This window comes from Schistocerca gregaria, chromosome 10 (genome assembly GCF_023897955.1).
Source record: "Schistocerca gregaria isolate iqSchGreg1 chromosome 10, iqSchGreg1.2, whole genome shotgun sequence".
NCBI classification, from domain to species: Eukaryota; Metazoa; Arthropoda; class Insecta; order Orthoptera; family Acrididae; genus Schistocerca; species Schistocerca gregaria.
Window position 1 is genome coordinate 8,116,145 of NC_064929.1, and position 72,089 is coordinate 8,188,233.

The window sequence follows — 72,089 nt, forward strand, 5'->3', positions numbered from 1 at the left end:
TAGTTTCCGATACACATCTGGGGGCATTCTGTAATGTGTGGACTATCAGAGTGTTGATGAAACACAGAAATTGCATCAGGATTGAATACAACAGTCACCATGCGCACTTTCATCCATGGGAGTAATGTCTCAAACAGTTTACTCTTTGATCGTTCCCTGGAAGACCAGTAGTAGTTTCCGATGCACATCTGTGGGCATTCTGTAATGTGTGGACTATCAGAGTGTTGATGAAACACAGAAATTGCATCGGGATTGAATACAACAGTCACCATGTGCACTTTCCACCATGGGAGTAATGTCTCAAACAGTCTAGGCTTTGATCGTTTCCTGCCAGACCAGTAGAAGTTTCCGATGCACATCTGGAATCATTCTGTAATCTGTGGACCTTCAAAGTGTTGGCGAAACACAGAAATTTCTGCAGGATTGAATACAACAGTCACCATGCACACTATCCTCCATGGGAGTAATGTCTCAAACAGTTTACGCTTTGATCGTTCCCTGGAAGACCAGTAGTAGTTACCGATGCACATCTGGGGGCATTCTGTAATGTTTGGACTATCAGAGTGTTGAAGAAACACAGAAATTGCATCCGGATTGAATACAACAGTCACCATGCGCACTTTCGTCCATATGAGTAATGTCTCAAACAGTCTACGCTTTGATCGTTCCCTGCAAGGCCAGTAGTAGTTTCCCATGCACATCTGGAGGCATTCTGTAATCTGTGGACCTTCAAAGTGTTGATGAAACAAAGAAATTGCATCGGGAGTGAATACAACAGTAACCATGCGCACGTTCCTCCATGGGAGTAAAGTCTCAAACAGTCTACACTTGGATCGTTCTCTAGAAGACCAGTAGTAGTTTCCGATGCACATCTGGAGGCATTCTGTAATCTGTGGACCTTCAGAGTGTTGATGAAACACAGAAATTGCTTCGGGATTGAATACAACAGTCAACATGCGCACTTTCCTCCATGGGAGTAATGTCTCAAACAGTTTACGGTTTGATCGTTCCCTGGAAGACCGGTAGTTCTATCCGATGAACATCTGGGTTCATTCTGTAATGTGTGGACTATCAGAGTGTTGATGAAACACAGAAATTGCATCAGGATTGAATACAACAGTCACCATGCGCACATTCCTCCATGGGAGTAATGTCTCAAACAGTTTACGCTTTGATCGTTCCCTGGAAGACCAGTAGTAGTTTCCGATGCACATCTGTGGGCATTCTGTAATGTGTGGACTATCAGAGTGTTGATGACACACAGATATTGCATCGGTATTGAGTACAACAGTCACCATGCGCACTTTCATCCATGCGCGTAATTTCTCAAACAGTTTACGCTTTTAATGTTCCCTGCAAGAACAGTGTAGTTTCCGATGCACATCTGAATGCATTCTGTAATCTGTGGACTATCAGAGTGTTGATGAAACACAGAAATTGCATCGGGATTGAATACAACAGTTACCATGTGCTCTTTCCTCCATGGGAGTAATGTCTCAAACAGTTTACGCTTTGATCGTTCCCTGGAAGACCAGTAGTAGTTTCGATAAACATATGGAGGCATTCTGTAATCTGTGGACATTCAAAGTGTTGATGAAACACAGAAATTGCATCGGGATTGAATACAACAGTCACCATGCTCACTATCCTCCATGGGAGTAACGTCTCAGACAGTTTACGCCTTTATCGCTCCCTGGAAGATCAGTAGTAGTTTCCGATACACATCTGGGGGCATTCTGTAATGTGTGGACTATCAGAGTGTTGATGAAACACAGAAATTGCATCGGGATTGAATACAACAGTCACCATGCGCACTTTCCACCATGGGAGTAATGTCTCAAACAGTCTAGGCTCTGATCGTTTCCTGCCAGACCAGTAGTAGTTTCCGATGCACATCTGGAATCATTCTGTAATTTGTGGACCTTCAAAGTGTTGACGAAACAAAGAAATTTCTGCAGGATTGAATACAACAGTCACCATGCGCACTTTCCTCCATGGGAGTAATGTCTCAAACAGTTTACGCTTTGATCGTTCCCTGGAAGACCAGAAGTAGTTACCGATGCACATCTGGGGGCATTCTGTAATGTTTGGACTATCAGACTGTTGATGAAACACAGAAATTGCATCCGGATTGAATACAACAGTCACCATGCGCACTTTCCTCCATGGGAGTAGTGTCTGAAACAGTCTAAGCTTTGATCGTTTCCTGGAAGACCAGTAGTAATTTCCGATGCACATTTGGAGGCATTCTGTAATCTGTGGACCTTCAAAGTGTTGATGAAACACAGAAATTGCATCGGGAGTGAATACAACAGTAACCATGCGCACGTTCCTCCATGGGAGTAAAGTCTCAAACAGTCTACACTTGGATCATTCTCTAGAAGACCAGTAGTAGTTTCCGATGCACATCTGGAGGCATTCTGTAATCTGTGGACCTTCAGAGTGTTGATGAAACACAGAAATTGCTTCGGGATTGAATACAACAGTCAACATGCGCACTTTCCTCCATGGGAGTAATGTCTCAAACAGTTTACGCTTTGATCGTTCCCTGGAAGACAGGTAGTTCTATCCGATGAACATCTGGGTTCATTCTGTAATGTGTGGACTATCAGAGTGTTGATGAAACACAGAAATTGCATCAGGATTGAATACAACAGTCACCATGCGCACATTCCTCCATGGGAGTAATGTCTTAAACAGTTTACGCTTTGATCGTTCCCTGGAAGACCAGTAGTAGTTTCCGATGCACATCTGTGGGCATTCTGTAATGTGTGGACTATCAGAGTGTTGATGACACACAGATATTGCATCGGGATTGAATACAACAGTCACCATGCGCACATTCCTCCATGGGAGTAATGTCTCAAACAGTCTACGCTTTGATCGTTCCCTGGAAGACCAGTAGTAGTTTCCGATGCACATTTGGAGGCATTCTGTAATCTGTGGAGTGTCAGAGTGTTGATGAAACACAGAAGTTGCATCGGTATTGAATACAACAGTCACCATGCGCACTTTCCTCCATGGGAGTAATGTCTCAAACAGTTTATGCTTTGATCGTTCCCTGGAAGACCAGTAGCAGTTTCCGATGCACATCTGGAGGCATTCTGTAATCTGTGGACCTTCAAAGTGTTGATGAAACACAGAAATTGCATCGGGATTCAATACAACAGTCACCATGCGCACTTTCATCCATGCGCGTAATGTCTCAAACAGTTTACGCTTTTAATGTTCCCTGCAAGATCAGTGTAGTTTCCGATGCACATCTGAATGCATTCTGTAATCTGTGGACTATCAGAGTGTTGATGAAACACAGAAATTGCATCGGGATTGAATACAACAGTCACCATGTGCTCTTTCCTCCATGGGAGTAATGTCTCAAACAGTTTACGCTTTGATCGTTCCCTGGAAGTCCAGTAGTAGTTTCGATAAACATATGGAGGCATTTTGTAATCTGTGGACATTCAAAGTGTTGATGAAACACAGAAATTGCTTCGGGATTGAATACAACAGTCACCATGCTCACTTTCCTCCATGGGAGTAACGTCTCAGACAGTTTACGCTTTGATCGCTCCCTGGAAGATCAGTAGTAGTTTCCGATACACATCTGGGGGCATTCTGTAATGTGTGGACTATCAGAGTGTTGATGAAACACAGAAATTGCATCAGGATTGAATACAACAGTCACCATGCGCACATTCCTCCATGGGAGTAATGTCTTAAACAGTTTACGCTTTGATCGTTCCCTGGAAGACCAGTAGTAGTTTCCGATGCACATCTGTGGGCATTCTGTAATGTGTGGACTATCAGAGTGTTGATGACACACAGATATTGCATCGGGATTGAATAAAACAGTCACCATGCGCACATTCCTCCATGGGAGTAATGTCTCAAACAGTCTACGCTTTGATCGTTCCCTGGAAGACCAGTAATAGTTTCCGATGCACATCTGGAGGCATTCTGTAATCTGTGGACCTTCAAAGTGTTGATGAAACACAGAACTTGCCGCGGGATTGAATACAACAGTCACCATGCGCACTTTCCTCCGTGGGAGTAATGTCCTAAACAGTCTATGCTTTGATCGTTTCCTGGAGAACCAGTAGTAGTTTCCGATGCACATCTGGAGGCATTCTGTAATCTGTGGACCTTCAAAGTGTTGATGAAACACAGAAATTGCATCGGGATTCAATACAACAGTCACCATGCGCACTTTCATCCATGCGCGTAATGTCTCAAACAGTTTACGCTTTTAATGTTCCCTGCAAGATCAGTGTAGTTTCCGATGCACATCTGAATGCATTCTGTAATCTGTGGACTATCAGAGTGTTGATGAAACACAGAAATTGCATCGGGATTGAATACAACAGTCACCATGTGCTCTTTCCTCCATGGGTGTAATGTCTCAAACAGTTTACGCTTTGATCGTTCCCTGGAAGTCCAGTAGTAGTTTCGATAAACATATGGAGGCATTTTGTAATTTGTGGACATTCAAAGTGTTGATGAAACACAGAAATTGCTTCGGGATTGAATACAACAGTCACCATGCTCACTTTCCCCCATGGGAGTAACGTCTCAGACAGTTTACGCTTTGATCGCTCCCTGGAAGATCAGTAGTAGTTTCCGATACACATCTGGGGGCATTCTGTAATGTGTGGACTATCAGAGTGCTGATGAAACACAGAAATTGCATCGGGATTGAATACAACAGTCACCATGCGCACTTTCCACCATGGGAGTAATGTCTCAAACAGTCTAGGCTCTGATCGTTTCCTGCCAGACCAGTAGTAGTTTCCGATGCACATCTGGAATCAATCTGTAATTTGTGGACCTTCAAAGTGTTGACGAAACAAAGAAATTTCTGCAGGATTGAATACAACAGTCACCATGCGCACTTTCCTCCATGGGAGTAATGTCTCAAACAGTTTACGCTTTGATCGTTCCCTGGAAGACCAGTAGTAGTTACCGATGCACATCTGGGGGCATTCTGTAATGTTTGGACTATCAGACTGTTGATGAAACACAGAAATTGCATCCGGATTGAATACAACAGTCACCATGCGCACTTTCCTCCATATGAGTAATGTCTCAACCTGTCTACGCTTTGATCGTTCCCTGCTAGGCCAGTAGTAGTTTCCCATGCACATCTGGAGGCATTCTGTAATTTGTGGACCTTTAATGTGTTGATGAAACACAGCTATTGCATCGCGATTGAATACAACAGTCACCATGCGCACTTTCCTCCATGGAAGTAGTGTCTCAAACAGTGTAGGCTTTGATCGTTTCCTGGAAGACCAGTAGTAGTTTCCGATGCACATCTAGAGGCATTCTGTAATCTGTGGACCTTCAAAGTGTTGATGAAACACAGATATTACATCGGGAGTGAATACAACAGTAACCATGCGCACGTTCCTCCATGGGAGTAAAGTCTCAAACATTCTACAATTGGATCGTTCTCTAGAAGACCAGTAGTAGTTTCCGATGCACATCTGGAGGCATTCTGTAATCTGTGGACTATCAGAGTGTTGATGAAACACAGAAATTGCTTCGGGATTGAATACAACAGACAACATGCGCACTTTCCTCCATGGGAGTAAGGTCTCAAACAGTTTACGCTTTGATCGTTCCCTGGAAGACCGGTAGTTCTTTCGGATGAACATCTGGGTTCATTCTGTAACGTGTGGACTATCAGAGTGTTGATGAAACACAGAAATTGCATCAGGATTGAATACAACAGTCACCATGCGCCCATTCCTCCATGGGAGTAATGTCTCAAACAGTTTACGCTTTGATCGTTCCCTGGAAGACCAGTAGTAGTTTCCGATGCACATCTGTGGGCATTCTGTAATGTGTGGACTATCCGAGTGTTGATGACACACAGAAATTGCATCGGGAATGAATAAAACAGTCACCAAGCGCACTTTCCTCCATGGGAGTAATGTCTCAAACAGTCTACGCTTTGATCGTTCCCTGGAAGACCAGTAGTAGTTTCCGATGCACATATGGAGGCATTCTGTAATCTGTGGAGTGTCAGGGTGTTGATGAAACACAGAAGTTGCATCGGTATTGAATACAACAGCACCATGCGCACTTTCCTCCATGGGAGTAATGTCTCAAACAGTTTACGCTTTGATCGTTCCCTGGAAGACCAGTAGTAGTTTCCGATGCACATCTGGGGGCATTCTGTAATGTGTGGACTATCAGAGTGTTGATGAAACACAAAAATTGCATCCGGATTGAATACAACAGTCACCATGCGCACTTCCCTCCATGGGAGTAATGTCTCAAACGGTCTACGCTTTGATCGTTCCCTGCAAGGCCAGTAGTAGTTTCCCATGCACATCTGGAGGCTTTCTGTAATCTGTGGACCTTTAAAGTGTTGATGAAACACAGAAATTGCTTCGGGATTGAATACAACAGTCACCATGCGCACTTTCCTCCATGGGAGTAATGTCTCAAACAGTTTACGCTTTGATCGTTCCCTGGAAGACCAGTAGTAGTTTCCGATGCACATCTGTGGGCATTCTGTAATGTGTGGACAATCAGAGTGTTGATGAAACACAGAAATTGCATCGGGATTGAATACAACAGTTACCATGCACACTTTCCACCATGGGAGTAATGTCTCAAACAGTCTAGGCTTTGATCGTTTCCTGCCAGACCAGTAGAAGTTTCCGATGCACATCTGGAATCATTCTGTAATCTGTGGACCTTCAAAGTGTTGACGAAACACAGAAATTTCTGCAGGATAGAATACAACAGTCACCATGCGCACTTTCCTCCATGGGAGTAATGTCTCAAACAGTTTACGCTTTGATCGTTCCCTGGAAGACCAGTAGTAGTTACCGATGCACATCTGGGGGCATTCTGTAATGTTTGGACTATCAGAGTGTTGATGAAACACAGAAATTGCATCCGGATTAAATACAACAGTCACCATGCGCACTTTCCTCCATATGAGTAATGTCTCAAACAGTCTACGCTTTGATCGTTCCCTGCAAGGCCAGTAGTAGTTTCCCATGCACATCTGGAGGCATTCTGTAATCTGTGGACCTTTAAAGTGTTGATGAAACACAGATATTGCATCGCGATTGAATACAACAGTCACCATGCGCACTTTCCTCCATGGGAGTAGTGTCTGAAACAGTCTACACTTTGATCGTTAGCTGGAAGACCAGTAGTAGTTTCCGATGCACATCTGGAGGCACTCTGTAATCTGTGGACCATTAAGTGTTGATGACACACAGAAATTGCATCGGGAGTGAATACAACAGTCACCATGCGCACTTCCCTCCATGAGAGTAATGTCTCAATCAGTCTACGCTTTAATCGTTTCCTGGAAGACCAGTAGTAGTTTCCGATGCACATCTGGAGGAATTCGGTAATCTGTGGACCTTCAAAGTGTTAATGAAACACAGAAATTACATCGGGAGTGAATACAACAGTAACCATGGTCACTTTCCTCCATGGGAGTAATGTCTCAAACAGTTTACGCTTTGATCGTTCCCTGGAAGACCAGTAGTAGTTTCGATAAACATATGGAGGCATTCTGTAATCTGTGGACATTCAAAGTGTTGATGAAACACAGAAATTGCATCGGGATTGAATACAACAGTCACCATGCTCACTTTCCTCCATGGGAGTAACGTCTCAGACAGTTTACGCTTTTATCGCTCCCTGGAAGATCAGTAGTAGTTTCCGATACACATCTGGGGGCATTCTGTAATGTGTGGACTATCAGAGTGTTGATGAAACACAGAAATTGCATCGGGATTGAATACAACAGTCACCATGCGCACTTTCCACCATGGGAGTAGTGTCTCAAACAGTCTAGGCTCTGATCGTTTCCTGCCAGACCAGTAGTAGTTTCCGATGCACATCTGGAATCATTCTGTAATCTGTGGAGTGTCAGGGTGTTGATGAAACACAGAAGTTGCATCGGTATTGAATACAACAGCACCATGCGCACTTTCCTCCATGGGAGTAATGTCTCAAACAGTTTACGCTTTGATCGTTCCCTGGAAGACCAGTAGTAGTTTCCGATGCACATCTGGGGGCATTCTGTAATGTGTGGACTATCAGAGTGTTGATGAAACACAAAAATTGCATCCGGATTGAATACAACAGTCACCATGCGCACTTCCCTCCATGGGAGTAATGTCTCAAACGGTCTACGCTTTGATCGTTCCCTGCAAGGCCAGTAGTAGTTTCCCATGCACATCTGGAGGCTTTCTGTAATCTGTGGACCTTTAAAGTGTTGATGAAACACAGAAATTGCTTCGGGATTGAATACAACAGTCACCATGCGCACTTTCCTCCATGGGAGTAATGTCTCAAACAGTTTACGCTTTGATCGTTCCCTGGAAGACCAGTAGTAGTTTCCGATGCACATCTGTGGGCATTCTGTAATGTGTGGACAATCAGAGTGTTGATGAAACACAGAAATTGCATCGGGATTGAATACAACAGTTACCATGCACACTTTCCACCATGGGAGTAATGTCTCAAACAGTCTAGGCTTTGATCGTTTCCTGCCAGACCAGTAGAAGTTTCCGATGCACATCTGGAATCATTCTGTAATCTGTGGACCTTCAAAGTGTTGACGAAACACAGAAATTTCTGCAGGATAGAATACAACAGTCACCATTCGCACTTTCCTCCATGGGAGTAGTGTCTGAAACAGTCTACACTTTGATCGTTAGCTGGAAGACCAGTAGTAGTTTCCGATGCACATCTGGAGGCACTCTGTAATCTGTGGACCATTAAGTGTTGATGACACACAGAAATTGCATCGGGAGTGAATACAACAGTCACCATGCGCACTTTCCTCCATGGGAGTAGTGTCTCAATCAGTCTACGCTTTAATCGTTTCCTGGAAGACCAGTAGTAGTTTCCGATGCACATCTGGAATCATTCTGTAATTTGTGGACCTTCAAAGTGTTGACGAAACAAAGAAATTTCTGCAGGATTGAATACAACAGTCACCATGCGCACTTTCCTCCATGGGAGTAATGTCTCAAACAGTTTACGTTTTGATCGTTCCCTGGAAGACCAGTAGTAGTTACCGATGCACATCTGGGGGCATTCTGTAATGTTTGGACTATCAGAGTGTTGATGAAACACAGAAATTGCATCCGGATTGAATACAACAGTCACCATGCGCACTTTCCTCCATGGGAGTAGTGTCTGAAACAGTCTACGCTTTGATCGTTTCCTGGAAGACCAGTAGTAATTTCCGATGCACATTTGGAGGCATTCTGTAATCTGTGGACCTTCAAAGTGTTGATGAAACACAGAAATTGCTTCGGGATTGAATACAACAGTCAACATGCGCACTTTCCTCCATGGGAGTAATGTCTCAAACAGTTTACGCTTTGATCGTTCCCTGGAAGACAGGTAGTTCTATCCGATGAACATCTGGGTTCATTCTGTAATGTGTGGACTATCAGAGTGTTGATGAAACACAGAAATTGCATCAGGATTGAATACAACAGTCACCATGCGCACATTCCTCCATGGGAGTAATGTCTTAAACAGTTTACGCTTTGATCGTTCCCTGGAAGACCAGTAGTAGTTTCCGATGCACATCTGTGGGCATTCTGTAATGTGTGGACTATCAGAGTGTTGATGACACACAGATATTGCATCGGGATTGAATAAAACAGTCACCATGCGCACATTCCTCCATGGGAGTAATGTCTCAAACAGTCTACGCTTTGATCGTTCCCTGGAAGACCAGTAGTAGTTTCCGATGCACATTTGGAGGCATTCTGTAATCTGTGGAGTGTCAGAGTGTTGATGAAACACAGAAGTGGCATCGGTATTGAATACAACAGTCACCATGCGCACTTTCCTCCATGGGAGTAATGTCTCAAACAGTTTATGCTTTGATCGTTCCCTGGAAGACCAGTAGTAGTTTCCGATGCACATCTGGGGGCATTCTGTAATGTGTGGACTATCAGAGTGTTGATGAAACATAGAAATTGCATCGGGATTGAATACAACAATCACCATGCTCACTTTCCTCCATGGAAGTAATGTCTCAAACAGTCTACGCTTTAAACGTTCCCTGCAAGGCCAGTAGTAGTTTCCGATGCACATCTGGAGGCATTCTGTAATCTGTGGACCTTCAAAGTGTTGATGAAACACAGAACTTGCCGCGGGATTGAATACAACAGTCACCATGCGCACTTTCCTCCGTGGGAGTAATGTCCTAAAAAGTCTATGCTTTGATCGTTTCCTGGAGAACCAGTAGTAGTTTCCGATGCACTTCTGGAGGCATTCTGTAATCTGTGGACCTTCAAAGTGTTGTTGAAACACTAAAACTTCATCGGGATTGAATACAACACTCACCATGCGCACTTTCCTCCATGGGAGTAATGTCTCAAACAGTCTACGGTTTGATCGTTTCCTGGAAGACCAGTAGTAGTTTCCGATTCACATCTGGAAGCACCCTGTGATCTTTGGACCTTCAAAGTGTTCATGAAACACAGAAATTGCATCGGGATTCAATACAACAGTAACCATGCGCACTTTCCTCCATATGAGTAATGCCTCTAAGAGTCTACGATTTGATCGTTCCCTGCAAGACCAGTAGCAGTTTCCGATGCACATCTGGAGGCATTCTGTAATCTGTGGACCTTCAAAGTGTTGATGAAACACAGAAATTGCATCGGGATTCAATACAACAGTCACCATGCGCACTTTCATCCATGCGCGTAATGTCTCAAACAGTTTACGCTTTGATCGTTCCCTGCAAGATCAGTGTAGTTTCCGATGCACATCTGAATGCATTCTGTAATCTGTGGACTATCAGAGTGTTGATGAAACACAGAAATTGCATCGGGATTGAATACAACAGTCACCATGTGCTCTTTCCTCCATGGGTGTAATGTCTCAAACAGTTTACGCTTTGATCGTTCCCTGGAAGTCCAGTAGTAGTTTCGATAAACATATGGAGGCATTTTGTAATTTGTGGACATTCAAAGTGTTGATGAAACACAGAAATTGCTTCGGGATTGAATACAACAGTCACCATGCTCACTTTCCTCAATGGGAGTAACGTCTCAGACAGTTTACGCTTTGATCGCTCCCTGGAAGATCAGTAGTAGTTTCCGATACACATCTGGGGGCATTCTGTAATGTGTGGACTATCAGAGTGTTGATGAAACACAGAAATTGCATCGGGATTGAATACAACAGTCACCATGCGCACTTTCCACCATGGGAGTAATGTCTCAAACAGTCTAGACTCTGATCGTTTCCTGCCAGACCAGTAGTAGTGTCCGATGCACATCTGGAATCAATCTGTAATTTGTGGACCTTCAAAGTGTTGACGAAACAAAGAAATTTCAGCAGGATTGAATACAACAGTCACCATGCGCACTTTCCTCCATGGGAGTAATGTCTCAAACAGTTTACGCTTTGATCGTTCCCTGGAAGACCAGTAGTAGTTACCGATGCACATCTGGGGGCATTCTGTAATGTTTGGACTATCAGACTGTTGATGAAACACAGAAATTGCATCGGGAATGAATAAAACAGTCACCAAGCGCACTTTCCTCCATGGGAGTAATGTCTCAAACAGTTTACGCTTTGATCGTTCCCTGGAAGACCAGTAGTAGTTTCCGATGCACATCTGTGGGCATTCTGTAATGTGTGGACTATCCGAGTGTTGATGACACACAGAAATTGCATCGGGAATGAATAAAACAGTCACCAAGCGCACTTTCCTCCATGGGAGTAATGTCTCAAACAGTCTACGCTTTGATCGTTCCCTGGAAGACCAGTAGTAGTTTCCGATGCACATATGGAGGCATTCTGTAATCTGTGGAGTGTCAGGGTGTTGATGAAACACAGAAGTTGCATCGGTATTGAATACAACAGTCACCATGCGCACTTTCCTCCATGGGAGTAATGTCTCAAACAGTTTATGCTTTGATCGTTCCCTGGAAGACCAGTAGTAGTTTCCGATGCACATCTGGAGGCATTCTGTAATCTGTGGTCCATCAGAGTGTTGATGAAACATGGAAATTGCATCGGGATTGAATAAAACAGTCACCATGCGCACTTTCCTCCATGGGAGTAATGTCTCAAACAGTTTACGCTTTGTTGGTTCCCTGGAAGACAAGTAGTAGTTTCCGATGCCCATCTGGTGCCATTCTGTAATCTGTGGACTATCAGAGTGTTGATGAAACACAGAAATTGCATCGGGATTCAATACAACAGTCACCATGCGCACATCCCTCCATGGGAGTAATGTCTCAAACAGTCTACAATTTGATCGTTCCCTGCAAGGCCGGTAGTAGTTTCCCATGCACATCTGGAGGCATTCTGTAATCTGTGGACCTTCGATGTTTTGATGAAACACAGAAATTGCCTCGGGATTGAATACAACAGTCATCATGCGAATTTTCCTCCATGGGAGTAATGTCTCAAACAGTCTACGCTTTGATCGTTTCCTGGAAGACCAGTAGTAGTTTCCGATGCACATCTGGAGGCACTCTGTAATCTGTGGACCTTTAAAGTGTTGATGACACACAGAAATTGCATCGGGATTGAATACAACAGTAACCATGGTCACTTTCCTCCATGGGAGTAATGTCTCATACAGTCTACGCTTTGCTCGTTCCCTAGAAGACCAGTAGTAGTTTCCGATGCACATCTGGGGGCATTCTGTAATGTGTGGACTATCAGAGTGTTGATGAAACACAGAAATTGCATCGGGATTGAATACAACAATCACCATACGCACTTCCCTCCATGGAAGTAATGTCTCAAACAGTCTACGCTTTGAACGTTCCCTGAAAGACCAGTAGTAGTTTCCGATGCACATCTGGAGGCATTCTGTAATCTGTGGACGTTCAAAGTGTTGATGAAACACTGAAACTTCATGGGGATTGAATACAACAGTCACCATTCGCACTTTCCTCCATGGGAGTAATGTCTCAAACAGTCTATGGTTTGATCGTTTCCTGGAAGGCCAGTAGTAGTTTCCGATTCACATCTGGAGGCACCCTGTAATCTTTGGACCTTCAAAGTGTTCATGAAACACAGAAATTGCATCGGGAGTCAATACAACAGTCACCATGCGCACTTTCCTCCATGGGAGTAATGTCTCTAAGAGTCTACGCTTTGATCGTTCCCTGCAAGACCAATAGCAGTCTCCGATGCACATCTGGAGGCATTCTGTAATCTGTGGACCTTCAAAATGTTGATGAAACACAGGAATTGCCGCGGGATTGAACACAAGAGTCACCATGCGCACTTTCCACCATTGGAGTAATGTCTCAAAGAGTCTAGGTTTTGATCGTTCCCTGCAAGACCAGTAGTAGTTTCCGATGCACATCTGGAATCATTCTGTAATCTGTGGACGTTCAAAGTGTTGACGAAACACAGAAATTGCTGCAGGATTGAATACAACAGTGACCATGCGCTCTTTCCTCCATGGGAGTAATGTCTCAAACAGTTTACACTTTGATCGTGTCCTGGAAGACCAGTAGTAGTTTCCGATGCACATATGGGGGCATTCTGTAATGTGTGGACTATCAGAGTGTTGATGAAACACAAAAATTGCATCCGGATTGAATACAACAGTCACCATGCGCACTTCCCTCCATGGGAGTAATGTCTCAAACGGTCTACGCTTTGATCGTTCCCTGCAAGGCCAGTAGTAGTTTCCCATGCACATCTGGAGGCTTTCTGTAATCTGTGGACCTTTAAAGTGTTGATGAAACACAGAAATTGCTTCGGGATTGAATACAACAGTCACCATGCGCACTTTCCTCCATGGGAGTAATGTCTCAAACAGTTTACGCTTTGATCGTTCCCTGGAAGACCAGTAGTAGTTTCCGATGCACATCTGTGGGCATTCTGTAATGTGTGGACAATCAGAGTGTTGATGAAACACAGAAATTGCATCGGGATTGAATACAACAGTTACCATGCACACTTTCCACCATGGGAGTAATGTCTCAAACAGTCTAGGCTTTGATCGTTTCCTGCCAGACCAGTAGAAGTTTCCGATGCACATCTGGAATCATTCTGTAATCTGTGGACCTTCAAAGTGTTGACGAAACACAGAAATTTCTGCAGGATAGAATACAACAGTCACCATGCGCACTTTCCTCCATGGGAGTAATGTCTCAAACAGTTTACGCTTTGATCGTTCCCTGGAAGACCAGTAGTAGTTACCGATGCACATCTGGGGGCATTCTGTAATGTTTGGACTATCAGAGTGTTGATGAAACACAGAAATTGCATCCGGATTGAATACAACAGTCACCATGCGCACTTTCCTCCATATGAGTAATGTCTCAAACAGTCTACGCTTTGATCGTTCCCTGCAAGGCCAGTAGTAGTTTCCCATGCACATCTGGAGGCATTCTGTAATCTGTGGACCTTTAAAGTGTTGATGAAACACAGATATTGCATCGCGATTGAATACAACAGTCACCATGCGCACTTTCCTCCATGGGAGTAGTGTCTGAAACAGTCTACACTTTGATCGTTAGCTGGAAGACCAGTAGTAGTTTCCGATGCACATCTGGAGGCACTCTGTAATCTGTGGACCTTTAAAGTGTTGATGACACACAGAAATTGCATCGGGAGTGAATACAACAGTCACCATGCGCACTTTCCTCCATGGGAGTAGTGTCTCAATCAGTCTACGCTTTAATCGTTTCCTGGAAGACCAGTAGTAGTTTCCGATGCACATCTGGAGGAATTCGGTAATCTGTGGACCTTCAAAGTGTTAATGAAACACAGAAATTACATCGGGAGTGAATACAACAGTAACCATGGTCACTTTCCTCCATGGGAGTAATGTCTCATACAGTCTACGCTTTGATCGTTCCCTAGAAGTCCAGTAGTAGTTTCCGATGCACATCTGGGGGCATTCTGTAATGTGTGGACTATCAGGGTGTTGATGAAACACAGAAATTGCATCGGGATTGAATATAACAATCACCATGCGCACTTCCCTCCATGGAAGTAATGTCTCAAACAGTCTACGCTTTGAACGTTCCCTGCAAGACCAGTAGTAGTTTCCGATGCACATCTGGAGGCATTCTGTAATCTGTGGACCTTCAAAGAGTTGATGAAACACAGAAATTGCCGCGGGATTGAATACAACAGTCACCATGCGCACTTTCCTCCATGGGAGTAATGTCCTAAACAGTCTATGCTTTGATCGTTTCTTGGAGAACCAGTAGTAGTTTCCGATGCACATCTGGAGGCATTCTGTAATCTGTGGACCTTCAAAATGTTGATGAAACACAGGAATTGCCGCGGGATTGAATACAAGAGTCACCATGCGCACTTTCCACCATGGGAGTAATGTCTCAAACAGTCTAGGTTTTGATCGTTCCCTGCAAGACCAGTAGTAGTTTCCGATGCACATCTGGAATCATTCTGTAATCTGTGGACCTTCAAAGTGTTGACGAAACACAGAAATTGCTGCAGGATTGAATACAACAGTCACCATGCGCACTTTCCTACCATGGGAGTAATGTCTCAAACAGTTTACGCTTTGATCGTGTCCTGGAAGACCAGTAGTAGTTTCCAATGCACATCTGGGGGCATTCTGTAATGTGTGGACTATCAGAGTGTTGATGAAACACAAAAATTGCATCCGGATTGAATACAACAGTCACCATGCGCACTTTCCTCCATGGGAGTAATGTCTCAAACGGTCTACGCTTTGATCGTTCCCTGAAAGGCCAGTAGTAGTTTCCCATGCACATCTGGAGGCTTCCTGTAATCTGTGGACTTTTAAAGTGTTGATGAAACACAGAAATTGCTTCGGGATTGAATACAACAGTCACCATGCGCACTTTCCTCCATGGGTGTAATGTCTCAAACAGTTTACGCTTTGATCGTTCCCTGGAAGACCAGTAGTAGTTTCCGATGCACATCTGTGGGCATTCTGTAATGTGTGGACTATCCGAGTGTTGATGACACACAGAAATTGCATCAGGAATGAATAAAACAGTCACCAAGCGCACTTTCCTCCATGGGAGTAATGTCTCAAACAGTCTACGCTTTGATCGTTCCCTGGAAGACCAGTAGTAGTTTCCGATGCACATTTGGAGGCATTCTGTAATCTGTGGAGTGTCAGGGTGTTGATGAAACACAGATGTTGCATCGGTATTGAATACAACAGTCACCATGCGCACTTTCCTCCATGGGAGTAATGTCTCAAACAGTTTATGCTTTAATCGTTCCCTGAAAGACAAGTAGTAGTTTCCGATGCCCATCTGGTGCCATTCTGTAATCTGTGGACTATCAGAGTGATGATGAAACACAGAAATTGCATCGGGATTCAATACAACAGTCACCATGCGCACATCCCTCCATGGGAGTAATGTCTCAAACAGTCTACAATTTGAACGTTCCCTGCAAGGCCGGTAGTATTTTCCCATGCACATCTGCAGGCATTCTGTAATCTGTGGACCTTCGATGTTTTAATGAAACACAGAAATTGCCTCGGGATTGAATACAACAGTCATCATGCGAATTTTCCTCCATGGGAGTAATGTCTCAAACAGTCTACGCTTTGATCGTTCCCTGGAAGACCAGTAGTAGTTTCCGATGCACATCTGGAGGCACTCTGTATTCTGTGGACCTTTAAAGTGTTGATGACACACAGAAATTGCATCGGGATTGAATACAACAGTCACCATGCGCACTTTCCTCCATGGGAGTAGTGTCTCAATCAGTCTACGCTTTAATCGTTTCCTGGAAGACCAGTAGTAGTTTCCGATGCACATCTGGGGGCATTCTGTAGTGTGTGGACTATCAGAGTGTTGATGAAACACAGAAATTGCATCGGGATTGAATACAACAATCACCATGCGCACTTCCCTCCATGGAAGTAATGTCTCAAACAGTCTACGCTTTGAATGTTCCCTGCAAGACCAGTAGTAGTTTCCGATGCACATCTGGAGGCATTCTGTAATCTTTGGACCTTAAAAGTGTTCTTGAAACACAGAAATTGCATCAGGATTCAATACAACAGTCACCATGCGCACTTTCCTCCATGGGAGTAATGTCTCTAAGAGTCTACGCTTTGATCGTTCCCTGCAAGACCAGTAGCAGTCTCCGATGCACATCTGGAGGCATTCTGTAATCTGTGGACCTTCAAAATGTTGATGAAACACAGGAATTGCCGCGGGATTGAATACAAGAGTCACCATGCGCACATTCCAACATGGGAGTAATGTCTCAAACAGTCTAGGCTTTGATCGTTCCCTGCAAGACCAGTAGTAGTTTCCGATGCACATCTGGAATCATTCTGTAATCCGTGGACCTTCAAAGTGTTGACGAAACACAGAAATTGCTGCAGGATTGAATACAACAGTTACCATGCGCACTTTCCTCCATGGGAGTAATGTCTCAAACAGTCTACGCTTTGATCGCGTCCTGGAAGACCAGTAGTAGTTTCCGATGCACATCTGGGGGCATTCTGTAATGTGTGGACTATCAGAGTGTTGATGAAACACAAAAATTGCATCCGGATTGAATACAACAGTCACCATGCGCACTTTCCTCCATGAGAGTAATGTCTCAAACGGACTACGCTTTGATCGTTCCCTGCAAGGCCAGTAGTAGTTTCCCATGCACATCTGGAGGCTTTCTGTAATCTGTGGACCTTTAAAGTGTTGATGAAACACAGAAATTGCTTCGGGATTGAATACAACAATCACCATGCGCACTTTCCTCCATGGGAGTAATGTCTCAAACAGTTTACGCTTTGATCGTTCCCTGGAAGACCAGTAGTAGTTTCCGATGCACATCTGGAGGCATTCTGTAATCTGTGGACCTCAAAGTGTTGATGAAACACAGAAATTGCCGCGGGTTTGAATACAACAGTCACCATGCGCACTTTCCTCCATGGGAGTAATGTCCTAAACAGTCTATGCTTTGATCGTTTCCTGGAGAACCAGTAGTAGTTTCCGATGCACATCTGGAGGCATTCTGTAATCTGTGGACCTTCAAAGTGTTGTTGAAACACTAAAACTTCATCGGGATTGAATACAACAGTCACCATGCGCATTTTCCTCCATGGGAGTAATGTCTCAAACAGTCTACGGTTTGATCGTTTCCTGGAAGACCAGTAGTAGTTTCCGATTCACATCTGGAAGCACCGTGTAATCTTTGGACCTTCAAAGTGTTCATGAAACACAGAAATTGCATCGGGATTCAATACAACAGTCACCATGCGCAATTTCCTCCATATGAGTAATGCCTCTAAGAGTCTACGTTTTGATCGTTCCCTGCAAGACCAGTAGCAGTTTCCGATGCACATCTGGAGGTATTCTGTAATCTGTGGACCTTCAAAGTGTTGATGAAACACAGAAATTGCATCGGGATTCAATACAACAGTCACCATGCGCACTTTCATCCATGCGCGTAATGTCTCAAACAGTTTACGCTTTTAATGTTCCCTGCAAGAACAGTGTAGTTTCCGATGCACATCTGAATGCATTCTGTAATCTGTGGACTATCAGAGTGTTGATGAAACACAGAAATTGCATCGGGATTGAATACAACAGTCACCATGTGCTCTTTCCTCCATGGGAGTAATGTGTCAAACAGTTTACGCTTTGATCGTTCCCTGGAAGACCAGTAGTAGTTTCCGATGCACATTTGGAGGCATTCTGTAATCTGTGGAGTGTCAGGGTGTTGATGAAACACAGAAGTTGCATCGGTATTGAATACAACAGTCACCATGCGCACTTTCCTCCATGGGAGTAATGTCTCAAACAGTTTATGCTTTGATCGGTCCCTGGAAGACCAGTAGTAGTTTCCGATGCACATCTGGAGGCATTCTGTAATCTGTGGTCTATCAGAGTGTTGATGAAACATGGAAATTGCATCGGGATTGAATAAAACAGTCACCATGCGCACTTTCCTCCATGGGAGTAATGTCTCAAACATTTTTACGCTTTTGTTGGTTCCCTGGAAGACAAGTAGTAGTTTCCGATGCCCATCTGGTGCCATTCTGTAATCTGTTGACTATCAGATTGTTGATGAAACACAGAAATTGCATCGGGATTCAATACAATAGTCACCATGCGCATATCCCTCCATGGGAGTAATGTCTCAAACAGTCAACGCTTTGATCGTTCCCTGCAAGGCCAGTAGTAGTTTCCCATGCACAACTGGATGCATTCTGTAATCTGTGGACCTTCAAAATGTTGATGAAACACAGGAATTGCCGCGGGATTGAATACAAGAGTCACCATGCGCACTTTCCACCATGGGAGTAATGTCTCAAACAGTCTAGGCTCTGATCGTTTCCTGCCAGACCAGTAGTAGTTTCCGATGCACATCTGGAATCATTCTGTAATTTGTGGACCTTCAAAGTGTTGACGAAACACAGAAATTTCTGCAGGGTTGAATACCACAGTCCCATGTGCACTTTCCTCCATGGGAGTAATGTCCCAAACAGTTTACGCTTTGATCGTTCCCTGGAAGACCAGTAGTAGTTTCCGATGCACATTTGGAGGCATTCTGTAATCTGTGTAGTGTCAGGGTGTTGATGAAACACAGAAGTTGCATCGGTATTGAATACAACAGTCACCATGCGCACTTTCCTCCATGGGAGTAATGTCTCAAACTGTTTATGCTTTGATCGTTCCCTGGAAGACCAGTAGTAGTTTCCGATGCACATCTGGAGGCATTCTGTAATCTGTGGTCTATCAGAGTGTTGATGAAACATGGAAATTGCATCGGGATTGAATAAAACAGTCACCATGCGCACTTTCCTCCATGGGAGTAATGTCTCAAACAGTTTACGCTTTGTTGGTTCATTGGAAGATAAGTAGTAGTTTCCGATGCCCATCTGGTGCCATTCTGTAATCTGTTGACTATCAGAGTGTTGATGAAACACAGAAATTGCAACGGGATTCAATACAACAGTCACCATGCGCACATCCCTCCATGGGAGTAATGTCTCAAACAGTCAACGCTTTGATCGTTCCCTGCAAGGCCAGTAGTAGTTTCCCATGCACAACTGGAGGCATTCTGTAATCTGTGGACCTTCATAGTTTTGATGAAACACAGAAATTGCATCGGGATTGAATAAAACAGTCACCATGCGCACTTTCCTCCATGGGAGTAGTGTCTCAATCAGTCTACGCTTTAATCGTTTCCTGGAAGACCAGTAGTAGTTTCCGATGCACATCTGGAGGAATTCGGTAATCTGTTGACCTTCAAAGTGTTGATGAAACACAGAAATTACATCGGGAGTGAATACAACATTAACCATGGTCACTTTCCTCCATGGGAGTAATGTCTCATACAGTCTACGCTTTGATCGTTCCCTAGAAGACCAGTAGTAGTTTCCGATGCACATCTGGGGACATTCTGTAATGTGTGGACTATCAGAGTGTTCATGAAACACAGAAATTGCATCGGGATTGAATACAACAATCACCATGCGCACATCCCTCCATGGAAGTAATGTCTCAAACAGTCTACGCTTTGAACGTTCCCTGCAAGACCAGTAGTAGTTTCCGATGCACATCTGGAGGCATTCTGTAATCTGTGGACCTTCAAAGTGTTGATGAAACACAGAAATTGCCGCGGGATTGAATACAACAGTCACCATGCGCACTTTCCTCCATGGGAGTAATGTCTCAAACAGTCTACGGTTTGATCGTTTCCTGGAAGACCAGTAGTAGTTTCCGATTAACATCTGGAGGCACCCTGTAATCTTTGGACCATCAAAGTGTTCATGAAACACAGAAATTGCATCGGGATTCAATACAACAGTCACCATGCGCACTTTCCTCCATGGGAGTAATGTCTCTAAGAGTCTACGCTTTGATCGTTCCCTGCAAGACCAGTAGCAGTCTCCGATGCACATCTGGAGGCATTCTGTAATCTGTGGACCTTCAAAATGTTGATGAAACACAGGAATTGCCGCGGGATTGAATACAAGAGTCACCATGCGCACTTTCCACCATGGGAGTAATGTCTCAAACAGTCTAGGCTTTGATCGTTCCCTGCAAGACCAGTAGTAGTTTCCGATGCACATCTGGAATCATTCTGTAATCTGTGGACCTTCAAAGTGTTGACGAAACACAAAAATTGCTGCAGGATTGAATAAAACAGTCACCATGCGCACTTTCCTCCATGGGAGTAATGTCTCAAACAGTTTACGCTTTGATCGTGTCCTGGAAGACCAGTAGTAGTTTACGATGCACATCTGGGGGCATTCTGTAATGTGTGGACTATCAGAGTGTTGATGAAACACAAAAATTGCATCCGGATTGAATACAACAGTCACCATGCGCACTTTCCTGCATGGGAGTAATGTCTCAAACAGCCTACGCTTTGATCGTTCCCTGCAAGGTCAGTAGTAGTTTCCCATGCACATCTGGAGGCTTTCTGTAATCTTTGGACCTTATAAGTGTTGATGAAACACAGAAATTGCTTAGGGATTGAATACAACAGTCACCATGCGCACTTTCCTCCATGGGAGTAGTGTCTGAAACAGTTTACGCTTTGATCGTTTCCTGGACGACCAATAGTAGTTTCCGATGCACATCTGGAGGCATTCGGTATCTGTGGACCTTCAAAGTGTTGATGAAACACAGAAATTGCATCGGGAGTGAATACAACAGTAACCATGCGCACTTTCCTCCATGGGAGTAATGTCACAAACAGTCTACACTTGGATCGTTCTCTAGAAGACCAGTAGTAGTTTCCGATGCACATCTGGAGGCATTCTGTAATCTGTGGACTATCAGAGTGTTGATGAAACACAGAAATTGCTTCAGGATTGAATACAACAGTCACCATGCGCACTTTTCTCCATGGGAGTAATGTCTCAGACAGTTTACGCTTTGATCGTTCCCTGGAAGACCAGTAGTAGTTTCCGAGGCCCATCTGGTGTCATTCTGTAATCTGTGGACTATCAGAGTGTTGATGAAACACAGATATTGCATCGGGATTCAATACAACAGTCACCATGTGCACTTCCCTCCATGGGAGTAATGTCTCAAACAGTCTACGCTTTGATCGTTCCCTGGAAGACCAGTAGTAGTTTCCGATGCTCATCTGGAGGCACTCTGTAATCTGTGGACCTTTAAAGTGTTGATGACACACAGAAATTGCATCGGGCTTGAATACAACAGTCACCATGCGCACTTTCCTCCATGGGAGTAGTGTCTCAATCAGTCTACGATTTGATCGTTTCCTGGAAGACCAGTAGTAGTTTCCGATGCACATCTGGAGGAATTCTGTAATCTGTGTACTTTCAAAGTGTTGATGAAACACAGAAATTACATCGGGAGTGAATACAACAGTAACCATGTTCACTTTCCTCCATAGGAGTAATGTCTCATACAGTCTACGCTTTGAACGTTCCCTGCAAGACCAGTAGTAGTTTCCGATGCACATCTGGAGGCATTCTGTAATCTGTGGACCTTCAAAGTGTTTATGAAACACAGATATAGCCGCGGGATTGAATACAACAGTCACCATGCGCACTTTCCTCCATGGGAGTAATGTCCTAAACAGTCTATGTTTGATCGTTTCCTGGAGAACCAGTAGTAGTTTTCGATGCACATCTGGAGGCATTCAGTAATCTGTGAACCTTCAAAGTGTTGACGAAACACTGAAACTTCATGGGGATTGAATACAACAGTCACCATGCGCACTTTCCTCCATGGGAGTAATGTCTCAAACAGTCTACGGTTTGATCGTTTCCTGGAAGACCAGTAGTAGATTCCGATTCACATCTGGAGGCATCATGTAATCTTTGGACCTTCAAAGTGTTCATGAAACACAGAAATTGCATCGGGATTCAATACAACAGTCACCATGCGCATTTTCCTCCATGGGAGTAATGTCTCTAAGAGTCTACGCTTTGATCGTTCCCTGCAAGACCAGTAGCAGTTTCCGATGCACATCTGGAGGCATTCTGTAATCTGTGGACCTTCAAAATGTTGATGAAACACAGGAATTGCCGCGGGATGGAATACAAGAGTCACCATGCGCACTTTCCTCCATGGGAGTAATGTCACAAACAGTCTACGCTTTGATCGTTCCCTGGAAGTCAAGTAGTAGTTTCCGATGCACATCTGGTGTCATTCTGTAATCTGTGCACTATCAGAGTGTTGATGAAACACAGAAATTACATGGGAGTGAATTCAACAGTCCCATGCGCACTTTCCTCCATTTGAGTAATGTCTCAAGCAGTTTACGTTTTGATCGTTCCCTGGAAGACCAGTAGTAGTTTCCGATGCACATCTGGAGGCATTCTGTAATCTGTGGACTATCAGAGTGTTGATGAAACTCAGAAATTGCATCAGGATTGAATACAACAGTCACCATGTGCACTTTCCTCCATGGGAGTAATGTCTCAAACTGTCTACGTTTTGACCGATCCCTGCAAGACCAGTAGTAGTTTCCGATGCACATCTGGAGGCATTCTGTAATCTGTGGACCTTCAAAGTGTTGATGAAACAGAGAAATTGCCGCGGGATTGAATACAACAGTCACCATGCGCACTTTCCTCCATGGGAGTAATGTCTCAAACAGTTTACGCTTTGTTCGTTCCCTGGAAGACAAGTAGTAGTTTCCGATGCCCATCTGGTGCCGTTCTGTAATCTGTGGACTATCAGAGTGTTGACGAAACACAGAAATTGCATCGGGATTCAATACAACAGTCACCATGCGCACTTCCCTCCATGGGAGTAATGTCTCAAACAGTCTACGATTTGATCGTTCCCTGCAAGGCCGGTAGTAGTTTCCCATGCACATCTGGAGCCATTCTGTAATCTGTGGACCTTCGATGATTTGATGAAACACAGAAATAGCCTCGGGATTGAATACAACAATCATCATGCGCATTTTCCTCCATGGGAGTAATGTCTCAAACAGTCTACGCTTTGATCGTTCCCTGGAAGACCAGTAGTAGCTTCCGATGCACATCTGGAGGCACTCTGTAATCTGTGGACCTTAACAGTGTTGATGACACACAGAAATTGCATCGGGATTGAATACAACAGTCACCATGCGCACTTTCCTCCATGGGAGTAGTGTCTCAATCAGTCTACGCTTTGATCGTTTCCTGGAAGACCAGTAGTAGTTTCCGATGCACATCTGGAGGAATTCGGTAATCTGTGGACCTTCAAAGTATTGATGAAACACAGAAATTACATCGGGAGTGAATACAACAGTAACCATGGTCACTTTCCTCCATGGGAGTAATGTCTCATACAGTCTACGCTTTGATCGTTCCCTAGAAGACCAGTAGTAGTTTCCGATGCACATCTGGGGGCATTCTGTAATGTGTGGACTATCAGAGTGTTGATGAAACACAGAAATTGCATCCGGATTGAATACAACAGTCACCATGCACCCTTTCCTCCATGGGAGTAATGTCTCAAACAGTCTACGCTTTGATCGTTCCCTGCAAGGCAAGTAGTAGTTTCCCATGCACATCTGGAGGCTTTCTGTAATCTGTGGACCTTTAAAGTGTTGATGAAACACAGAAATTGCTTCGGGATTGAATACAACAGTCACCATGCGCACTTTCCTCCATGGGAGTAGTGTCTGAAACAGTCTACGCTTTGATCGTTTCCTGGACGACCAATAGTAGTTTCCGATGCACATCTGGAGGCATTCGGTATCTGTGGACCTTCAAAGTGTTGATGAAACACAGAAATTGCATCGGGAGTGAATACTGCAGTAACCATGCGCACTTTCCTCCATGGGAGCAATGTCTCAAACAGTCTACACTTGGACCGTTCTCTAGAAGACCAGTAGTAGTTTCCGATGCACATCTGGAGGCATTCTGTAATCTGTGGACTATGAGAGTGTTGATGAAACACAGAAATTGCTTCGGGATTGAATACAACAGTCACCATGCGCACTTTCCTCAATGGGAGTAATGTCTCAAACAGTCTACGCTTTGATCGTTCCCTGGAAGACCAGTAGTACTTTCCGATGCACATTTGGAGGCATTCTGTAATCTGTGGACTATCAGAGTGTTGATGAAAGACAGAAGTTGCATCGGTATTGAATACAACAGTCACCATGCGCACTTTCCTCCATGGGAGTAATGTCTCAAACAGTTTATGCTTTGATCGTTCCCGAAAAGACCAGTAGTAGTTTCCGATGCACATCTGGAGGCATTCTGTAATCTGTGGTCTATCAGAGTGTTGATGAAACATAGAAATTGCATCGGGATTGAATAAAACAGTCACCATGCGCACTTTCCTCCATGGGAGTAATGTCTCAAACAGTTTACGCTTTGTTCGTTCCCTGGAAGACAAGTAGTAGTTTCCGATGCCCATCTGGTGTCATTCTGTAATCTGTGGACTATCAGAGTGTTGATGAAACACAGAAATTGCATCGGGATTCAATACAACAGTCACCATGTGCACTTCCCTCCATGAAAGTAATGTCTCAAACAGTCTACGATTTGATCGTTCCCTGCAAGGCCGGTAGTAGTTTCCCATGCACATCTGGAGGCATTCTGTAATCTGTGGACCTTCAATGTTTTGATGAAAAACAGAAATTGCCTCGGGATTGAATACAACAGTCATCATGCGCATTTTCCTCCATGGGAGTAATGTCTCAAAGAGTCTACGCTTTGATCGTTCCCTGGAAGACCAGTAGTAGTTTCCGATGCACATCTGGAGGCATTCTGTAATCTGTGGTCTATCAGAGTGTTGATGAAACATAGAAATTGCATCGGGATTGAATAAAACAGTCACCATGCGCACTTTCCTCCATGGGAGTAATGTCTCAAACAGTTTACGCTTTGTTCGTTCCCTGGAAGACAAGTAGTAGTTTCCGATGCCCATCTGGTGTCATTCTGTAATCTGTGGACCATCAAAGTGTTGATGAAACACAGAAATTGCATCGGGATTCAACACAACTGTCACCATGTGCACTTCCCTCCATGAAAGTAATGTCTCAAACAGTCTACGATTTGATCGTTCCCTGCAAGGCCGGTAGTAGTTTCCCATGCACATCTGGAGGCATTCTGTAATCTGTGGACCTTCAATGTTTTGATGAAACACAGAAATTGCCTCGGGATTGAATACAACAGTCACCATGCGCACTTTCCTCCATGGGAGTAGTGTCTCAATCAGTCTACGCTTTGATCGTTTCCTGGAAGACCAGTAGTAGTTTCCGATGCACATCTGGAGGAATTCTGTAATCTGTGTACCTTCAAAGTGTTGATGAAACACAGAAATTGCATCGGGAGTGAATACAACAGTAACCATGGTCACTTTCCTCCATAGGAGTAATGTCTCATACAGTCTACGCTTTGATCGTTCCCTAGAAGACCAGTAGTAGTTTCCGATGCATATCTGGGGGCATTCTGTAATGTGTGGACTATCAGAGTGTTGATGAAACACAGAAATTGCATCGGGATTGAATACAACGATCACCATGCGCACTTTCCTCCATGGAAGTAATGTCTCAAACAGTCTACGCTTTAAACGTTCCCTGCAAGACCAGCAGTAGTTTCCGATGCACATCTGGAGGCATTCTGTAATCTGTGGACCTTCACAGTGTTGATGAAACACAGAAATTGCCGCGGGATTGAATACAACAGTCACCATGCGCACTTTCCTCCATGGGAGTAATGTCCTAAGCAGTCTATGTTTGATCGTTTCCTGGAGAACCAGTAGTGGTTTCCGATGCACATCTGGAGGCATTCAGTAATCTGTGGACCTTCAAAGTGTTGATGAAACACTGAAACTTCATGGTGATTGAATACAACAGCCACCATGCGCACTTTCCTGCAGTGGGAGTAATGTTTCAAACAGTCTACGGTTTGATCGTTTCCTGGAAGACAACTAGTAGTTTCCGATGCACGTCTGGAGGCATACTGTAATCTGTGGACCTTCAAAGTGTTGATGAAACACAGAAATTGCATCAGTATTGAATACAACAGTCACCATGCGCACTTTCCTCCATGGGAGTAATGTCACAAACAGTCTACGCTTTGATCGTTCCCTGGAAGACCAGTAGTAGTTTCCGATGCCCATCTGGAGGCATTCTGTAATCTGTGGAGTATCAGAGTGTTGATGAAACACAGAAATTGCATAGGGATTGAATACAACAGTCACCATGCGCACTTTCCTCCATGGGAGTAATGTCTCAAACAGTCTACGCTTTGATCGTTCCCTGGAAGACCAGTAGTAGTTTCCGATGCACATTTGGAGGCATTCTGTAATCTGTGGACTATCAGAGTGTTGATGAAACACAGAAATTGCATCGGGATCCAATACTACAGTCACCATGTGCACTTCCCTCCATGGGAGTAATGTCTCAAACAGTCTACGATTTGATCGTTCCCTGCAAGGCCGGTAGTAGTTTCCCATGCACATCTGGAGGCATTCTGTAATCTGTGGACCTTCAATGTTTTGATGAAACAAAGAAATTGCATCGGGATTGAATACAACAGTCATCATGCGCATTTTCCTCCATGGGAGTAATGTCTCAAACAGTCTACGCTTTGATCGTTCCCTGGAAGACCAGTAGTAGTTTCCGATGCACATCTATAGGCACTCTGTAATCTGTGGACCTTTCAAGTGTTGATGACACACAGAAATTGCATCGGGATTGAATACAACAGTCACCATGCGCACTTTCCTCCATGGCAGTAGTGTCTCAATCAGTCTACGCTTTGATCGTTTCCTGGAAGACCAGTAGTAGTTTCCGATGCACATCTGGACGAATTCTGTAATCTGTGTACCTTCAAAGTGTTGATGAAACACAGAAATTACATCGGGAGTGAATACAACAGTAACCATGGTCACTTTCCTCCATGGGAGTAATGTCTCATACAGTCTACGCTTTGATCGCTCCCTAGAAGACCAGTAGTAGTTTCCGATGCACATCTGGGGGCATTCTGTAATGTGTAGACTATCAGAGTGTTGATGAAACACAGAAATTGCATCGGGATTGAATACAATAATCACCATGCGCACTTTCCTCCATGGAAGTAATGTCTCAAATAGTCCTCGCTTTGAACGTTCCCTGCAAGACCAGTAGTAGTTTCCGATGCACATCTGGAGGCATTCTGTAATCTGTGGACCTTCAAAATGTTGATGAAACACAGGAATTGCCGCGGGATTGAATACAAGAGTCACCATGCGCACTTTCCTCCATGAGAGTAATGTCACAAACAGTCTACGCTTTGATCGTTCCCTGGAAGTCAAGTAGTAGTTTCCGATGCACATCTGGTGTCATTCTGTAATCTGTGCACTATCAGAGTGTTGATGAAACACAGAAATTACATGGGATTGAATTCAATAGTCCCATGTGCACTTTCCTCCATGGGAGTAATGTCTCAAGCAGTTTACGTTTTGATCGTTCCCTGGAAGACCAGTAGTAGTTTCCGATGCACATCTGGGGGCATTCTGTAATCTGTGGACTATCAGAGTGTTGATGAAACTCAGAAATTGCATCAGGATTGAATACATCAGTCACCATGCACACTTTCCTCCATGGGAGTAATGTCTCAAACAGTCTTCTCTTTGATCGTTTTCTGGAAGACCAGTAGTAGTTTCCGGTGCACATCTGGAGGCATTCTGTAATCTGTGGACCTTTAAATTGTTGATGAAATACAGAAATTGCTTCGGGAGTGAATACAACAGTCACCATGCGCACTTTCATCCATGGGAGTAATGTCTCAAACCGTTTAAGCTTTTATCGTTCCCTGCAAGACCAGTGTAGTTTCCGATGCACATCTGAAGGCATTCTGTAATCTGTGGACTATCAGAGTGTTGATGAAACACAGAAATTGCATCGGGATTGAATACAACAGTCACCATGCGCACTTTCCTCCATGGGAGTAACGTCTCAAACAGTTAACGCTTTGACCGTTCCCTGGAAGACCAGTAGTAGTTTCCGATACACATCTGGGGGCATTCTGTAATGTGTGGACTATCAGAGTGTTGATGAAACACAGAAATTGCATCAGGATTGATTACAACAGTCACCATGCGCACTTTCCTCCATGGGAGTAATGTCTCAAACACTTTACGCTTTGATCATTCCCTGGAAGACCAGTAGTAGTATCCGATGCACATCTGTGGGCATTCTGCAATGTGTGGACTATCAGAGTGTTGATGAAACACAGAAATTGCATCGGGATTGAATACAACAGTCACCATGCGCACTTTCCACCATGGGAGTAATGTCACAAACAGTCTAGGCTTTGATCGTTCCCTGCAAGACCAGTAGTAGTTTCCGATGCACATCTGGAATCATTATGTAATCTGAGGACCTTCAAAGTGTTGACGAAACACAGAAATTGCTGCAGGATTGAATACAACAGTCACCATGCGCACATTCCTCCATGGGAGTAATGTCTCAAACAGTCTACGCTTTGATCGTTCCCTGCAAGGCCAGTAGTAGTTTCCCATGCACATCTGGAGGCTTTCTGTAGTCTGTGGACCTTTAAAGTGTTGATGAAACACAGAAATTGCATCGGGATTGAATACAACAGTCACCATGCGCACTTTCCTCCATGGGAGTAGGTTCTAAACCGGCTACGATTTGATCGTTTCCTGGACGACCAGTAGTAGTTTCCGATGCACATCTGGTGGCATTCGGTATCTGTGGACCTTCAAAATGTTGATGAAACACATAAATTGCATCGGGAGTGAATACAACAGTAACCATGCGCACTTTCCTCCATGGGAGTAATGTCTCACACAGTCTACACTTGGATCGTTCTCTAGAAGACCAGTAGTAGTTTCCGATGCACATCTGGAGGCATTCTGTAATATGTGGACTATCAGAGTGTTGATGAGACAAAGAAATTCCTTCGGGAATGAATACAAAAGTCACCATGCGCACTTTCCTCCATGGGTGTAATGTCTCAAACAGTTTACGCTTTGATCGTTCCCTGAAAGACCGGTAGTTCTTTCTGATGAACATCTGGGTTCATTCTGTAATGTGTAGACTATCAGAGTGTTGATGAAACACAGAAATTGCATCAGGATTGAATACAACAGTCACCATGCGCACATTCCTCCATGGGAGTTATGTCTCAAACAGTTTACGCTTTGATCGTTCCCTGGAAGACCAGTAGTAGTTTCCGATGCACATCTGGAGGCAATCTGTAATCTGTGGTCTGTCAGAGTGTTGATGAAACATATAAATTGCATCGGGATTGAATAAAACAGTCACCATGCGCACTTTCCTCCATGGGAATAATGTCTCAAACAGTTTACGCTTTGTTCGTTCCCTGGGAGACAAATAGTAGTTTCCGATGCCCATCTGGTGTTATTCTGTAATCTGTGGACTATCAGAGTGTTGATGAAACACAGAAATTACATCGGGATTGAATACAACAGTCTCCATGCGCACTTTCCTCCATGGTGAGTAATGTCTCAAACAGTTTACGGTTTGATCGTTCCCTGCAAGACCAGTAGCTGTTTCCGATGCACATCTGGAGGCATTCTGTAATCTGTGGACCTTCAAAATTTTTATGAAACACAGAAACTGCCGCGGGATTGAATACAAGAGTCACCATGCGCACCTTCCTCCATGGGAGTAATGTCTCAAACTGTTTACACTTTGATCGTTCCCTGGAAGACCAGTAGTAGTTTCCGATGCACATCTGTGGGCATTCTGCAATGTGTGGACTATCAGAGTGTTGATGAAACACAGAAATTGCATCGGGATTGAAGACAACAGTCACCATGCGCACTTTCCACCATGGGAGTAATGTCTCAAACAGTCTAGGTTTAGATCGTTCCCTGCAAGACCAGTAGTAGTTTCCGATGCACATCTGGAATCATTCTGTAATCTGTGGACCTTCAAAGTGTTGACGAAACACAGAAATTGCTGCAGGGTTGAATACAACAGTCACCATGCGCACTTTCCTCCATGGGAGTAATGTCTCAAACAGTTTACGCTTTGATCGTTCCCTGGAAGACCAGTAGTAGTTTAAGATGCACATCAGGGGGCATTCTGTAATGTGTGGACTATCAGAGTGTTGATGAAACACAGACATTGCATCCGGATAGAATACAACAGTCACCATGCGCTCTTTCCTCCATGGGAGTAATGTCTCAAACAGTCTACGCTATGATCGTTCCCTGCAAGGCCAGTAGTAGTTTCCCATGCACATCTGGAGGCTTTCTGTAATCTGTGGACCTTTAAAGTGTTGATGAAACATAGAAATTGCATCGGGATTGAATACAACAGTCACCATGCGCACTTTCCTCCATGGGAGTAGTGTCTGAAACAGTCTACGCTTTGATCGTTTCCTGGCCGACCAGTAGTAGTTTCCGATGCACATCTGGTGGCATTCGGTATCTGTGGACCTTCAAAATGTTGATGAAACACATAAATTGCATCGAGAGTGAATACAACAGTAACCATGCGCACTTTCCTCCATGGGAGTAATGTCTCACACAGTCTACACTTGGATCGTTCTCTAGAAGACCAGTAGTAGTTTCCGATGCACATCTGGAGGCATTCTGTAATCTGTGGACTATCAGAGTGTTGATGAAACACAGAAATTGCTTCGGGATTGAATAGAACAGTCACCATGTGCACTTTCCTCCATGGGAGTAATGTCTCAAACAGTTTACGCTTTGATCATTCCCTGGAAGACCAGTAGTTCTTTCCGATGAACATCTGGGTTCATTCTGTAATGTGTGGACTATCAGAGTGTTGATGAAACACAGAAATTGAATCAGGATTGAATACAACAGTCACCATGCGCACATTCCTCCATGGGAGTAATGTCTCAAACTGTTTACGCTTTGATCGTTCCCTGGAAGACCAGTAGTAGTTTCCGATGCTCATCTGGTGTCATTCTGTAATGTGTGGACTATCAGAGTGTTGATGAAACACAGAAATTGCATCGGGATTGAATACAACAGTCACCATTCGCACTTTCCTCCATGGGAGTAATGTCTCAAACAGTCTACGCTTTGATCGTTCCCTGGAAGACCAGTAGTAGTTTTCGATGCACATTTGGAGGCATTCTGTAATCTGTGGACTATCAGATTGTTGATGAAACATAGATGTTGCATCGGTATTGAATACAACAGTCACCATGCGCACTTTCCTCCATGAGAGTAATGTCTCAAACAATTTACGCTTTGATCGTTCCCTGCAAGACCAGTAGCTGTTTCCGATGCACATCTGGAGGCATTCTGTAATCTGTGGACCCTGAAAATTTTGATGAAACACAGAAATTGCATCGGGTGCGAATACAACAGTCACCATGTGCACTTTCCTCCATGAGAGTAATGTCTCTAACAGTTTACGCTTTGATCGTTCCCTGGAAGACCAGTAGTAGTTTCCGATGCACAACTGGAGGCATTCTGTAATCTGTGGTCTGTCAGAGTGTTGATGAAACACAGAAATTGCATCGGGAGCGAATACAACAGTCACCATGCGCACTTTCCTCCACGGGAGTAATGTCTCAAACAGTTTACGTTTTGATCGTTCCCTGGAAGACCAGTAGTAGATTCCGATGCCCATCTGGTGTCATTCTGTAATCTGTGGACTATCAGAGTGTTGATGAAACACAGAAATTGCATCGGGATTGAATACAACAGTCACCATGCGCACTTTCCTCCATGGGAGTAATGTCTCAAACAGTCTACGCTTTGATCGTCTCCTGGAGGACCAGTAGTAGTTTCCGATGCACATCTGGAGGCATTCTGTAATCTGTGGACCTTCAAAGTGCTGATGAAACACTGAAATTGCATCGGGATTGAATACGACAGTCACCATACGCACTTTCATCCATGGGAGTAATGTCTCAAACAGTTTACGGTTTGATCGTTCCCTGCAAGACCAGTAGCTGTTTCCGATGCACATCTGGAGGCATTCTGTAATCTGTGGACCTTCACAATTTTGATGAAACACAGGAATTGCCGCGGGATTGAATACAAGAGTCACCATGCGCACCTTCCTCCATGGGAGTAATGTCTCAAACAGTTTACGCTTTGATCGTTTCCTGGAAGACCAGTAGTAGTTTCCGATGCACATCTGTGGGCATTCTGCAATGTGTGGACTATCAGAGTGTTGATGAAACACAGACATTGCATCCGGATTGAATACAACAGTCACCATGCGCACTTTCCACCATGGGAGTAATGTCTCAAAAAGTCTAGGCTTAGATCGTTCCCTGCAAGACCAGTAGTAGTTTCCGATGCACATCTGGAATCATTCTGTAATCTGTGGACCTTCAAAGTGTTGACGAAACACAGAAATTGCTGCAGGGTTGAATACAACAGTCACCATGCGCACTTTCCTCCATGGGAGTAATGTCTCAAACAGTTTACGCTTTGATCGTTCCCTGGAAGACCAGTAGTTGTTTCCGATGCACATCAGTTGGCATTCTGTAATGTGTGGACTATCAGAGTGTTGATGAAACACAGACATTGCATCCGGATTGAATACAACAGCCACCGTGCGCACTTTCCTCCATGGGAGTAATGTCTCAAACAGTCTACGCTTTGATCGTTCCCTTCAAGGCCAGTAGTAGTTTCCCATGCACATCTGGAGGCTTTCTGTAATCTGTGGACCATTAAAGTGTTGATGAAACACAGAAATTGCATCGGGATTGAATACAACAGTCACCATGCGCACTTTCCTCCATGGGAGTAGTGTCTGAAACAGTCTACGCTTTGATCGTTTCCTGGCCAACCAGTAGTAGTTTCCGATGCACATCTGGAGGCATTCGGTAGCTGTGGACCTTCAAATTGTTGATGAAACACAGAAATTGCATCGGGAGTGAATACAACAGTAACCATGCGCACTTTCCTCCATGGGACTAATGTCTCAAACAGTCTACACTTGGATCGTTCTTTAGAAAACCAGTAGTAGTTTCCGATGCACATCTGGAGGCATTCTGTAATCTGTGGACTATCAGAGTGTTGATGAAACACAGAAATTGCTTCGGGATTGAATAGAACAGTCACCATGTGCACTTTCCTCCATGGGAGTAATGTCTCAAACAGTTTACGCTTTGATCATTCCCTTGAAGACCGGTAGTTCTTTCCGATGAACATCTGGGTTCATTCTGTAATGTGTGGACTATCAGAGTGTTGATGAAACACAGAAATTGCATCAGGATTGAATACAACAGTCACCATGCGCACATTGCTCCATGGGAGTAATTTCTCAAACAATTTACGCTTTGATCGTTCCCTGGAAGACCAGTAGTAGTTTCCGATGCACATCTGGAGGCATTCTGTAATCTGTGGTCTGTCAGAGTGTTGATGAAACATAGAAATAGCATCGGGATTGAATACAACATTCACCATGCGCACTTTCCTCCATCGGAGTAATGTCTCAAACAGTTTACGCTTTGTTCGTTCACTGGAAGACAAGTAGTAGTTTCCGATGCCCATCTGGTGTCATTCTGTAATCTGTGGACTATCAGAGTGTTGATGAAACACAGAAATTGCATCGGGATTGAATACAACAGTCACCATGCGCACTTTCCTCCATGGGAGTAATGTCTCAAACAGTCTACGCTTTGATCGTTCCCTGGAAGACCAGTAGTAGTTTGCGATGCACATTTGGAGGCATTCTGTAATCTGTGGACTATCAGATTGTTGATGAAACATAGAAGTTGCATCGGTATTGAATACAACAGTCACCATGCGCACATTCCTCCATGAGAGTAATGTCTCAAACAATTTACGCTTTGATCGTTCCCTGCAAGACCAGTAGCAGCTTCCGATGCACATCTGGAGGCATTCTGTAATCTGTGGACCCTGAAAATTTTGATGAAACACAGAAATTGCATCGGGAGCGAATACAACAGTCACCATGTGCACTTTCCTCCATGAGAGTATTGTCTCAAACAGTTTACGCTTTGATCGTTCCCTGGAAGACCAGTAGTAGTTTCCGATGCACAACTGGAGGCATTCTGTAATCTGTGGTCTGTCAGAGTGTTGATGAAACACAGATATTGCATTGGGATTGAATAAAACAGTCACCATGCGCACTTTCCTCCATGGGAGTAATGTCTCTAACAGTTTACTCTTTGTTCGTTCCCTGGAAGACAAGTACTAGTTTCCGAAGCCCATCTGGTGTCATTCTGTAATCTGTGGACTATCAGAGTGTTGATGAAACACAGAAATTGCATCGGGATTCAATACAACAGTCACCATGCGCACTTCCCTCCATTGGTGTAATGTCTCAAACAGTGTACGATTTGATCGTTCCCTGCAAGGCCGGTAGTAGTTTCCCATGCACATCTGGAGGCATTCTGTAATCTGTGGACCTTCAATGTTTTGATGAAACACAGAAATTGCCTCGGGATTGAATACAACAGTCATCATGCGCATTTTCCTCCATGGGAGTAATGTCTCAAACAGTCTACGCTTTGATCGTTCCCTGGAAGACCAGTAGTAGTTTCCGATGCACATCTGGAGGCACTCTGTAATCTGTGGACCTTTAAAGTGTTGATGAAACACAGAAATCGCCTTGGGTTTGTATACAACAGTTATCATGCGCATTTTCCCCCATGGGAGTAATGTCTCAAACAGTTTACGCTTTGATCGTTCCCTGGAAGACCAGTAGTTGTTTCCGATGAACATCTGGGTTCATTATGTAATGTGTGGACTATCAGAGTTTTGACGAAACACAGAAATTGCATCAGGATTGAATACAACAGTCACCATGCGCACTTTCCTCCAAGGGAGTAATGTCTCAAACAGTTTACGCTTTGATCGTTCCCTGGAAGACCAGTAGTAGTTTCCGATGCACATCTGTGGGCAATCTGTAATACGTGGACTATCAGACTGTTGATGAAACACAGAAATTGCATCGGGATTGAATACAACAGTCACCATGCGCAGTTTCCTCCATTTGAGAAATGTCTCAAACAGTCTACGCTTTGATCGTTCCCTGGAAGACCAGTAGTAGTTTCCGATGCACATCTGGAGGAATTCTTTAGTCTGTGGACCTTCAAAGTGTTGATCAAACACAGAAATTACATCGGGAGTGAATACAACAGTAACCATGGTCACTTTCCTCCATAGGAGTAATGTCTCATACAGTCTACGCTTTGATTGTTCCCTAGAAGACCAGTAGTAGTTTCCGATGCACATCTGGGGGCATTCTGTAATGTGTGGACTATCAGAGTGTTGATGAAACACAGAAATTGCATCGGGATTGAATACGACAGTCACCATGCGCACTTTCCTCCATGGGAGTAATGTCTCAAACAGTTTACGCTTTGATCGTTCCCTGGAAGACCAGTAGTTGTTTCCGATGAACATCTGGGTTCATTATGTAATGTGTGGACTATCAGAGTTTTGACAAAACACAGAAATTGCATCAGGATTGAATACAACAGTCACCATGCGCGCTTTCCTCCAAGGGAGTAATGTCTCAAACAGTTTACGCTTTGATCGTTCCCTGGAAGACCAGTAGTAGTTTCCGATGCACATCTGTGGGCATTCTGTAATACGTGGACTATCAGACTGTTGATGAAACACAGAAATTGCATCGGGATTGAATACAACAGTCACCATGCGCACTTTTCTCCATTTGAGAAATGTCTCAAACAGTCTACGCTTTGATCGTTCCCTGCAAGACCATTAGTAGTTTCCGATACACATCTGGAGGCATTCTGTAATCTGTGGACCTTCAAAGTGTTGATGAAACACAGAAATTGCATCGGGATCGAATACAACAGTCATCATGCGCATTTTCCTCCATGGGAGTAATGTCTCAAACAGTCTACGCTTTGATCGTTCCTTGGAAGACCAGTAGTAGTTTCCGATGCACATCTGGAGGCACACTGTAATCTGTGGACCTTTAAAGTGTTGATGACACACAGAAATTGCATCGGGATTGAATACAACAGTCACCATGCACACTTTCCTCCATGGGAGTAGTGTCTCAATCAGTCAACGCTTTGATCGTTTCCTGGAAGGCCAGTAGTAGTTTCCGATGCACATCTGGAGGCATTCTGTAATCTGTGGACCTTCAAAGTGTTGATGAAGCACAGAATATACATCGGGAGTGAATACAACAGTAACCATGATCACATTCCTCCATGGGAGTAATGTCTCATACAGTCTACGCTTTGATCGTTCCCTAGAAGACCAGTAGTAGTTTCCGATGCACATCTGGGGGCATTCTGTAATGTGTGGACTATCAGAGTGTTGATGAAACACAGAAATTGAATCTGGATTGAATACGACAGTCACCATGCCCACTTTCCTCTTTGGGAGTAATGTCTCAAACAGTTTACGCTTTGATCGTTCCCTGGAAGACCAGTAGTAGTTTCCGATGCACATCTGTGGGCATATTGTAATGTGTGGACTATCAGACTGTCGATGAAACACAGAAATGGCATCGGGATTGAATACAACAGTCACCATGCACACTTTCCTCCATTTCAGAAATGTCTCAAACAGTCTACGCTTTGATCGTTCCCTGCAAGACCAGTAGTAGTTTCCGATACACATCTGGAGGCATTCTGTAATCTGTGGACCTTCAAAGTGTTGATGAAACACAGAAATTGCATCGGGATTGAATACAACAGTCACCATGCGCACTTTCCTCCATATGAGTAGTGTCTGAAACAGTCTACGCTTTGATCGTTTCCTGGCCGACCAGTAGTAGTTTCCGATGTACATCTGGAGGCATTCGGTATCTGTGGACCTTCAAATTGTAGATGAAACACAGAAATTGCATCGGGAGTGAATACAACAGTAACCATGCGCACTTTCCTCCATGGGAGTAATGACTCAAACAGTCTACACTTGGATCGTTCTCTAGAAGACCAGTAGTAGTTTCCGATGCACATCTGGAGGCATTCTGTAATCTGTGGACTATCAGAGTGTTGATGAAACACAGAAATTGCTTCGGGATTGAATAGAACAGTCACCATGTGCACTTTCCTCCATGGGAGTAATGTCTCAAACAGTTTACGATTTGATCATTCCCTGGAAGACCGGTAGTTCTTTCCGATGAACATCTGGGTTCATTCTGTAATGTGTGGACTAACAGAGTGTTGATGAAACACAGAAATTGCATCAGGATTGAATACAACAGTCACCATGCGCACATTCCTCCATGGGAGTAGTGTCTCAAACAATTTACGCTTTGATCGTTCCCTGGAAGACCAGTAGTAGCTTCCGATGCACATCTGGAGGCATTCTGTAATCTGTGGTCTGTCAGAGTGTTGATGAAACATAGAAATAGCATCGGGATTGAATAAAACAGTCACCATGCGCACTTTCCTCCATCGGAGTAATGTCTCAAACAGTTTACGCTTTGTTCGTTCCCTGGAAGACAAGTAGTAGTTTCCGATGCCCATCTGGTGTCATTCTGTAATCTGTGGACTATCAGAGTGTTGATGAAACACTAAAATTGCATCGGGATTGAATACAACAGTCACCATGCGCACTTTCCTCCATGGGAGTAATGTCTCAAACAGTCTACGCTTTGATCGTTCCCTGGAAGACCAGTAGTAGTTTGCGATGCACATTTGGAGGCATTCTGTAATCTGTGGACTATCAGAGTGTTGATGAAACATAGAAGTTGCATCGGTATTGAATACAACAGTCACCATGCGCACTTTCCTCCATGAGAGTAATGTCTCAAACAGTTTACGCTTTGATCCTTCCCTGGAAGACCAGTAGTAGTTTCCGATGCACAACTGGAGGCATTCTGTAATCTGTGGTCTGTCAGAGTGTTGATGAAACACAGAAATTGCATTGGGATTGAATAAAACAGTCACCATGCGCACTTTCCTCCATGGGAGGAATGTCTCCAACAGTTTACTCTTTGTTCGTTCCCTGGAGGACAAGTAGTAGTTTCCGATGCCCATCTGGTGTCATTCTGTAATCTGTGGACTATCAGAGTGTTGATGAAACACAGAAATTGCATCGGGATTCAATACAGCAGTCACCATGCGCACTTCCCTCCATGGGAGTAATGTCTCAAACAGTCTACGATTTGATCGTTCCCTGCAAGGCCGGTAGTAGTTTCCCATGCACATCTGGAGGCATTCTGTAATCTGTGGACCTTCAATGTTTTGATGAAACACAGAAATTGCCTCGGGATTGAATACAACAGTCATCATGCGCATTTTCCTCCATGGGAGTAATGTCTCAAACAGTCTACGCTTTGATATTTCCCTGGAAGACCAGTAGTAGTTTCCGATGCACATCTGGAGGCACTCTGTAATCTGTGGACCTTTAAAGTGTTGATGACACACAGAAATTGCATCGGGAGTGAATACAACAGTAACCATGCGCACTTTCCTCCATTGGAGTAATGTCTCAAACAGTCTACGCTTTGATTGTTCCCTAGAAGACCAGTAGTAGTTTCCGATGCACATCTGGGGGCATTCTGTAATGTGTGGACTATCAGAGTGTTGATGAAACACAGAAATTGCATCGGGATTGAATACGACAGTCACCATGCGCACTTTCCTCCATGGGAGTAATGTCTCAAACAGTTTACGCTTTGATCGTATTCTGGAAGACCAGTAGTTGTTTCCGATGTACATCTGGGTTCATTATGTAATGTGTGGACTATCAGAGTTTTGACGAAACATAGAAATTGCATCAGGATTGAATACAACAGTCACCATGCGCTCTTTCCACCAAGGGAGTAATGACTCAAACAGTTTACGCTTTGATCGTTCCCTGGAAGACCAGTAGTAGTTTCCGATGCACATCTGTGGGCATTTTGTAATACGTGGACTCTCAGACTGTTGATGAAACACAGAAATTGCATCGGGATTGAATACAACAGTCACCATGCGCACTTTCCTCCATTTGAGAAATGTCTCAAACAGTCTACGCTTTGATCGTTCCCTGCAAGACCATTAGTAGTTTCCGATACACATCAGGAGGCATTCTGTAATCTGTGGACCTTCAAAGTGTTGATCAAACACATAAATTGCATCGGGATTGAATATAACAGTCACCATGCGCACTTTCCTCCATGTGAATGACGTCTCAAACAGTTTACGCTTTGATCGTTCTATGGAAGACCAGTAGTAGTTTCCGATACACATCTGGAGGCATTCTGTAATGTGTGGACTATCAGAGTGTTGATGAAACACAGAAATTGCATCAGGATTTATAACAACAGTCACCATGCGCACTTTCCTCCATGGGAGTAATGTCTCAAACAGTTTACGCTTTGATCGTTCCCTGGAAGACCAGTAGTTGTTTCCGATGAACATCAGGGTTCATTATGTAATGTGTGGACTATCAGAGTGTTGATGAAACACAGAAATTGCCTCGGGATTGAATACAACAGTCATCATGCTCATTTTCCTCCATGGGAGTAATCTCTCAAACAGTCTACGCTTTGATCGTTACCTGGAAGACCAGTAGTAGCTTCCGATGTACATCTGAGGGCATTCTGTAATGTGTGGACAATCAGAGTGTTGATGAAACACAGAAATTGCATCGGGATTGAATACAAAAGTCACCATGCGCACTTTCCACCATGGGAGTAATGTCTCAAACAGTCTATGCTTTGATCGTTTTCTGCAAGACCAGTAGTATTTTCCGATGCACATCTGGAATCATTCTGTAATCTGTGGACCTTCAAAGTGTTGACGAAACACAGAAATTGCATCGGGATTGAATACAACAGTCACCATGCGCACTTTCCTCCATGGGAGTAACGACGCCAACAGTCTACGCTTTGATCGTCCCTGCAAGACCAGTAGTAGTTTCCGATGCACATCTGGAGGCATTCTGTAATCTGTGTACTATCAGAGTGTTGATGATACACAGAAATTGCTTCGGGATTGAATAAAACAGTCACCATGCGCACTTTCCTCCATTTGAGAAATGTCTCAAACAGTCTACGCTTTGATCGTTCCCTGCAAGACCAGTAGTAGTTTCCGATACACATCTGGAGGCATTCTGTAATCTGTGGACCTTTAAAGTGTTGATGAAACACAGAAATTGCCTCGGGATTGAATACAACAGTCATCATGCTCATTTTCCTCCATGGGAGTAATCTCTCAAACAGTCTACGCTTTGATCGTTCCCTGGAAGACCAGTAGTAGTTTCCGATGCATATCTGGAGGCACTCTGTAATCTGTGGACCTTTAAAGTGTTGATGAAACACAGAAATTGCCTCGGGATTGAATACAACAGTCATCATGCTCATTTATCTCCATGGGAGTAATCTCTCAAACAGTCTACGCTTTGATCGTTCCCTGGAAGACCAGTAGTAGTTTCCGATGCATATCTGGAGGCACTCTGTAATCTGTGGACCTTTAAAGTGTTGATGAAACACAGAAATTGCATCGGGATTGAATACAAGAGTCACCATGCGCACTTACCTCCATGGGAGTAATGTCTCAAAGAGTTTACGCTTTGATCGTTCCCTGGAAGACCAGTAGTAGCTTCCGATGTACATCTGGGGGCATTCTGTAATGTGTGGACTATCAGAGTGTTGATGAAACACAGAAACTGCATCGGGATTCAATACAACATTCACCATGCGCACTTTCATCCTTGGGAGTAATGTCTCAAACAGTCTACACTTGGATCGTTCCCTAGAAGAGCAGTAGTAGTTTCCGATGCACATCTGGGGGCATTCTGTAATGTGTGGCCCTTCAAAGTGTTGATGAAACACAGAAATTGCATCGGGATTGAATAAAACAGTCACCATTTGCACTTTGCTCCATGAGAGTAATGTATCAAACAGTCTACGCTTTGATCGTTCCCTGGAAGACAAGTAGTAGTTTCCGATGCACATCTGGAATCATTCTGTAATCTGTGGACCTTGAAAGTGTTGACGAAACACAGAAATTGCCGCGGGATTGAATAAAACAGTCACCATGCGCACTTTCCTCCATGGGAGTAATGTCTCAAACAGTTTAGGCTTTGTTCGTTCCCTGGAAGACAAATAGTAGTTTCCGATGCCCATCTGGTGTCATTCTGTAATCTGTGGACTATCAGAGTGTTGATGAAACACAGAAATTTCATCGGGATTCAATAAAACAGTCACCATGCGCACTTCCCTCCATGGGAGTAATGTCTCAAACAGTCTACGATTTGATCGTTCCCTGCAAGGCCGGTAGTAGTTTCCCATGCACATCTGGAGGCATTCTGTAATCTGTGGACCTTCAATGTTTTGATGAAACACAGAAATTGCCTTGGGATTGAATACAACAGTCATCATGCGCATTTTCCTCCATGGGAGTAATGTCTCAAACAGTCTATGCTTCGATCGTTCCCTGGAAGACCAGTAGTAGTTTCCGATGCACATCTGGAGGCACTCTGTAATCTGTGGACCTTTAAAGTGTTGATGACACACAGAAATTGCATCGGGATTGAATACAACAGTCACCATGCACACTTTCCTCCATGGGAGTAGTGTCTCAATCAGTCTACGCTTTGATCGTTTCCTGGAAGGCCAGTAGTAGTTTCCGATGTACATCTGGAGGAATTCTGTAATCTGTAGACCTTCAAAGTGTTGATGAAACACAGAAATTACATCGGGAGTGAATACAACAGTAACCATGGTCACTTTCCTCCATGGGAGTAATGTCTCATACAGTCTACGCTTTGATTGTTCCCTAGAATACCAGTAGTAGTTTCCGATGCACATCTGGGGGCATTCTGTAATGTGTGGACTATCAGAGTGTTGATGAAACACAGAAATTGCATCGGGATTGAATACGACAGTCACCATGCGCACTTTCCTCCATGGGAGTAATGTCTCAAACAGTTTACGCTTTGATCGTTCCCTGGAAGACCAGTAGTAGTTTCCGATGCACATCTGTGGGCATTTTGTAATACGTGGACTATCAGACTGTTGATGAAACACAGAAATTGCATCGGGATTGAATACAACAGTCACCATGCGCACTTTCCTCCATTTGAGAAATGTCTCAAACAGTCTACGCTTTGATCGTTCCCTGCAAGACCATTAGTAGTTTCCGATACACATCAGGAGGCATTCTGTAATCTGTGGACCTTCAAAGTGTTGATGAAACACAGAAATTGCATCGGGATTGAATATAACAGTCACCATGCGCACTTTCCTCCATGTGAATGACGTCTCAAACAGTTTACGCTTTGATCGTTCTATGGAAGACCAGTAGTAGTTTCCGATACACATCTGGGGGCATTCTGTAATGTGTGGACTATCAGAGTGTTGATGAAACACAGAAATTGCATCAAGATTTATAACAACAGTCACCATGCGCACTTTCCTCCATGGGAGTAATGTCTCAAACAGTTTACGCTTTGATCGTTCAATGGAAGACCAGTAGTTGTTTCCGATGAACATCAGGGTTCATTATGTAATGTGTGGACTAGCAGAGTGTTGATGAAACACAGAAATTGCCTCGGGATTGAATACAACAGTCATCATGCTCATTTTCCTCCATGGGAGTAATCTCTCAAACAGTCTACGCTTTGATCGTTCCCTGGAAGACCAGTAGTAGTTTCCGATGCATATCTGGAGGCACTCTGTAATCTGTGGACCTTTAAAGTGTTGATGAAACACAGAAATTGCATCGGGATTGAATACAAGTGTCACCATGCGCACTTACCTCCATGGGAGTAATGTCTCAAACAGTTTACGCTTTGATCGTTCCCTGGAAGACCAGTAGTAGCTTAAGATGTACATCTGGGGGCATTCTGTAATGTATGGACAATCAGAGTGTTGATGAAACACAGAAATTGCATCGGGATTGAATACAAAAGTCACCATGCGCACTTTCCACCATGGGAGTAATGTCTCAAACAGTCTATGCTTTGATCGTTTTCTGCAAGACCAGTAGTATTTTCCGATGCACATCTGGAATCATTCTGTAATCTGTGGACCTTCAAAGTGTTGACGAAACACAGAAATTGCATCGGGATTGAATAGAACAGTCACCATGCGCACTTTCCTCCATGGGAGTAACGACGCCAACAGTCTACGCTTTGATCGTCCCTGCAAGACCAGTAGTAGTTTCCGATGCACATCTGGAGGCATTCTGTAATCTGTGTACTATCAGAGTGTTGATGATACACAGAAATTGCATCGGGATTGAATAAAACAGTCACCATGCGCACTTTCCTCCATTTGAGAAATGTCTCAAACAGTCTACGCTTTGATCGTTCCCTGCAAGACCAGTAGTAGTTTCCGATACACATCTGGAGGCATTCTGTAATCTGTGGACCTTTAAAGTGTTGATGAAACACAGAAATTGCCTCGGGATTGAATACAACAGTCATCATGCTCATTTTCCTCCATGGGAGTAATCTCTCAAACAGTCTACGCTTTGATCGTTCCCTGGAAGACCAGTAGTAGTTTCCGATGCATATCTGGAGGCACTCTGTAATCTGTGGACCTTTAAAGTGTTGATGAAACACAGAAATTGCCTCGGGATTGAATACAACAGTCATCATGCTCATTTTCCTCCATGGGAGTAATCTCTCAAACAGTCTACGCTTTGATCGTTCCCTGGAAGACCAGTAGTAGTTTCCGATGCATATCTGGAGGCACTCTGTAATCTGTGGACCTTTAAAGTGTTGATGAAACACAGAAATTGCATCGGGATTGAATACAAGAGTCACCATGCGCACTTACCTCCATGGGAGTAATGTCTCAAAGAGTTTACGCTTTGATCGTTCCCTGGAAGACCAGTAGTAGCTTCCGATGTACATCGGGGGGCATTCTGTAATGTGTGGACTATCAGAGTGTTGATGAAACACAGAAACTGCATCGGGATTCAATACAACAGTCACCATGCGCTCTTTCATCTTTGGGAGTAATGTCTCAAACAGTCTACACTTTGATCGTTCCCTGGAAGACAAGTAGTAGTTTCCGATGCACATCTGGAATCATTCTGTAATCTGTGGACCTTGAAAGTGTTGACGAAACACAGAAATTGCCGCGGGATTGAAAAGAACAGTCACCATGCGCACTTTCCTCCATGGGAGTAATGTCTCAAACAGTTTAGGCTTTGTTCGTTCCCTGGAAGACAAATAGTAGTTTCCGATGCCCATCTGGTGTCATTCTGTAATCTGTGGACTATCAGAGTGTTGATGAAACACAGAAATTTCATCGGGATTCAATAAAACAGTCACCATGCGCACTTCCCTCAATGGGAGTAATGTCTCAAACAGTCTACGATTTGATCGTTCCCTGCAAGGCCGGTAGTAGTTTCCCATGCACATCTGGAGGCATTCTGTAATCTGTGGACCTTCAATGTTTTGATGAAACACAGATATTGCCTTGGGATAGAATACAACAGTCATCATGCGCATTTTCCTCCATGGGAGTAATGTCTCAAACAGTCTACGCTTTGATCGTTCCCTGGAAGACCAGTAGTAGTTTCCGATGCACATCTGGAGGCACTCTGTAATCTGTGGACGTTTAAAGTGTTGATGACACACAGAAATTGCATCGGGATTGAATACAACAGTCACCATGCACACTTTCCTCCATGGGAGTAGTGTCTCAATCAGTCTACGCTTTGATCGTTTCCTGGAAGGCCAGTAGTAGTTTCCGATGCACATCTGGAGGCATTCTGTAATCTGTGGACCTTCAAAGTGTTGATGAAACACAGAAATTACATCGGGAGTGAATACAACAGTAACCATGATCACTTTCCTACATGGGAGTAATGTCTCATACAGTCTACGCTTTGATCGTTCCCTAGAAGACCAGTAGTAGTTTCCGATGCACATCTGGGGGCATTCTGTAATGTGTGGACTATCAGAGTGTTGATGAAACACAGAAATTGCTTCAGGATTGAATACGACAGTCACCATGCCCACTTTCCTCCATGGGAGTAATGTCTCAAACAGTTTACGCTTTTATCGTTCCCTGGAAGTCCAGTAGTAGTTTCCGATGCACATCTGTGGGCATATTGTAATGTGTGGACTATCAGGCTGTTGATGAAACACAGAAATGGCATCGGGATTGAATACAACAGTCACCATGCGCACTTTCCTCCATTTGAGAAATGTCTCAAACAGTCTACGCTTTAATCGTTCCCTGCAAGACCAGTAGTAGTTTCCGATACACATCTGGAGGCATTCTGTAATCTGTGGACCTTCAAAGTGTTGATGAAACACAGAAATTGCATCGGGATTGTATACAACTGTCACCATTCGCACTTTCCTCCATGGGAATAACGTCTCAAACAGTTTACGCTTTGATCGTTCCCTGGAAGACCAGTAGTAGTTTCCGATACACATCTGGGGGCATTCTGTAATGTGTGGACTATCAGAGTGTTGATGAAACACAGAAATTGCATCAGGATTTAATACAACAGTCACCATGCGCACTTTCCTCATGTGAGTAAAGTCTCAAAGAGTTTACGCTTTGTTCGTTCCCTGGAAGACCAGTAGTGGTTTCCGATGCACATCTGGAGGCACTCTGTAGTCTGTGGATCTTTAAAGTGTTGATGAATCACAGAAATTGCATCGGGATTGAATACAACAGTCACCATGCGCACTTTCCTCCATTTGAGAAATGTCTCAAACAGTCTACGCTTAGATCGTTCCCTGCCAGACCAGTAGTAGTTTCCGATACACATCTGGAGGCATTCTGTAATCTCTGGACCTTCAAAGTGTTGATGAAACACAGAAATTGCATCGGGATTGAATAAAACAGTCACCATGCGCACTTACCTACATGGGAGTAATGTCACTAACAGTCTACGCTTTGATCGTTCCCTGGAAGACCAGTAGTATTTTCCGATGCACATCTGGAGGCATTCTGTAATCTGTGGTCTGTCAGAGTGTTGATGAAACACAGAAATTGCATTGGGATTGAATAAAACAGTCACCATGCGCACTTTCCTCCATGGGAGTAATGTCTCAAACAGTTTACTCTTTGTTCGTTCCCTGGAAGACAAGTAGTAGTTTCCGATGCCCATCTGGTGTCATTCTGTAATCTGTGGACTATCAGAGTGTTGATGAAACACAGAAATTGCTTCGGGATTCAATACAACAGTCTCCATGCGCACTTCCCTCCATGGGAGTAATGTCTCAAACAGTCTACGATTTGATCGTTCCCTGCAAGACCGGTAGTAGTTTCCCATGCACATCTGGAGGCATTCTGTAATCTGTGGACCTTCAATGTTTTGATGAAACACAGATATTGCCTCGGGATTGAATACAATAGTCATCATGCGCATTTTCCTCCATAAGAGTAATGTCTCAAACAGTCTACGCTTAGATCGTTCCCTGCCAGAACAGTAGTAGTTTCCGATACACATCTGGAGGCATTCTGTAATCTCTGGACCTTCAAAGTGTTGATGAAACACAGAAATTGCATCGGGATTGAATAAAACAGTCACCATGCGCACTTACCTACATGGGAGTAATGTCACTAACAGTCTACGCTTTGATCGTTCCCTGGAAGACCAGTAGTATTTTCCGATGCACATCTGGAGGCATTCTGTAATCTGTGGTCTGTCAGAGTGTTGATGAAACACAGAAATTGCATTGGGATTGAATAAAACAGTCACCATGCGCACTTTCCTCCATGGGAGTAATGTCTCAAACAGTTTACTCTTTGTTCGTTCCCTGGAAGACAAGTAGTAGTTTCCGATGCCCATCTGGTGTCATTCTGTAATCTGTGGACTATCAGAGTGTTGATGAAACACAGAAATTGCTTCGGGATTCAATACAACAGTCACCATGCGCACTTCCCTCCATGGGAGTAATGTCTCAAACAGTCTACGATTTGATCGTTCCCTGCAAGACCGGTAGTAGTTTCCCATGCACATCTGGAGGCATTCTGTAATCTGTGGACCTTCAATGTTTTGATGAAACACAGATATTGCCTCGGGATTGAATACAATAGTCATCATGCGCATTTTCCTCCATGGGAGTAATGACTCAAACAGTCTACGCTTTGATCGTTCCCTGGAAGACCAGTAGTAGTTTCCGATGCACATCTGGAGGCACTCTGTAATCTGTGGACCTTTAAAGTGTTGATGACACACAGAAATTGCGTCGGGATTGAATACAACAGTCACCATGCGCACTTTCCTCCATGGGAGTAGTGTCTCAATCAGTCTACGCTTTGATCGTGTCCTGGAAGACCAGTAGTAGTTTCCGATGCACATCTGGAGGAATTCTGTAATCTGTGGACCTTCAAAGTGTTGATGAAACACAGAAATTACATCGGGAGTGAATACAACAGTAACCATGGTCACTTTCCTCCATGGGAGTAATGTCTCATACAGTCTACGCTTTGATTGTTCCCTAGAAGACCAGTAGTAGTTTCCGATGCACATCTGGGGGCATTCTGTATTGTGTGGACTATCAGAGTGTTGATGAAACACAGAAATTGCATCGGGATTGAATACGACAGTCACCATGCGCACTTTCCTCCATGGGAGTAATGTCTCAAAGAGTTTACGCTTTGATCGTTTTCTGGAAGACCAGTAGTTGTTTCCGATGTACATCTGGGTTCATTATGTAATGTGTGGACTATCAGAGTTTTGACGAAACACAGAAATTGCATCAGGATTGAATACAACAGTCACCATGCGCACTTTCCTCCAAGGGAGTAATGTCTCAAACAGTTTACGCTTTGATCGTTCCCTGGAAGACCAGTAGTAGTTTCCGATGCACATCTGTGGGCATTTTGTAATACGTGGACTATCAGACTGTTGATGAAACACAGAAATTGCATCGGGATTGAATACAACAGTCACCATGCGCACTTTCCTCCATTTGAGAAATGTCTCAAACAGTCTACGCTTTGATCGTTCCCTGCAAGACCATTAGTAGTTTCCGATACACATCTGGAGGCATTCTGTAATCTGTGGACCTTCAAAGTGTTGATGAAACACAGAAATTGCATCGGGATTGAATATAACAGTCACCATGCGAACTTTCCTCCATGTGAATGACGTCCCAAACAGTTTACGCTTTGATCGTTCTATGGAAGACCAGTAGTAGTTTCCGATACACATCTGGGTTCATTCTGTAATGTGTGGACTATCAGAGTGTTGATGAAACACAGAAATTGCTTCAGGATTTATAACAACAGTCACCATGCGCACTTTCCTCCATGGGAGTAATGTCGCAAACAGTTTACGCTTTGATCGTTCCCTGGAAGGCCAGTAGTTGTTTCAGATGAACATCAGGGTTCATTATGTAATGTGTGGACTATCAGAGTGTTGATGAAACACAGAAATTGCCTCGGGATTGAATACAACAGTCATCATGCTCATTTTCCTCCATGGGAGTAATCTCTCAAACAGTCTACGCTTTGATCGTTCCCTGGAAGACCAGTAGTAGTTTCCGATGCACATCTGGAGGCATTCTGTAATCTGTGTACTATCAGAGTGTTGATGATACACAGAAATTGCATCGGGATTGAATACAACAGCCACCATGTGCACTTTCTTCCATGGGAGTAATGTCTCAAACAGTTTACGCTTTGATCGTTCCTTGGAAGACCATTAGTTGTTTCTGATGAACATCTGGGGGCATTCTGTAATGTGTGGTCTATCAGAGTGTTGATGAAATACAGACATTGCATCGGGATTGAATACAACAGTCACCATGCGCACATTCCTCCATGGGGGTAATGTCTCAAACAGTTTACGATTTTGATAGTTCCCTGGAAGTCCAGTAGTAGTTTCCAAAGCACATCTGGTGTCATTCTGTAAACTGTGGACTATCAGAGTGTTGATGAAACACAGAAACTGCATCGGGATTCAATACAACAGTCACCATGCGCACTTTCATCCTTGGGAGTAATGTCTCAAACATTCTACACTTGGATCGTTCCCTAGAAGAGCAGTAGTAGTTTCCGATGCACATCTGGTGGCATTCTGTAATGTGTGGCCCTTCAAAGTGTTGATGAAACACAGAAATTGCTTCGGGATTGAATACAACAGTCACCATGCGCACTTACCTACATGGGAGTAGTGTCACTAACAGTCTACGCTTTGATCGTTCCCTGGAAGACCAGTAGTATTTTCCGATGCACATTTGGAGGCATTCTGTAATCTGTGGACCTTCACAGTGTTGATGAAACACAGAAATTGCATCGGGATTGAATACAACAGTCACCATGCGCACTTTCCTCCATGGGAATAACGTCTCAAACAGTTTACGCTTTGATCGTTCCCTGGATGACAAATAGTAGTTTCCGATGCCCATCTGGTGTCGTTCTGTAATCTGTGGACTATCAGAGTGTTGATGAAACACAGAAATTTCATCGGGATTCAATAAAACAGTCACCATGCGCACTTCCCTCAATGGGAGTAGTGTCTCAAACTGTCTACGATTTGATCGTTCCCTGCAAGGCCGGTAGTAGTTTCCCATGCACATCTGGAGGCATTCTGTAATCTGTGGACCTTCAATGTTTTGATGAAACACAGAAATTGCCTTGGGATTGAATACAACAGTCATCATGCGCATTTTCCTCCATGGGAGTAATGTCTCAAACAGTCTACGCTTTGATCGTTCCCTGGAAGACCAGTAGTAGTTTCCGATGCACATCTGGAGGCACTCTGTAATCTGTGGACCTTTACAGTGTTGATGACACACAGAAATTGCATCGGGATTGAATACAACAGTCACCATGCACACTTTCCTCCATGGGAGTAGTGTCTCAATCAGTCTACGCTTTGATCGTTTCCTGGAAGGCCAGTAGTAGTTTCCGATGCTCATCTGGAGGCATTCTGTAATCTGTGGACCTTCAAAGTGATGATGAAACACAGAAATTACATCGGGAGTGAATACAACAGTAACCTTGATCACTTTCCTACATGGGAGTAATGTCTCATACAGTCTACGCTTTGATCGTTCCCTAGAAGACCAGTAGTAGCTTCCGATGCACATTTGGGGGCATTCTGTAATGTGTGGACTATCAGAGTGTTGATGAAACACAGAAATTGCTTCAGGATTGAATACGACAGTCACCATGCCCACTTTCCTCCATGGGAGTAATGTCTCAAACAGTTTACGTTTTGATCGTTCCCTGGAAGACCAGTAGTAGTTTCCGATGCACATCTGTGGGCATATTGTAATGTGTGGACTATCAGGCTGTTGATGATACACAGAAATGGCATCGGGATTGAATACAACAGTCACCATGCGCACTTTCCTCCATTTGAGAAATGTCTCAAACAGTCTACGCTTTGATCGTTCCCTGCAAGACCAGTAGTAGTTTCCGATACACATCTGGAGGCATTCTGTAATCTGTGGACCTTCAAAGTGTTGATGAAACACAGAAATTGCATCGGGATTGTATACAACAGTCACCATGCGCACTTTCCTCATGTGAGTAAAGTTTTAAACAGTTTACGCTTTGTTCGTTCCCTGGAAGACCAGTAGTGCTTTCCGATGCACATCTGGAGGCACTCTGTAATCTGTGGATCTTTAAAGTGTTGATGAATCACAGATATTGCATCGGGATTGAATACAACAGTCACCATGCGCACTTTCCTCCATTTGAGAAATGTCTCAAAGAGTCTACGCTTAGATCGTTCCCTGCCAGACCAGTAGTAGTTTCCGATACACATCTGGAGGCATTCTGTAACCTCTGGACCTTCAAAGTGTTGATGAAACACAGAAATTGCATCGGGATTGAATACAACAGTCACCATGCGCACTTACCTACATGGGAGTAATGTCACTAACAGTCTACGCTTTGATCGTTCCCTGGAAGACCAGTAGTATTTTCCGATGCACATTTGGAGGCATTCTGTAATCTGTGGACCTTCAAAGTGTTGATGAAACACAGAAATTGCATCGGGATTGAATACAACAGTCACCATGCGCACTTTCCTCCATGGGAATAACGTCTCAAACAGTTTACGCTTTGATCGTTCCCTGGATGACCAGTAGTAGTTTCCGATACACATCTGGGGGCATTCTGTAATGTGTGGACTATCAGAGTGTTGATGAAACACAGAAATTACATCAGGATTTAATACAACAGTCACCATGCGCACTTTCCTCCATGGGAGTAATGTCGCAAACAGTCTACGCTTTGATCGTTCCCTGCAAGACCAATAGTAGTTTCCGATGCACATCTGGGGGCATTCTGTAATGTGTGGTCTATCAGTTTACGCTTTGATCGTTCCCTGCAAGGCCAGTAGTAGTTTTCCTTGCACATCTGAAGGCATTCTGTAATCTGTAGACCTTCAAAGTGTTGACGAAACACAGAAATTGCCGCGGGATTGAATAAAACAGTCACCATGAGCACTTTCCTCCATGGGAGTAATGTCTCAAACAGTTTAGGCTTTGTTCGTTCCTTCGAAGACAAATAGTAGTTTCCGATGCCCATCTGGTGTCATTCTGTAATCTGTGGACTATCAGAGTGTTGATGAAACACAGAAATTTCATCGGGATTCAATACAACAGTCACCATGCGCACTTCCCTACATGGGAGTAATGTCTCAAACAGTCTACGATTTGATCGTTCCCTGCAAGGATGGTAGTAGTTTCCCATGCACATCTGGAGGCATTCTGTAATCTGTGGACCTTCAATGTTTTGATGAAACACAGAAATTGCCTTGGGATTGAATACAACAGTCATCATGCGCATTTTCCTCCATGGGAGTAATGTCTCAAACAGTCTACGCTTTGATCGTTCCCTGGAAGACCAGTAGTAGTTTCCGATGCACATCTGGAGGCACTCTGTAATCTGTGGAAGTTTAATGTGTTGATGACACACAGAAATTGCATCGGGATTGAATACAACAGTCACCATGCACACTTTCCTCCATGGGAGTAGTGTCTCAATCAGTCGACGCTTTGATCGTTTCCTGGAAGGCCAGTAGTAGTTTCCGATGCACATCTGGAGGCATTCTGTAATCTGTGGACTTTCAAAGTGTTGATGAAACACAGAAATTACATCGGGAGTGAATACAACAGTAACCATGCTCACTTTCCTCCATGGGAGTAATGTCTCATACAGTCTACGCTTTGATCGTTCCCTAGAAGACCTGTAGTAGTTTCCGATGCACATCTGGGGTCATTCTGTAATGTGTGGACTATCAGAGTGTTATGAAACACAGAAATAGCATCAGGATTGAATACGACAGTCACCATGACCACTTCCCTCCATGGGAGTAATGTCTCAAACAGTTTACGCTTTGATCGTTCCCTGGAAGACCAGTAGTAGTTTCCGATGCACATCTGTGGGCATATTGTAATGTGTGGACTATCAGACTGTTGATGAAACACAGGAATGGCATCGGGATTGAATACAACAGCCGCCATGCGCACTTTCCTCCATTTGAGAAATGTCTCAAACAGTCTACGCATTGATCGTTCCCTGCAAGACCAGTAGTAGTTTCCGATACACATCTGGAGTCATTCTGTAATCTGTGGACCTTCATAGTGTTGATGAAACACAGAAATTGCATCGGGATTGTATACAACAGTCACCATGCGCACTTTCCTCCATGGGAATAACGTCTCAAACAGTTTACGCTTTGATCGTTCCCTGGAAGACCAGTAGTAGTTTCCGATACACATCTGGGGGCATTCTGTAATGTGTGGACTATCAGAGTGTTGATGAAACACAGAAATTGCATCAGGATTTATTACAACAGTCACCATGCGCACTTACCTCGATGGGAGTAATGTCACAAACAGTCTACGCTTTGATCGTTCCCTGGAAGACCAGTAGTAGATTCCGATGCACATTTGGTGGTATTCTGTAATCTGTGGACCTTCAATGTGTTGATGAAACACAGAAATTGCATCGGGATTGAATACAACAGTCACCATGCGCACTTTCCTCGATGGGAATAACGTCTCAAACAGTTTACGCTTTGATCGTTCCCTGGATGACCAGTAGTAGTTTCCGATAAACATCTGGGGGCATTCTGTAATGTGTGGACTATCAGAATGTTGATGAAACACAGAACTTGCATCGGGATTGAATACAACAGTCACCATGCGCACTTTCCTCCATGGGAGTAACGTCTCAAACTGTCTATGTTTTGATGGTTCCCTGCAAGACCAGTAGTAGTTTCCGATGCACCTCTGGAGGCATTCTGTAATCTGTGGACCTTCAAAGTGTTGATGAAACACAGAAATTGCCTCGGGATTGAATACAACAGTCACCACTCGCACTTTCCTCCATGGGAGTAATGTCTCAAACAGTCTACGCTTTGATCGTTCCCTGGATGACCAGTAGTAGTTTCCGATACACATCTGGGGGCATTCTGTAATGTGTGGACTATCAGAGTGTTGATGAAACACAGAAATTGCATCAGGATTTAATACAACAGTCACCATGCGCACTTTCCTCATATGAGTAATGTCTCAAACAGTTTACGCTCTGTTCGTTCCCTGGAAGACCAGTAGTAGTTTCCGATGCACATCGGGAGGCACTCTGTAATCTGTGGATCTTTAAGGTGTTGATGAATCACAGAAATTGCATCGGGATTGAATACAACAGTCACCATGCGCACTTTCCTCCATTTGAGAAATGTCTCAAACAGTCTACGCTTAGATCGTTCCCTGCCAGACCAGTAGTAGTTTCCGATACACATCAGGAGGCATTCTGTAATCTCTGGACCTTCCAAGTGTTGATGAAACACAGATATTGCATCGGGATTGAATACAACAGTCACCATGCGCACTTACCTACATGGGAGTAATGTCACTAACAGTCTACGCTTTGATCGTTCCCTGGAAGACCAGTAGTAGTTTCCGATGCACATTTGGAGGCATTCTGTAATCTGTGGACCTTCAAAGTGTTGATGAAACACAGAAATTGCTTCGGGATTGAATACAACAGTCACCATGCGCACTTTCCTCCATGGGAATAACGTCTCAAACAGTTTACGCTTTGATCGATCCCTGGATGGCCAGTAGTAGTTTCCGATACACATCTGGGGGCATTCTGTAATGTGTGGACTATCAGAGTGTTGATGAAACACAGAAATTACATCAGGATTTAATACAACAGTCACCATGCGCACTTTCCTCCATGGGAGTAATGTCGCAAACAGTCTACGCTTTGATCGTTCCCTGCAAGACCAGTAGTAGTTTCCGATGCACATCTGGGGGCATTCTGTAATGTGTGGTCTATCAGTTTACGCTTTGATCGTTCCTTGGAAGACCAGTAGTTGTTTCTGATGAACATCTGGGGGCATTCTGTAATGTGTGGTCTATCAGATGGTTGATGAAACACAGACATTGCATCGGGATTGATTACAACAGTCACCATGCGCACTTTCCTCCATGGGAGTAATGTCTCAAACAGTTTAAGATTTTGATAGTTCCCTGGAAGACCAGTTGTAGTTTCCAAAGCACATCTGGTGTCATTCTGTAATCTGTGGACTATCAGAGTGTTGATGAAACACAGAAATTGCATCGGGATTCAATACAACAGTCACCATGCGCACTTTCCTCCTTGGGAGTAATGTCCAAACAGTCTACGCTTTGATCGTTCCCTGCAAGGCCAGTAGTAGTTTTCCTTGCACATCTGAAGGCATTCTGTAATCTGTGGACCTACAAAGTGTTGACGAATCACAGAAATTGCCGCGGGATTGAATAAAACAGTCTTCATGCGTACTTTCCTCCATGGGAGTAATGTCTCAAACAGTTTAGGCTTTGTTCGTTCCCTCGATGACAAATAGTAGTTTCCGATGCCCATCTGGTGTCATTCTGTAATCTGTGGACTATCAGAGTGTTGATGAAACACAGAAATTTCATCGGGATTCAATACAACAGTCACCATGCGCACTTCCCTACATGGGAGTAATGTCTCAAACAGTCTACGATTTGATCGTTCCCTGCAAGGCCGGTAGTAGTTTCCCATGCACATCTGGAGGCATTCTGTAATCTGTGGACCTTCAATGTTTTGATGAAACACAGAAATTGCCTTGGGATTGAATACAACAGTCATCATGCGCATTTTCCTCCATGGGAGTAATGTCTCAAACAGTCTACGCTTTGATCGTTCCCTGGAAGACCAGTAGTAGTTTCCGATGCACATCTGCAGGCACTCTGTAATCTGTGGAAGTTTAAAGTGTTGATGACACACAGAAATTGCTGCGCGATTGAATACCACAGTCACCATGCACACTTTCCTCCATGGGAGTAGTGTCTCAATCAGTCTACGCTTTGATCGTTTCCTGGAAGACCAGTAGTAGTTTCCGATGCACATCTGCAGGCACTCTGTAATCTGTGGAAGTTTAAAGTGTTGATGACACACAGAAATTGCTTCGGGATTGAATACAACAGTCACCATGCACACTTTCCTCCATGGGAGTAGTGTCTCAATCAGTCTACGCTTTGATCGTTTCCTGGAAGGCCAGTAGTAGTTTCCGATGCACATCTGGAGGCATTCTGTAATCTGTGGACCTTCAAAGTGTTGATGAAACACAGAAATTACATCGGGAGTGAATACAACAGTAACCATGCTCACTTTCCTCCATGGGATTAATGTTTTATACAGTCTACGCTTTGATCGTACCCTAGAAGACCAGTAGTAGTTTCCGATGCACATCTGGGGGCATTCTGTAATGTGTGGACTATCAGAGTGTTGATGAAACACAGAAATTGCATCAGGATTGAATACGACAGTCACCATGACCACTTTCCTCCATGGGAGTAATGTCTCAAACAGTTTACGCTTTGATCGTTCCCTGGAAGACCAGTAGTAGATTCCGATGCACATCTGTGGGCATATTGTAATGTGTGGACTATCAGACTGTTGATGAAACACAGAAATGGCATCGAGATTGAATACAACAGCCACCATGCGCACTTTCCTCCATTTGAGAAATGTCTCAAACAGTCTACGCATTGATCGTTCCCTGCAAGACCAGTAGTAGTTTCCGATACACATCTGGAGGCATTCTGTAATCTGTGGTCCTTCAAAGTGTTGATGAAACACGGAAATTGCATCGGGATTGAATACAACAGTCACCATGCGCACTTTCCTCGATGGGAATAACGTCTCAAACAGTTTAAGCTTTGATCGTTCCCTGGATGACCAGTAGTAGTTTCCGATACACATCTGGGGGCATTCTGTAATGTGTGGACTATCAGAGTGTTGATGAAACACAGAAATTGCATCGGGATTGAATACAACAGTCACCATGCGCACTTTCCTCCATGGGAGTAACGTCTCAAACAGTCTACGTTTTGATCGTTCCCTGCAAGACCAGTAGTAGTTTCCGATGCACATCTGGAGGCATTCTGTAATCTGCGGACCTTCAAACTGTTGATGAAACGCAGAAATTGCCTCGGGATTGAATACAACAGTCACCACTCGCACTTTCCTCCATGGGAGTAATGTCTCAAACAGTCTACGCTTTGATCGTTCCCTGGAAGGCCAGTAGTAGTTTCCGATGCACATCTGGTGACATTCTGTAATCTGTGGATAACCAGAGTGTTGATAAAACACAGAAATTGCTTCGGGATTGAATACAACAGTCACCATGCGCCCTTTCCTCCATGGCAGTAATGTCTCAAACAGTTTACGCTTTTATCGTTCCCTGCAAGACCAGTGTAGTTTCCGATGCACGGTTTGATCGTTTCCTGGACGACCAGTAGCAGTCTCCGATGCACATCTGGAGGCATTCTGTAATCTGTGGACCTTCAAAGTGTGATGAAACACAGAAATTGCATCGGGATTGAATACAACAGTCACCATGCGCACTTACCTACATGGGAGTAATGTCACTAACAGTCTACGCTTTGATCGTTCCCTGGAGGACCAGTAGTAGTTTCCGATGCACATTTGGAGGCATTCTGTAATCTGTGGACCTTCAAAGTGTTGATGAAACACAGAAATTGCATCGGGATTGAATACAACAGTCACCATGCGCACTTTCCTCCATGGGAATAACGTCTCAAACAGTTTACGCTTTGATCGTTCCCTGGATGACCAGTAGTAGTTTCCGATACACATCTGGGGGCATTCTGTAATGTGTGGACTATCAGACTGTTGATGAAACACAGAAATTACATCAGGATTTAATACAACAGTCACCATGCGCACTTTGCTCCATGGGAGTAATGTCGCAATCAGTCTACGCTTTGATCGTGCCAGCAAGACCAGTAGTAGTTTCCGATGCACATCTGGAGGCACTCTGTAATCTGTGGATCTATAAAGTGTTGATGAATCACAGAAATTGCATCGGGATTGAATACAACAGTCACCATGCGCACTTTCCTCCATTTGAGAAATGTCTCAAACAGTCTACGCTTAGATCGTTCCCTGCCAGACCAGTAGTAGTTTCCGATACACATCTGGAGGCATTCTGTAATCTCTGGACCTTCAAAGTGTTGATGAAACACAGAAATTGCATCGGGATTGAATACAACAGTTACCATGCGCACTTAGCTACATGGGAGTAATGTCACTAACAGTCTACGCTTTGATCGTTCCCTGGAAGGCCAGTAGTAGTTTCCGATGGACATCTGGAGGCATTCTGTAATCTGTGGACCTTCAAAGTGTTGATGAAACACAGAAATTACATCGGGAGTGAATACAACAGTAACCATGCTCACTTTCCTCCATGGGAGTAATGTTTCATACAGTCTACGCTTTGATCGTTCCCTAGAAGACCAGTAGTAGTTTCCGATGCACATCTGGGGGCATTCTGTAATGTGTGGACTATCAGAGTGTTGATGAAACACAGAAATTGCATCAGGATTGAATACGACAGTCACCATGACCACTTTCCTCCATGGGAGTAATGTCTCAAACAGTTTACGCTTTGATCGTTCCCTGCAAGACCAGTAGTAGTTTCCGATACACATCTGGAGTCATTCTCTAATCTGTGGACCTTAAAAGTGTTGATGAAACACAGAAATTGCATCGGGATTGTATACAACAGTCACCATGCGCACTTTCCTCCATGGGAATAACGTCTCAACCAGTTTACGCTTTGATCGTTCCCTGGAAGACCAGTAGTAGTTTCCGATACTCATCTGGGGGCATTCTGTAATGTGTGGACTATCAGAGTGTTGATGAAACACAGAAATTGCATCAGGATTTAATACAACAGTCACCATGCGCACTTACCTCGATGGGAGTAATGTCACAAACAGTCTACGCTTTGATCGTTCCCTGGAAGACCAGTAGTAGATTCCGATGCACATCTGGAGGCATTCTGTAAACTGTGGACCTTCAAAGTGTTGATGAAACACAGAAATTGCATCGGGATTGAATACAACAGTCACCATGAGCACTTTCCTTGATGGGAATAACGTCTCAAACAGTTTACGCTTTGATCGTTCCCTGGATGACCAGTAGTAGTTTGCGATACACATCTGGGGGCATTCTGTAATGTGTGGACTATCAGGGTGTTGATGAAACACAGAAATTGCATCGGGATTGAATACAACAGTCACCATGCGCACTTCCCTCCATGGGAGTAACGTCTCAAACAGTCTACGTTTTGATCGTTCCCTGCAAGACCAGTAGTAGTTTCCGATGCACATCTGGAGGCATTCTGTAATCTGCGGACCTTCAAAGTGTTGATGAAACACAGAAATTGCCTCGGGATTGAATACAACAGTCACCACTCGCACTTTCCTCCATGGGAGTAACGTCTCAAACAGTCTACGCTTTGATCGTTCCCTGGAAGACCAGTAGTAGTTTCCGATGCACATCTGGTGACATTCTGTAATCTGTGGATAACCAGAGTGTTGATAAAACACAGAAATTGCTTCGGGATTGAATACAACAGTCACCATGCGCCCTTTCCTCCATGGCAGTAGTGTCTCAAACAGTTTACGCTTTTATCGTTCCCTGCAAGACCTGTGTAGTTTCCGATGCACGGTTTGATCGTGTCCTGGACGACCAGTAGCAGTCTCCGATGCACATCTGGAGGCATTCTGTAATCTGTGGACCTTCAAAGTGTGATGAAACACAGAAATTGCATCGGGAGTGAATACAACAGTCACCATGCGCACTTTCCTCCTTGGGAGTAATGTCCAAACAGTCTACGCTTTGATCGTTCCCTGCAAGGCCAGTAGTAGTTTTCCTTGCACATCTGAAGGCATTCTGTAATCTGTGGACCTACAAAGTGTTGACGAATCACAGAAATTGCCGCGGGATTGAATAAAACAGTCACCATGCGTACTTTCCTCCATGGGAGTAATGTCTCAAACAGTTTAGGCTTTGTTCGTTCCCTCGATGACAAATAGTAGTTTCCGATGCCCATCTGGTGTCATTCTGTAATCTGTGGACTATCAGAGTGTTGATGAAACACAGAAATTTCATCGGGATTCAATACAACAGTCACCATGCGCACTTCCCTACATGGGAGTAATGTCTCAAACAGTCTACGATTTGATCGTTCCCTGCAAGGCCGGTAGTAGTTTCCCATGCACATCTGGAGGCATTCTGTAATCTGTGGACCTTCAATGTTTTGATGAAACACAGAAATTGCCTTGGGATTGAATACAACAGTCATCATGCGCATTTTCCTCCATGGGAGTAATGTCTCAAACAGTCTACGCTTTGATCGTTCCCTGGAAGACCAGTAGTAGTTTCCGATGCACATCTGCAGGCACTCTGTAATCTGTGGAAGTTTAAAGTGTTGATGACACACAGAAATTGCTGCGCGATTGAATACCACAGTCACCATGCACACTTTCCTCCATGGGAGTAGTGTCTCAATCAGTCTACGCTTTGATCGTTTCCTGGAAGACCAGTAGTAGTTTCCGATGCACATCTGCAGGCACTCTGTAATCTGTGGAAGTTTAAAGTGTTGATGACACACAGAAATTGCTTCGGGATTGAATACAACAGTCACCATGCACACTTTCCTCCATGGGAGTAGTGTCTCAATCAGTCTACGCTTTGATCGTTTCCTGGAAGGCCAGTAGTAGTTTCCGATGCACATCTGGAGGCATTCTGTAATCTGTGGACCTTCAAAGTGTTGATGAAACACAGAAATTACATCGGGAGTGAATACAACAGTAACCATGCTCACTTTCCTCCATGGGAGTAATGTTTTATACAGTCTACGCTTTGATCGTACCCTAGAAGACCAGTAGTAGTTTCCGATGCACATCTGGGGGCATTCTGTAATGTGTGGACTATCAGAGTGTTGATGAAACACAGAAATTGCATCAGGATTGAATACGACAGTCACCATGACCACTTTCCTCCATGGGAGTAATGTCTCAAACAGTTTACGCTTTGATCGTTCCCTGGAAGACCAGTAGTAGATTCCGATGCACATCTGTGGGCATATTGTAATGTGTGGACTATCAGACTGTTGATGAAACACAGAAATGGCATCGAGATTGAATACAACAGCCACCATGCGCACTTTCCTCCATTTGAGAAATGTCTCAAACTGTCTACGCATTGATCGTTCCCTGCAAGACCAGTAGTAGTTTCCGATACACATCTGGAGGCATTCTGTAATCTGTGGTCCTTCAAAGTGTTGATGAAACACGGAAATTGCATCGGGATTGAATACAACAGTCACCATGCGCACTTTCCTCGATGGGAATAACGTCTCAAACAGTTTAAGCTTTGATCGTTCCCTGGATGACCAGTAGTAGTTTCCGATACACATCTGGGGGCATTCTGTAATGTGTGGACTATCAGAGTGTTGATGAAACACAGAAATTGCATCGGGATTGAATACAACAGTCACCATGCGCACTTTCCTCCATGGGAGTAACGTCTCAAACAGTCTACGTTTTGATCGTTCCCTGCAAGACCAGTAGTAGTTTCCGATGCACATCTGGAGGCATTCTGTAATCTGCGGACCTTCAAACTGTTGATGAAACGCAGAAATTGCCTCGGGATTGAATACAACAGTCACCACTCGCACTTTCCTCCATGGGAGTAATGTCTCAAACAGTCTACGCTTTGATCGTTCCCTGGAAGGCCAGTAGTAGTTTCCGATGCACATCTGGTGACATTCTGTAATCTGTGGATAACCAGAGTGTTGATAAAACACAGAAATTGCTTCGGGATTGAATACAACAGTCACCATGCGCCCTTTCCTCCATGGCAGTAATGTCTCAAACAGTTTACGCTTTTATCGTTCCCTGCAAGACCAGTGTAGTTTCCGATGCACGGTTTGATCGTTTCCTGGACGACCAGTAGCAGTCTCCGATGCACATCTGGAGGCATTCTGTAATCTGTGGACCTTCAAAGTGTGATGAAACACAGAAATTGCATCGGGATTGAATACAACAGTCACCATGCGCACTTACCTACATGGGAGTAATGTCACTAACAGTCTACGCTTTGATCGTTCCCTGGAGGACCAGTAGTAGTTTCCGATGCACATTTGGAGGCATTCTGTAATCTGTGGACCTTCAAAGTTTTGATGAAACACAGAAATTGCATCGGGATTGAATACAACAGTCACCATGCGCACTTTCCTCCATGGGAATAACGTCTCAAACAGTTTACGCTTTGATCGTTCCCTGGATGACCAGTAGTAGTTTCCGATACACATCTGGGGGCATTCTGTAATGTGTGGACTATCAGACTGTTGATGAAACACAGAAATTACATCAGGATTTAATACAACAGTCACCATGCGCACTTTGCTCCATGGGAGTAATGTCGCAATCAGTCTACGCTTTGATCGTGCCAGCAAGACCAGTAGTAGTTTCCGATGCACATCTGGAGGCACTCTGTAATCTGTGGATCTATAAAGTGTTGATGAATCACAGAAATTGCATCGGGATTGAATACAACAGTCACCATCCGCACTTTCCTCCATTTGAGAAATGTCTCAAACAGTCTACGCTTAGATCGTTCCCTGCCAGACCAGTAGTAGTTTCCGATACACATCTGGAGGCATTCTGTAATCTCTGGACCTTCAAAGTGTTGATGAAACACAGAAATTGCATCGGGATTGAATACAACAGTTACCATGCGCACTTACCTACATGGGAGTAATGTCACTAACAGTCTACGCTTTGATCGTTCCCTGGAAGGCCAGTAGTAGTTTCCGATGGACATCTGGAGGCATTCTGTAATCTGTGGACCTTCAAAGTGTTGATGAAACACAGAAATTACATCGGGAGTGAATACAACAGTAACCATGCTCACTTTCCTCCATGGGAGTAATGTTTCATACAGTCTACGCTTTGATCGTTCCCTAGAAGACCAGTAGTAGTTTCCGATGCACATCTGGGGGCATTCTGTAATGTGTGGACTATCAGAGTGTTGATGAAACACAGAAATTGCATCAGGATTGAATACGACAGTCACCATGACCACTTTCCTCCATGGGAGTAATGTCTCAAACAGTTTACGCTTTGATCGTTCCCTGCAAGACCAGTAGTAGTTTCCGATACACATCTGGAGTCATTCTCTAATCTGTGGACCTTAAAAGTGTTGATGAAACACAGAAATTGCATCGGGATTGTATACAACAGTCACCATGCGCACTTTCCTCCATGGGAATAACGTCTCAACCAGTTTACGCTTTGATCGTTCCCTGGAAGACCAGTAGTAGTTTCCGATACTCATCTGGGGGCATTCTGTAATGTGTGGACTATCAGAGTGTTGATGAAACACAGAAATTGCATCAGGATTTAATACAACAGTCACCATGCGCACTTACCTCGATGGGAGTAATGTCACAAACAGTCTACGCTTTGATCGTTCCCTGGAAGACCAGTAGTAGATTCCGATGCACATCTGGAGGCATTCTGTAAACTGTGGACCTTCAAAGTGTTGATGAAACACAGAAATTGCATCGGGATTGAATACAACAGTCACCATGAGCACTTTCCTTGATGGGAATAACGTCTCAAACAGTTTACGCTTTGATCGTTCCCTGGATGACCAGTAGTAGTTTGCGATACACATCTGGGGGCATTCTGTAATGTGTGGACTATCAGGGTGTTGATGAAACACAGAAATTGCATCGGGATTGAATACAACAGTCACCATGCGCACTTCCCTCCATGGGAGTAACGTCTCAAACAGTCTACGTTTTGATCGTTCCCTGCAAGACCAGTAGTAGTTTCCGATGCACATCTGGAGGCATTCTGTAATCTGCGGACCTTCAAAGTGTTGATGAAACACAGAAATTGCCTCGGGATTGAATACAACAGTCACCACTCGCACTTTCCTCCATGGGAGTAACGTCTCAAACAGTCTACGCTTTGATCGTTCCCTGGAAGACCAGTAGTAGTTTCCGATGCACATCTGGTGACATTCTGTAATCTGTGGATAACCAATGTGTTGATAAAACACAGAAATTGCTTCGGGATTGAATACAACAGTCACCATGCGCCCTTTCCTCCATGGCAGTAGTGTCTCAAACAGTTTACGCTTTTATCGTTCCCTGCAAGACCTGTGTAGTTTCCGATGCACGGTTTGATCGTGTCCTGGACGACCAGTAGCAGTCTCCGATGCACATCTGGAGGCATTCTGTAATCTGTGGACCTTCAAAGTGTGATGAAACACAGAAATTGCATCGGGATTGAATACAACAGTCACCATGCGCACTTACCTACATGGGAGTAATGTCACTAACAGTCTACGCTTTGATCGTTCCCTGGAAGACCAGTAGTAGTTTCCGATGCACATTTGGAGGCATTCTGTAATCTGTGGACCTTCAAAGTGTTGATGAAACACAGAAATTGCATCGGGATTGAATACAACAGTCACCATGCGCACTTTCCTCCATGGGAATAACGTCTCAAACAGTTTACGCTTTGATCGTTCCCTGGATGACCAGTAGTAGTTTCCGATACACTTCTGGGGGCATTCTGTAATGTGTGGACTATCAGACTGTTGATGAAACACAGAAATTACATCAGGATTTAATACAACAGTCACCATGCGCACTTTCCTCCACGAGAGTAATGTCGCAAACAGTCTACGCTTTGATCGTGCCAGCAAGACCAGTAGTAGTTTCCGATGCACATCTGGAGGCACTCTGTAATCTGTGGATCTTTAAAGTGTTGATGAATCACAGAAATTGCATCGGGATTGAATACAACAGTCACCATGCGCACTTTCCTCCATTTGAGAAATGTCTCAAACAGTCTACGTTTAGATCGTTCCCTGCCAGACCAGTAGTAGTTTCCGATACACATCTGGAGGCATTCTGTAATCTCTGGACCTTCAAAGTGTTGATGAAACACAGAAATTGCATCGGGATTGAATACAACAGTCACCATGCGCACTTTCCTCCATGGGAATAACGTCTCAAACAGTTTACGCTTTGATCGTTCCCTGGATGACCAGTAGTAGTTTCCGATACACATCTGGGGGCATTCTGTAATGTGTGGACTATCAGAGTGTTGATGAAACACAGAAATTACATCAGGATTTAATACAACAGTCACCATGCGCACTTTCCTCCATGGGAGTAATGTCGCAAACAGTCTACGCTTTGATCGTTCCCTGCAAGACCAGTAGTAGTTTCCGATGCACATTTGGGGGCATTCTGTAATGTGTGGTCTATCAGTTTACGCTTTGATCGTTCCTTGGAAGACCAGTAGTTGTTTCTGATGAACATCTGGGGGCATTCTGTAATGTGTGGTCTATCAGAGTGTTGATGAAACACAGATATTGCATCGGGATTGATTACAACAGTCACCATGCGCACTTTCCTCCATGGGAGTAATGTCTCAAACAGTTTAAGATTTTGATAGTTCCCTGGAAGACCAGTAGTAGTTTCCAAAGCACATCTGGTGTCATTCTGTAATCTGTGGACTATCAGAGTGTTGATGAAACACAGAAATTGCATCGGGATTCAATACAACAGTCACCATGCGCACTTTCCTCCTTGGGAGTAATGTCCAAACAGTCTACGCTTTGATCGTTCCCTGCAAGGCCAGTAGTAGTTTTCCTTGCACATCTGAAGGCATTCTGTAATCTATGGACCTTCAAAGTGTTGACGAAACACAGAAATTGCCGCGGGATTGAATAAAACAGTCACCATGCGCACTTTCCTCCATGGGAGTAATGTCTCAAACAGTTTAGGCTTTGTTCGTTCCCTCGAAGAAAAACAGTAGATTCCGATGCCCATCTGGTGTCATTCTGTAATCTGTGGACTATCAGAGTGTTGATGAAACACAGAAATTTCATCAGGATTCAATACAACAGTCAGCATGCGCACTTCCCTACATGTTAGTAATGTCTCAAACGGTCTACGATTTGATCGTTCCCTGCAAGGCCGGTAGTAGTTTCCCATGCACATCTGGAGGCATTCTGTAATCTGTGGACCTTCAATGTTTTGATGAAACACAGAAATTGCCTTGGGATTGAATACAACAGTCATCATGCGCATTTTCCTCCATGGGAGTAATGTCTCAAACAGTCTACACTTTGATCGTTCCCTGGAAGACCAGTGTAGTTTCCGATGTACGGTTTGATCGTTTCCTGGACGACCAGTTGTAGTCTCCGATGCACATCTGGAGGCATTCTGTAACCTGTGGACCTTCAAAGAGTTGATCAAACACACAAATTGCATCGGGATTCATTACAACAATCACCATGCGCACTTTCCTCCATGGGAGTAATGTCTCAAACAGTCAAAACTTTGATCGTTCCCTGCAAAGCCAGTAGTAGTTTCGCATGCACATCTGGAGGCATTCTGTAATCTGTGGACCTTCAAAGTGTTGATGAAACACAGAAATTACATCGGGAGTGAATACAACAGTAACCATGCGCACTTTCCTCCATGGGAGTAATGTCTCAAACAGTCTACGCTTTGATCGTTCCCTAGAAGACCAGTAGTAGTTTCCGATGCACATCTTTGGGCATTCTGTAATGTGTGGACTATCAGAGTGTTGATGAAACACAGAAATTGCATCGGGATTGAATACAACAGTCACCATGCGCACTTTCCTCCATGGGAGTAATGTCTCAAAGAGTTTACGCTTTGATCCTTCCCTGGAAGACCAGTAGTTGTTTCCAATGAACATCTGGGTTCATTATGTAATGTGTCGACTATCAGAGTGTTGATGAAACACAGAAATTGCATCAGGATTGAATACAACAGTCACCATGCGCACTTTCCTCCAAGGGAGTAATGTCTCAATCAGTTTACGCTTTGATCGTGCCTGCAAGACCAGTAGTAGTTTCCGATGCACATCTGGAGGCATTCTGTAATCTGTGGAACTTCAAAGTGTTGATGAAACACAGAAATTGCATCGGGATTGAATACAACAGTCACCATGCGCACTTTCCTCCATGGGAATAACGTCTCAAACAGTTTACGCTTTGATCGTTCCCTGGATGACCGGTAGTAGTTTCCGATACACATCTGGGGGCATTCTGTAATGTGTGGACTATCAGAGTGTTGATGAATCACAGAAATTACATCAAGGTTTAATACAACAGTCACCACTCGCACTTTCTCAATGGGAGTAATGTCTCAAACAGTCTACGCTTTGATCGTTCCCTGGAAGGCAAGTTGTAGTTTCCGATGCACATCTGGTGTCATTCTGCAATCTGTGGATAACCAGAGTGTTGATAAAACACAGAAATTGCATCGGGATTGAATACAACAGTCACCATGCGCACTTTCCTCCATGGGAGTAATGTCTCAAACAGTTTACGCTTTTATCGTTCCCTGCAAGACCAATGTAGTTTCCGATGCACGGTTTGATCGTTTCCTGGACGACCAGTAGTAGTCTCCGATGCACATCTGGAGGCATTCTGCAATCTGCGGACCTTCAAAGTGTTGATGAAACACAGAAATTACATCGGGAGTGAATACAACAGTAACCATGCGCACTTTCCTCCATGGGAGTAATGTCTCAAACAGTCTACGCTTTGATCGTCACCTGCAAGGCCGGTAGTAGTTTCCCATGCACATCTGGAGGCATTCTGTAATCTGTGGACCTTCAATGTTTTGATGAAACACAGAAATTGCCTTGGGATTGAATACAACAGTCATCAAGCGCATTTTCCTCCATGGGAGTAATGTCTCAAACAGTCTACGCTTTGATCGTTCCCTGGAAGACCAGTGTACTTTCCGATGCACGGTTTGATCCTTTCCTGGACGACCAGTAGTAGTCTCCAATGCACATCTGGAGGCATTCTGTAATCTGTGGACCTTCAAAGTGTTGATGAAACACAGAAATTACATCGGGAGTGAATACAACAGTAACCATGCGCACTTTCCTCCATGGGAGTAATGTCTCAAACAGTCTACGCTTTGATCGTTCCCTAGAAGACCAGTAGTAGTTTCCGATGCACATCTGGGGGCATTCTGTTATGTGTGGACTATCAGAGTGTTGATGAAACACAGAAATTGCATCGGGGTTGAATACTACAGTCACCATGCGCACTTTCCTCCATGGGAGTAATGTCTCAAAGTGTTTACGCTTTGATCCTTCCCTGGAAGACCAGTAGTTGTTTCCAATGAACATTTGGGTTCATTATGTAATGTGACGACTATCACAGCGTTGATGAAACACAGAAATTGCATCAGGATTGAATACAACAGTCACCATGCGCACTTTCCTCCAAGGGAGTAATGTCTCAATCAGTTTACGCTTTGATCGTGCCTGCAAGACCAGTAGTAGTTTCCGATGCACATCTGGAGGCACTCTGTAATCTGTGGATCTTTAAAGTGTTGATGAATCACAGAAATTGCATCGGGATTGAATACAACAGTCACCATGCGCACTTTCCTGCATGGGAGTAATGTCTCAAACAGTCTACACTTTGATCGTTCCCTGCAAGGCCAGTAGTAGTTTCCCATGCACATCTGGGGGCATTCTGTAATGTGTGGTCTATCAGTTTACGCTTTGATCGTTCCTTGGAAGACCAGTAGTTGTTTCTGATGAACATCTGGGGGCATTCTGTAATGTGTGGTCTATCAGAGTGTTATTGAAACACAGATATTGCATCGGGATTGATTACAACAGTCACCATGCGCACTTTCCTCCATGGGAGTAATGTCTCAAACAGTTTAAGATTTTGATAGTTCCCTGGAAAACCAGTAGTAGTCTCCGATGCACATCTGGAGGCATTCTGTAATCTGTGGACCTTCAAAGTGTTGATGAAACACAGAAATTGCATCGGGATTCAATACAACAGTCACCATGCGCACTTTCCTCCTTGGGAGTAATGTCCAAACAGTCTACGCTTTGATCGTTCCCTGCAAGGCCAGTAGTAGTTTTCCTTGCACATCTGAAGGCATTCTGTAATCTGTGGACCTTCAAAGTGTTGACGAAACACAGAAATTGCCGCGGGATTGAATAAACAGTCACCATGCGCACTTTCCTCCATGGGAGTAATGTCTCAAACAGCTTAGGCTTTGTTCGTTCCCTCGAAGAAAAATAGTAGTTTCCGATGCCCATCTGGTGTCATTCTGTAATCTGTGGACTATCAGAGTGTTGATGAAACACAGAATTTTCATCGCGATTCACTACAACAGTCACCATGCGTACTTCCCTACATGGGAGTAATGTCTCAAACAGTCTACGATTTGATCGTTCCCTGCAAGGCCGGTAGTAGTTTCCCATGCACATCTGGAGGCATTCTGTAATCTGTGGACCTTCAATGTTTTGATGAAACACAGATATTGCCTTGGGATTGAATACAACAGTCATCATGCGCATTTTCCTCCATGGGAGTAATGTCTCAAACAGTCTACGCTTTGATCGTTCCCTAGAAGACCAGTAGTAGTTTCCGATGCACGTCTGGGGGCATTCTGTAATGTGTGGACTATCAGAGTGTTGATGAAACACAGAAATTGCATCGGGATTGAATACAACAGTCACCATGCGCACTTTCCTCCATGGGAGTAATGTCTCAAAGAGTTTACGCTTTGATCCTTCCCTGGAAGACCAGTAGTTGTTTCCAATGAACATCTGGGTTAATTATGTAATGTGTCGACTATCAGAGTGTTGATGAAACACAGAAATTGCATCAGGATTGAATACAACAGTCACCATGCGCACTTTCCTCCAAGGGAGTAATGTCTCAATCAGTTTACGCTTTGATCGTGCCTGCAAGACCAGTAGTAGTTTCCGATGCTCATCTGGAGGCATTGTGTAATCTGTGGAACTTCAAAGTGTTAATGAAACACAGAAATTGCATCGGGATTGAATACAACAGTCACCATGCGCACTTTCCTCCATGGTATAATGTCTCAAACAGTTTACGCTTTGATCGTGCCCTGGAAGACCAGTAGTAGTTTCCGATGCACATCTGTGGGCATTCTGTAATGTGTGGACTATCAGAGTGTTGATGAAACACAGAAATTGCATCGGGATTGAATACAACAGTCACCATGCACACTTTCCAAAATGGGACTAATGTCTCAAACAGTCTACGCTTAGATCGTTCCGTGCAAGACCAGTAGTAGTTTCCGATGCACATCTGGAATCATTCTGTAATCTGTGGACCTTCAAAGTGTTGGCGAAACACAGAAATTGCCGCGGGATTGAATACAACAGTCACCATGCGCACTTTCCTCCATGGGACTAATGTCTCAAACAGTCTACGTTTTGATCGTTCCCTGCAAGACCAGTAGTAGTTTCCGATGCACATCTGGAGGCATTCTGTAATCTGTGGACTATCAGAGTGTTGATGAAACACAGAAATTGCATCGGGATTGAATACAACAGTCACCATGCGCACTTTCCTCCATGGGAATAACGTCTCAAACAGTTTACTCTTTGATCGTTCCCTGGATGACCGGTAGTAGTTTCCGATACACATCTGGGGGCATTCTGTAATGTGTGGACTATCAGAGTGTTGATGAAACACAGAAATTACATCAGGGTTTAATACAACAGTCACCACTCGCACTTTCCTCCATGGGAGTAATGTCTCAAACAGTCTACGCTTTGATCGTTCCCTGGAAGGCAAGTTGTAGTTTCCGATGCACATCTGGTGTCATTCTGTTATCTGTGGATAACCAGAGTATTGATAAAACACAGAAATTGCATCGGGATTGAATACAACAGTCACCATGCGCACTTTCCTCCATGGGAGTAATGTCTCAAACAGTTTACCCTTTTATCGTTCCCTGCAAGATCAGTGTAGTTTCCGATGCACGGTTTGATCGTTTCCTGGACGACCAGTAGTAGTCTCCGATGCACATCTGGAGGCATTCTGCAATCTGTGGACCTTCAAAGTGTTGATGAAACACAGAAATTACATCGGGAGTGAATACAACAGTAACCATGCGCACTTTCCTCCATGGGAGTAATTTCTCAAACAGTTTACGCTTTGATCGTTCCCTAGATGACCAGTAGTAGTTTCCGATGCACATCTGTGGGCATTCTGTAATGTGTGGACTATCAGAGTGTTGATGAAACAGAGAAATTGCATCGGGATTGAATACAACAGTCACCATGCGCACTTTCCTCCATGGGAGTAATGTCTCAAAGAGCTTACGCTTTGATCGTTCCCTGGAAGACCAATAGTTGTTTCCAATGAACATCTGGGTTCATTATGTAATGTGTCGACTATCAGAGTGTTGATGAAACACAGAAATTGCATCAGGATTGAATACAACAGTCACCATGCGCACTTTCCTCCAAGGGAGTAATGTCTCAATCAGTTTACGCTTTGATCGTGCCTGCAAGACCAGTAGCAGTTTCCGATGCACATTTGGAGGCACTCTGTAATCTGTGGACCTTCAAAGTGTTGATGAAACACAGAATTTAAATCGGGATTGAATACAACAGTCACCATGCGCACTTTCCTCCAAGGGACTAATGTCTCAAACAGTCTACGCTTTGATCGTTCAGTGCAAGACCAGTAGTAGTTTCCGATGCACATCTGGAGGCATTCTGTAATCTGTGGACGATCAGAGTGTTGATGAAACACAGAAATTGCATCGTAATTAAATACAACAGTCACCATGCGCACTTTCCTCCATGCGAATAACGGCTCAAACAGTTTACGCTTTGATCGTTCCCTGGATGACCAGTAGTAGTTTCCGATACACATCTGGGGGCATTCTGTTATGTGTGGACTATCAGAGTGTTGATGAAACACAGAAATTACATCAGGGTTTAATACAACAGTCACCATGAGCACTTTCCTCAATGGGAGTAATGTCTCAAACAGTCTACGCTTTGATCGTTCCCTGGAAGACACGTAGTAGTTTCCGATGCACATTTGGAGGCGTTCTGTAATCTGTGGACTATCAGAGTGTTGATGAAACACAGAAATTGCTGCGGGATTGAATACAACATTCACCATGCGCACTTTCCTCCATGGGAGTAACGTCTCAAACAGTCTACGCTTGATCG